Source organism: Cervus canadensis, chromosome 16, assembly GCF_019320065.1.
Source record: "Cervus canadensis isolate Bull #8, Minnesota chromosome 16, ASM1932006v1, whole genome shotgun sequence".
Classification (NCBI taxonomy): Eukaryota; Metazoa; Chordata; class Mammalia; order Artiodactyla; family Cervidae; genus Cervus; species Cervus canadensis.
Window position 1 is genome coordinate 11,712,724 of NC_057401.1, and position 72,089 is coordinate 11,784,812.

Genomic DNA, 72,089 nt, shown 5'->3' on the forward strand with positions numbered 1-72,089 from the left:
GAAGAGGGAAGTCATTTCTTGGGCTTCCCCTCACATTTCACTTCCCCATTGTGCCTCGGCAGCTGCCCTCAAGTTGCCAGTGGCTCCTGGAGGCCTGGGAAGCATGACACGGCTGTGGGCGTGAGAACATCCCCGCCAGTCCCGGAGGATGCCATCTTTCCCATGTGTTTCTGCTGAGATGATAAAAATTCACAGTGTGACATTCTGAGAAAGAATTACATAAAAGCAATTTTCCTCAGTACTATTTCTGGAGCGTGTCTGAGTCACTCCCTGTCTTCTGAAGTGTTTGCATCGCTAATGAAGGCTTTCAATGCACAATACAGCAAGAATCCTTCAAAAATTCTATTGAGATGGAGAATAAAAAATCTGCTGTTTCATTTTTATGTTCATTCTGAAGGGTTAGAAACAACTAGATGAAAGAAGCACTTATTCACTAGGTGTTTTCTACCAAGCCTGGGAAGTACTACCTCCATGTACCCAACCACCCCTCCCCTGGTAACAGTTAATGACTCTAAGAGCTTATTGCGTCAGTAACGAGAAAAAGAGTGACTTGCTCCTTAGAGGCAGGGCCAGTTTATGTTTTGTGCAGAACTGGAAACTGGTATTGACCATGACATTTACAATGACCACTACGGTAACTGCTCTAAGTTTGGAGGACCTCAAAGTTGAAGGTCTCCTAAAACCTCAATTGAAAAGACACTTTACGTAGACTAGAGCTCCAGCCCAAAAGCTTCTCATGGACCAACTGCTCACAGGATAGTCCATTATCAAAGGATTTGTTCAAATTAAGACCTGCTTTCCTCTCTAGCTCTCTGCAGGAATGAAATAAGCATGCATATGAGGCTATTTGGAAAAATGCAACTCATTACCCATGCAGAAAGAATTCTACCAGCCCCCTTTGTAGAGAGGAAACTGACACATGAAGACATCAAAGACGCACCAAGACATCAAAGCAAGCCTGCTTTTAGTGGCTTCAAGACCTTCATTTTTCCTCAACTCCTCTCACATTCTAAATCCCCAAAACTCAAGGGATACCCACTTACTTAAAGGAACTGAGATTCTTCAGTCTGTTCAGTAAGGAGACACAGACCAAGGCAATTAGCCACAGAGAACTTCTTCCTCCTCCCCCTTCTACACATGACCCATGTGACAGGTAAGCTCCCTTCCTTGGAAAGCAGCAATGGTCCCTTTCTGAAGGGGGCTCTGACTTGTAATGAAGTCCCCTGACAATGCCCCGCCTCCTTCCTCCTTGTGTCCAGGTGGTTCCTGTCTGAGTTACCGTTGTCTTACTTGTCCCTCTGGACAGCACTGTCACCAAACAGAACATCATTTCAGGAGTCCTTTCTGCCACTGATGCCTAAGCTACCTATTCATTTCCTTCCCCCATTTTTATTGACTTCTTAAACTATCAGAGAAAGGGCCAATACTAGAGATGCAGCCCAATCCCTGAGAGCTTTAGTGACATGTCCAAGGTCACACAGCTATTTAGTGACATGGTTAGTGGCATAGTGTTTTTCTTCTCATCACTCTATCTTTTAACTAACTCAGTACCAGACATATAGTTTGCACTCAATTTCTATTTGATATAAATATCAATGATTTTCATATCTTCCATGGAACTAATCATTCTATTTCTTGACAGGAGGTGGGACAGGGAAGAGAAATGAAAACCACCATTATTACTCTTCATTTGGCCAGCAGATGAGAGGACCAGGCACTTGGAGCTGAAGGATCCGAGGGTGCCCTCACTATTCTGAAGGTCACTTTTCCTGTCTTTTGCACATCTAGATGTGGCCACACTTTGTGTAGTTTGTGAATGAGCACCATGCCTTGCCCTTAGTCTTGAATGGGAAATTATGAAATTGTGCAAACACACACACACATAAGCATGCAAATACACACACACACAAGCGCAACGTGTTGGGGAGAGAGAGCGCAGAGGCAAAAACGTAACAACTGCCTCTCGCAGGGAGGGATGGCTGGTGGTGAAAAAGACCAGGAGTGCCAGCCAAGGACTGCAGTTTCTGAGCCACCAAGTCCCGGGGGCAGTCACCGTTGCAGGAGCCATGTTCCTCATTTGCTGGTGAAAATGAAATTGAAGAAGAGCAAACTCTTAGTTACTGCTATGAAATTCTGAACCCCGCGCATGCTTCATCAAGACTGGGAAAAATGATGTTGCCCTCCAGCATGGTGCTTCCCAGCCCCGAGGGCAGGCTCCCCCTGTGAATGGAGCACAGAAAAGCTGCTTCCCTTGTGTGGAGAATGGTCCTGAACAACCTTAAACAGTAAAGACCACTTGGGGCAGAAGTCTCTCTGGAGCCGCCGAAGTTGCGGGCAGCTCTGCTTGGCCATGGATTCTGCTTCATGTCTGAACTTGACAGATATGGACTTGGTTGCTTGCTGAAGTTCTGTATGTGGCTGGCAAAGCCTTTGACCATTTCAGAGGCCATGTGCTATTTGAGTGAAGAATGACACTGTGATTTTCAATATAATTTACTATAAACTATACTTCAAAACTCTTTCCAAACCTTAGTGCATTTAAATGAATAAAATTATTGCCTTCTGTCTTCCTTTGCCAAAGAAAATTACAGACGGGCCAGTCCTGGTGTGGTCCTATCCTTTCTCTGCCAGATGACTAAGTGTTTTATCACCCAGCTCTTCTATAAAGGCAGAATCAATGCAGACAGAAGGAAAAGGTGGCCCATTGTGACCACTGTCATTTTTCTTATCTCTATATATTGGCTTTTTATTTGAGGTCGGGGGGCCTCTAAGAGGAGGTGGCAAAACTAAAAGTATGGTAAAAACTTGTTCAGACTTAAAGAAAGCAAAATTACAAGTTGTGGCTTAAATTCTCACAAGGAATGGTATCCAAAGAGCTTATTATATTTTCAAGATAGAGTCAAGTCTGACACATAGATATTCAAAAGCATTTCTTTCATCTAAAGCTTGACAAATGCAATGTATCAGAGTTAAAATGAAAAGACATCTGAGGAAAGGTTTTCTTCTACTCAGAGAAATGGACAAGACAAAGCTTTTAAGTGGGCTCCACTGGGCACTCAACCTGGCTGAAATAGCACTGGCAAAGCCTCCCACAGCCTCAACAGCATGTTGACATTCAGGGACTTTTCATGCTTCAAAATCTAAGTGACAAGCTTATCTCATCAAAACTACTGCCATCCTCAAAACCAAAGGACCCTTGGCACAGGTGGCTAAGAAGGAAGGAAATGTTTCAAAACCACAGTGAACATGAAAAAAAAATGGAAATCAAAATAAAAAGGATGTTTGAACTTGAATTCATGGTTCTTTACAGGCTTTTCCATCATTCATTCATTCCTGCATCAGGCTGCTAGGGGATTGGGGGCAGCACCAGAGAGCAGATGAGAAAACCAAGGCTGAGATACCTCAGGGCAAGTCTAGGGTTTTGGACCAAATGCCAGACCTTATGGCTGGAAGTATCACCAGAGCTGCCTCCCCTTCCGAATTCTGAGTGGCATCTGAAGATGCCACTGAGTGACTCTGAGACAAGATTCAACACCTACAGCCATGGGCCAACTCCAGCTGTCCTACTGGAGAAGACTTGAGAGTCCCCTGGACTGCAAGGAGATCAAACCAGTCAATCCTAAAGGAAATCAATCCTGAATAGTCACTAGAAGGACTGATGCTGAAACTCTAATATCTTCGCCACCTGATGTGAAGAGCCGACTCATTAGAAAAGACCCTGATGCTGGGAAAGATTGAAGGCAGGAAGAGAAGGGGACGACAGAGGATGAGATGGTTCAATGGCATCACTGATCAATGGACGTGAGTTTGAGCAAGCTCCGGGAGATGGTGAAGGACAGGGTCGCAAAGAGTTGGATACAACTGAGTGACTGAAGCCAAGAATGGTTTTCACATATTTAAATCAAAAGAAGGATATTTTACCACATGCAAGAATTACCTGAAAATTAAAATGCTTTGGTGTCCATAAACAAAGTTTCATTGGAACATGGCCCCACTTGTTTCTTTACATACTGTCTGTGGCTGAGTCTTAAAACTACAACAGCAGAGTTGAGTAGTTGCAACAGAGACTTTACAGCCCCCAGGGTCTAAGATATTTACTATCTGGCCCTTTAAAAAAAAAAAAAAAAGGCTTCACAAGTGGCACTAGTGGTAAAGAACACACCTGCCAACGCAGGGGACATAAGAGACCCAGGTTGGATCTCTGGGCCAGGAAGGTCCCCTGGAGGGGGCGCATGGCAACTCACTCCAGTATTCTTGCTGGGAGAACTCCATGGACAAAGGGGCCTGGCAAGCTACAGTCTATGGGGTCACAAAGAGCCGGACACGACTGAAGCGACTTAGCGTGCCTTTAAAGAAAAGTTGCCTCTCTCTCCCTCTAAGATCACTGAGGGAAAGAGTAAAGAGCAGAGAGTATTCTGGGCTGTTCTATCTGGGATCAGGAGGAAAGAGGCTGTTTTCCCCATCAAAGATTCCTTCACCAAGGAGGAGAACCCAGAGGCCAACCTGCTCTTGGATGCTGAGGCCTGAAAGAACCTGCTCTGTCATGGGATTCTGATTCCTCTGGCTGTGCCGCCATTGAAGTCAATGACCTGTGCATTTTCAGCTGCTGCATTGAAGTTCCTTGGGCCCCCCCATTACCTCACGGTAAACAGCAGACTGTGATCATATAAACGTGTAATTACATCAGCTAAACACAGAGGAGGGAAAAAGAGGCCAATGGGGCCCCGTTTTGTGGTGTTGGACTGTGTAACCTGTCAGACATTCCAAACACATACCCCGGGGCCAGAACTCTGGACTTGCCTTGTTGATAAAAGGATCTAGATGAGCATCACTGGGATTGAAGGATTTAATGCTGCCCTATTCTTACAACACTTAAGCTGAGTGTCAGGCAATCAGGGATTTGGGGGTAGCTGGCACTTCTCCACTGACTGTCCCACAGAGCTTCACACCCAAGCATGCAGTGCTTCCCAGAGCTCACAGAATGTTGCCCCACTTGGGGGAGAGAGGGAAGACAATGTAGGATTGTTTGCCAACAAGTTTGACTCATCCCTTTGTTAAACTGGATCTACAAAGCTGCCGCATCTGTGTATGCTCTGGAGTCAGCACAATTGGCATTGTCTACAGCCCCATTTGTTGTGGCTGCTTCATGCGCACAGATTTAGCAGGGGTAGAGATTTCCACATTAAAGTCATTCTTCGAGTGCTTGGGGGTTGGTTCATCTTTGCCTACCATGCTCCTGGACTGGACAGCCCGGCCTGGAATAATCTGGGGATATTGGACAGCCAATCCTATAGGACAGCCAGTGTCTTGAGTACGAGAATGAACAGGCATCTTGAGATGGAGGGAAGAGGCCAAAGGAGCACGCTGACACAGTGGACATGTGCTGACATAGTTCTAGCTTACAGCCCTAGTTTTTCCAACAAAAAACATTCTAAAAATCCAATCTGCACCTTGGAAATGCTTGAATTCTAAGTCCTAAAGAAAAAGAGTTCTGGAACTCTTTAGAAAGGAAGGAAGGGAGGGAGGGAGGGAGGGAGAGAAGGGAGGGAAGGGAAGGGTGTGATGGGTTTCAGGATGTTAGATTGACTGGGGTAAACTATAAGGATGGAAGGGGTGGCAACAGCCATTTTGCAGTAAACACGTACCTTCTCCTAGTTATTCAAACACTAGTCTAGGCACTGCTATGAAGGGATTTTAGGGCTCAAATTAAGGTCCTTAATCAACTGCCTTTAAACAAAATTATGTTGATAGACCTGACTTAACCAGTGTATGCCTTTTAAATAGAGCATGGCATTCCCTGAGTCACGTACCAATAGCATCTGGGTGTTCAACGGCTCTCCCCTCACTGGCACTTCTGTCCCTCTAACAGCTTCAGCCTGTGCCTGTGGGGTCCAACTTGCTCTTGATCATCACTTCTTAGATCTATCTAGCCATGGATTCCAGCTTCAACAGTCATGCAAGCCAGTTCCTTGTAGTTATCTATCTCCTACCGGTTCTGGGTCTCTGGTTGAACTTGACTCACACAGAGAACAAGTAAGGCTATCCATGCAAATCGGGATGAGATCACATGATGTCATAAAGTCCACCAACAAAATTGTTCTTGATTTTTTACCTGCTTCACCCCCACCCTTACCTAAGGGATGTGACACTTTTCTGTCTAAACCATGGCTCACTTGGGCCCTGATTTTCAATAAGGGGATTAGTAGGAGACTACAGCAGAAGACTCAGAGACTGTGTCATTCACAAAGCCTCTAGAAATTTCTGCTACCCTCCTCCCACACCTAGGATGAGAATCTCTGCAGCCAAGAGTGTCTGCGAGGTAGGCAAGGGAACTTTGGTCTCTTTTCTTCCCTAGGTAATCTGTTCATCCAAAGGTATATCAAGTTGGAAGAATGCTAGAACCAGGCAATGATGGAGCAGTCATACCACTAGATCTAGATTCAGCACAAGCTTTTGTCTGTTCTCCCCACTTCCAGTATGAGAGCAGGAATGATTAGGCCTAACCAGGATGTTGTTTTTTTTTTATTATTAGTTGGCATATTCCTCATCTACTCAGTAAAACATCAAGAAAGAACACTTTGGTAATCTGGGTCCTACCATTCCTACTGGCCTTAGGGCAGGCTGAGAAAAGTGTATAGTTTTGCGTGGTGGGGTAGGAGGGTGTGTGGCCTTCAACACTGGCCCATCCTGGGATCCTCGGATTTCCTAGGAAAAGATGCAGAGCACCCCTCAGTGGCAGAAGAGAAAAAAGAAGGGGAGGGGTGAGCAGGGATGGGAAAGAGCCCGATTTCTTTCAGCTCCCCCATTCAATTTCCAGACTTGTATTCAGGGAGTCCTCAGAATCCAGGTGGAAGTCCCTGAGGCTAGAAACGCCTGTGTTTGATTTTATGTTTATGTTGGGCACAGACATATCAACAGGCCCTTAGAAACACAGCTTAGGAGGTCTCTGCTTGTTGTTTACCTCCGAAATGACCAAGAAGAGGCTGACATGCAAGTAGTATGTTTTGAATGATGTGCTAATTTAAAATCTTCTGTATGAGAAGACACGGAATGCACCGTTCCTATCAGAGTTCCGGTGGTTTGGCGGCAGAGGCCCTCAGCTGAAGTCAGCATCACAAGCAGAGTGTCTGCTCCTCTTTCCGCCCTTGCGTGTGCGGACCTCAACAGGCTGCACTTGCTGACCCACTCAGTCACAGTGCGGAAATCGTATTTTCATGCTTGCTTTGTGAACATGCTTTCTTTTCTAAAGGAAAAGAAAATACTAGTTCTTGCTAAAGATAAAGATCTTCTAAAGGTTCTTTATCTTCAGCAAGAACTATTTCTTAGTTCTTGGAATTAGACTATAGGATAATATCAATTTGGGAACAAATTTTTGGCTAAGACTCTTATTTGGCTGGATCAAGTTTCTGGAAAGTAAAAAAAAAATAAAAAGAAAAAGAAAGAAAGAAAACATTTCAGACAAAGCATTCCCTTGTGTTTAGTTGATTCAAAATCAACTTTATCAAATGAGGGGAGAATGAAACTGATCATGTGAATACTATTCCTGAAAAGAAAGGTTTAATTTTTTACCAATTAAAAATATATTGGTTAACATATAAACACCCACACACATACCCCTCAGGCTCATCAAAAGCCAAAGGAGTCATACACTCACACAACAAGCCTTTTGCCTTTCTGAAAACTAAAACAATTATAATTATTACAGAAGTAATCCCAAATCCTGGTAGTTTCCATGAAGTTTATGAACTTTCCTGTAAAACAGGCTTTGTGTCTGTGATTAATATATTTCTGAACCAAAAATTGAGACACGATGTCTGACACAGAATTTTCAGGGGGAAGAGAAGATGGTTCCAGGAAATCCTGGACACGTGGTTGCCGTAGTGATGCCACGTGTATTGATAGAATAGCACCAATTTTTATAGTTCAGCAGTTGTAAGAATTATACTCTATATATTCCTTATATCCCTCTTCCTCCAAAGGCCTAGATTACTGGTCATGCAACAGGGCTCAATATGCTTGGATTCTATTTTATGCTTTATAAGATATTTTTACCTTTTCTTTTTTCATTTAAAAATCATCAAAAGTATCGACATGAAAGCAAAGAAGCAATTATGACTGTACCTATTTTATTCAAAGTACTATTATAAGGACCTACCTACAGGGAACTCTACTGAATACTTGGTAATGACCTAAATGGGAAAAGAATCTAAAAAAGAGTAGATATATGTATATGCATAACTGATACACTTTGCAGTACAGCAGAAACTAATACAATATTGTAAAATCAACTATAAGCTAATAAAATTTTTTTAAAGTATTATTAAATTCCTCATTCTGCTTTTATAGACAAAGTGGCAGGATGCCAAAGGTCATACAAATGGGAAATGGCAGAACTGTAACTCATAAACACTCATTGATTAATGAATTGATTGATTCAAGAAACTGCTCTTTATTACCTATATAACTGGCAAAGACAAGAATCAAACTGTATGCTTAGCTGATGTAGTTAGCTGTGCGTTCCCTGGTAGCTCTGCAATGAGCATACAAGCTGGAATCCAGCAAAATTAAAAGTTGCTGCTGCTTAAAAGACAGCTGTGAAAATGAAATGAGAATGCATACTTTGAGAAAATATGCACAAAATGCATATCTGATAATGGACTGGTACCCAGAATACATAAAGAACTCTCAAAGCTTAATAAGAAAACAAACAACCTTAATTAAAAATGGGCAAAGGATCTGAAGAAACACCTCATCAAAGAGATGTGGATGGCAAACAGGAACATAAAAAAGACTCTCAAAACTATTAGTCATTAGGGAAATGCACATGAAAATTGCACTGAGATACCACAATAAACCTAATAGAATGTAAACAGACAAACAAAAAAGGTGGCATTACCACGGGCTAGTGATGATGCGGAGCACCGGGGACACTCATACACTGCCAGTGGGCATAAAAAGGTCCACTTTGGGAAACTCTTCAGCAATTTCTTAGAAGGTTAAACATAAATTTCCACACAACCCAGCAACACCCATCCCTAGGTATCCTTGCAAAGGAAATTAGAATTGATATTCACATAAAAACTATAAAAAATGTTTATAGCATCTTTAATCATCATTGTCAAAAACTGGAAACAATCCAACTAGGAGAGAGGAATTATGGTACATCTATAAATTGGACTACTACTCAGAAGTAAAAAGGAACAAACTACTAACACATGCAACAACATGGATGAATCTCAAAACAGTGCTTTAAGTGAAAGAAGTGAGATACAAAAGGCTAAATACTGTAGGATTCCATTTTTATGACATTGTTGAAAAGAGAAAGATCAATGGTTTCCAGGGTGTACGGTGGAGGGGCAAAATTTATTATAAAGAGGCGTGATGGGACTTTCCTAAGGGCTTTGAAAATATCTGTAACTTGACTTTTGTGGAATTACATGACTATATATACGTTTTCAAAATTTACAGAACTACATACTTAAACTGGGAGAGTTTTACTGTATGTAAATGATACCTCAATAAACCTTACTTTTTTAAAAAGTGAGAACAAGTATTTTTTTTTGCACCAAAAAACACAAAGTCCTATTAAGTGACAAGTCAGTTTAACACTAATTGCTGTCTGTAAGATACAAAGAAGGTAAATATCTGGCTCTTTGTATGATTTTGATCATATTTATATAAGTTTTCATATATTTGGAAGAAAACCAATTATCCTAAACTAGATTATCAACAAAAAAATATTTATATAGATGCCAGAGAAGGTGATTTAGGATATAAACCATTCCCTATATATAGTGGGGCTTTCCTCATATGTCAGTTGGTAAAGAATCTGCCTGCAACGCAGAGACCTGGGTTTGATTCCTGGGTCGGGAAGATCCTCTGGAGAAGGAAATGGCAACCCACTCCAGTATTCTTGCCTGGAGAATCCTATGGATAGAGGATCCTGGCAGGCTACCATCCACGGGATCGCTAGAGTCAGACACGACTTAGCAACTAAACCACAACCATCAGAGTGGACCAAATGGTCACCCAACAAGATACATCCACACCCTAATCCTCAAAACCTATGAATGTTACCTAACATACAAAAGAAGGAATATTACCTAAAACAGGAGAAGGTGTGATTAAGTTCATCTTGAGACGAGGATTATCTGGGTCTGCCTTAAACACAACCACATGTAGCTTTCTAAGAAAGGAACTGTGTGGTGCACAGAGGAGAGGCCGTGTGAAGGTGGAGGCCACGTGAAGACCGGAGTGATGCAGCCACCAGAGCTAGAAGAGGCACGAGCCTCTGGAAGGAACACAGCCCTGTCATCTTGATTGCAGCTTGGTGAAACTGATCTTGGACTCTGGCCTCCCAAATTATAAGAGAATAAAGTTCTGTTGCTTTAAGCCACCAAATTTACTGGCTTCTTATTTTGTTACAGAGGCTATAGGAAATGAATATAAACATCATGATGATACGGTCATGTAAGGGCTGGACACGAATTTGAGGAAACTATGGGTGATTGTGGAGTACAGAGGAGCCTGGTGTGCTATAGTCCATAGGGCCACAAAGAGTCAGACACAGCTTATTGACTGAACGACAATATAAGGACATGAGTACATATGCCCAACTCAGCCACAAGAAGCAGGCCCTACGTGAATTGTTCTTGGATTGTGCTGACCAAGGTACCCTGTGGCTTCGATTGTTCCCTACTCTTGACCATCCATCTGGCGGTGAGCCTGCCCAGAGAAAGAAGTAGAACCCCAGGGACTACAGTAGAAGCTGCTGCTTGCACACCCAACATCCATCCTCCCTTTGTCCTTAGTAAGAGACACCCACACAGTTAGACTCTGCAATAGACAAACACATTTCCAAACATCCCTTTTAGATACAGGTGGCCAATGAGATTTAAGTAGACGTTATTGGCAAAAGCTGCAGAGAAAGGTCTTCAAAAGAAAATTGATTCTATTGAAATGCAAGTGGCTTTACTCACCCTGCTTCCCTCCTTCCTGATGTCTGTAAGACAGAAGTGATGGATAGAGCTCCGACAGCCATCTCTTGATGGTGAGGTGACCTTGAACATAGAAGGCATGCTCTAAGGATAGAAAAGCAAAAAGATAAAAGGAGCCTGAGTTCCTAAGGACCATAGAGCTGCTCTACTAGTTCTAGGCTGCTTGTTTCTATTTCACGCGAAATAAAATACAAAAGGGCCTTATTTTGGAAGGCCATTGTTATTTTGAGCCTTTATTAGTAGAAGCCAGAAGCAATTCCGAACTGATTGGAATTAAATAAGGATCTAATTAGCTTTATTAAATAATACCAAAAACTACAAAGTTAAAAATGAAAAGTTGTGGATAGCCTGATTTCTCTCCCCTGATTTAGTTCTCTTGAGAACAAATGTGTCAATATCATTAAAAATCCCTATTATTTTAATCTACTAATCTTTGCTTTTTTCTTTTTCAGTTAATCTGTAAATAAATGGAAATGTACAAGTTACTTATAAGTCACACCACTCTATGTCCCCAAAACTGCATGAAGAAAGTACCCAGCCCTGTTACTTGTTCCAAATCAGAAAGAAAAAAAATTACATTAGGATCCAAATTACTATTACTAATTCCCATCTTCTTATATTAGTACCCAGTGTATGCAAAGAGGCTTCCCAGGTGGCACTAGTGGTAAAGAACCCACCTGCTAATGCACAAGGCATAAGTGATGCAAGTTTGATCCCTGGATGGGGAAGATCCCCTGGAGAAGGGCATAGCAACTGACTCCAGTACTCTTGAGCCTGGAGAATCCCATGGACAGAGGAGCCTTGCGGGCTAGAGTCCATAGGGTCGCAAAGACTTGGACACGACAAAAGTGACTTAACACACACATAGTGTACCCAAAGAGCACCGAAACACTTTCTCACTAAACTATGTAGTTTTGCATTTTGTAGAGGCTGGCTGACTTACATGGGTTCTAAAAAATTCAGACAACTTTCTTCTGATCATTAAAAACAAATCTGCAAAACAGGTAGAGAGATGTAAATTCTAAAATCTTTAAAAAAAAAAAAAAGTAAACTCCCAAATAAGGAGAATAGGGAAAATTACTGAGTGAAGTCATTAAAAGCAAATTTATAAAAAAGATACCTAGAATTTAAAAAATGATTTAAATAAGAATAAGGATAAAAGAATCTCCTGAGGTTACAAAACATAAGAGGACCAGCAGCCCATAGGACTGATCACCTGTGGGCCTGAATCTCCTTGGCCTTTGTGTTTACAAGAGCCCCATTCACAGCACCTTACAAACCCTCCATTTGCACCACCTCCCAGGCTGTCCTGGGGGAGCAGTTTGGGGAAACAAGGACTATAAACAGAAAGCATAATAAACAAGATCACAAGCCCTGCCAGGTACAGGACAGAAGGCAGAACCGTTCGTCTACACTGGGCTTCTAATCTAATTTTGTGTTTCCTTCACCCCCATGTTTCTTAAAAGGGAGGCTTACACCAGTTCAGGGGAAGTCAAGACCGTGAAGTTCTTTCTGGGCGCACTTCCCATTGCAAGGAGGCCACTGTACACACACAGGGTGAAGCTCCACTGTGCAGGGTCACTTCTGAGACAACTGTAACCATAAATGCATCTGTTCTGGGTAACAAAATCGAGAGGAACAAGAAGTCGCTTCAGTTGCACTCTAATCTCAGCTTCCTTATCTGAGGAAAACTGAAAGGTCATTCACACCACGGAGAGCGCTGACTTGAGTTTGACAGTGTGGAAAGAATGGAGATTTAGGCATCTAAAGCCTTGCACATGCGCCTGACACAATTTTGTTAAATGATCTTAGCTTTATGGTTAAATGAACTTAACCTCCCTGAGCTTCTGTTTCCTCATCAGGAAAATGAGGTTGATACTACATTTATTCCAGGATCAGGTGGAAAACAACAGCCACAGATGTTCAGTAAATGTTGATTCATTTCCCCCTTCTTCTACACAGTATCATAGCCCCAGACTGGCAGCCTACAAGCCAAAGCTGGCCTATAGACATGATTTTGCTGCAAATTGTGGGTTGTTTTCATTTTGATTCTTTCTTTAATTTTAAGAAGACATTACAGTTCAATATTTTTCTAAAACTGCAATTTCAGTTTATCTTGAAAAACTGGGATGGCAACAGTGGGCCTGCACTTCTGCATGGCCACATGATTGTTAGAGTTGATTGTTTAGACACGGCATGTGCTATCTAGCGCATCAACTTCCTAACCCAGCCGTATTCATTCCCTTGAGTTAAATGCCTGACATTATAGGCATCTGAATTTGCCAAATCTGCTAACAATCACATGGGGGTCCACTCAAATCACCATCTTTTCTTCCCTCCACCACATCACATCTTCCAATACTGAAGTTAAACATGCCATTTGGGATAATTCTAATGTTGGAGCAAGAGACTGAAAGCAAAATTGAAAGGTTAATCAACAAGTTACAGGAAATCAAGCCATGGGGGAGGGAGGTTGAAAAGACACACATAGACACATACAAACGAACAAACAGATACACACATACATTGTGTAAGCCCATGATTGATTGACTATATTCAGTTAGGTTCATTTCTTTCCCTTAGTTTATGGGAATAAACAAAGTATAAATCATACACTTTAATTCTATAATTGTTAATGTTTAAATGTACTTTTTAATTCTAATTTGAGTCAGCTTACAGTTACACATATAATCAAACATTAATTTAATTATCAAAAAAAAGATAATTAGAACAAACTGTTAGGACAGCATGGAGGAATAAGCACTCTTATATTACAGATGGGAGTGTGAAATGTTACAATCCCTACAAAGGAGAATTTGCAAATATCTAACACAAGTCTAGATGAATTTACCATTTAGACCTCAAAAAATCCACTTCCAGGAATATATATTGAAGACTCAAAAGTGTATTAATTATCTATTGCTGTATCACTAATACAGCTACTAATCATCTTGGTTTGTCCAGGACTGTGGATTTTACTGAAACTCGTAATTTTCAGTACTCAAACTAGAACAATCCCAGGCAAACTCAGATTATTGGTCATCCTAGCAACAAACTGCCCTAAAATTTAAAGAACATATTCAGTAAGCTTGTCAGTGGTCTTGTCAATGATTTATCTGACACCAAAAGCAAAAATAAACAAGTGGTAATACATCAAACCAAAAAGTTTCTGCACAGCAAAGGAAATCATTGACCAAATGAAAAGACAATCTACTGAATAAGAGAAAATATCTGCAAATTATATGTCTGATAAGAAGTTAATATTCAAGATATTGTATATTCAAAATATCCTCATACAATACTCAAAATATTGTATGAGAAATTCATACAATTCAACAGCAAACAAGCATACCATCCAACTTTAAAATAAGCAGAAGATCCAAATATTAATAGATATTTTTCCAAAGAAGACATACAGATGGCCAACATGTACATAAAAAGACACTCAACATCACTAACTGTATCAGGGACATGCACGTCAAAACCACAGTAAAATATCTATCACCTTTATCTGTTAGAATGGTTATTATCAAAAAGACAAAAATAATAAGTGCTGGTGAGAACACAGGAAAAAGGGAACCCTTGTGTACTGTTGGTGGGAACATAAATTGGTACAGCCATTTTGGGAAACAGTATGGAAATCATCAAAAACTTAAAAATAGAAGTAGCATATGACCCAGCAATTCCACTTCTGGGTATTTATCTGAACAAAACAAAAACACTAACTTGAAAAAATATATGCATCCTCATGTTCATTGCAACATTATTTAAAATAGGAAATGACCTAAGTGTCCACCAGTGAATGAAGGGATAAAGAAAATGCCACACACACAAGCACACACAGAAATATTATTCAACCACAAAGAAAGAATGAAGTTTTGCTATTTGCAACAAATTGGATGGCCTCAGGGTATTATGCTATTTCTACGTGAGATAAGTCAGATAAGGAAAGACAAATATTGTAAGAGCTCACTAACACATAGAATCTAGAAAACAAACATAAACCAGGCTCATAGATAGAGAAAACAGATTGGTGGCTGCCAGAGGTGGGAGACTGGGAAGAGGGGAGAAATGGGTAAAGGGAGCTAAAATATGCAAATTCTCAGCTACAGAAATATAAGTGAGGGGATGTAAAGTCCAGCACAGTGACTATAGTTAATAATACTGTATTGCATATTTGAAAGTTTCTAAGAGAAAAGATCTTAAAAGCTATGAGAATAAAAACACTATGTGTGGTAATGGATATTAACTAGACTTATGTGGTTATTATTTGGCAATGTATACAAATAACAAATCATGTTGTACACCTGAAACTAATATAATGTTATATACCAATTATTTATCAATTCCAAAAAAAATTTAAAACCTTAAAATGCAAAACTAGAACAGGCAAACAAAGATTGTCATCCCAGTAACACCAGGTACACACTCCTGTATTAAAATGGTAACCAACAAGGACCTACTCTATAGCACAGGGAACTCTGATCAATATTATGTAACCAGCTAAATGGGAAAGGAATTTGAAAAAGAAGAGACATGCTTATAAGTGAGTCACTCTGTGTAAATCTGGAACTAATACAACATGGTTAGTCAACTACAGTCCTGTATAAAATAAAAGAGTCAAAAAATGCTGTAAAACTTGGCAGCTTAAAATAATACACATTTATTTAGCTCACAACTTCTGCGAGTCAGGAGTGCAGGCAAGGCTCAGCTGAACTTGTGCTTCACGGCCTCTCACGAGGCTGAGTTCAAGTGTCAAAGAGGGCTAGGGTTTCACGTGAAAGCTCAACCAGGGGAGGAGCTGCATCCAAGCTTACTTACAAGGTTGTTGCCGGAGTCAGTTCCACGGGGCTGTTGGAACGCGACCTTCGGTTATTCTCTGTCTGCAGGTTAGAGGTCACCCTCAGTTCCTTGCCATGTGGGTCTCCCCAACATAGCAACTTGCTTCATCAAAGCCAAAAGAAAGAATTTTCCAGCAAGGCAGAAGTAACACTTTTGGTAACCTAGTCATAGGAGTGATAGCCCTTCCATATTGCCATCTTCTTTGGTTAGAAGCAACTTACACAAACTACTGCACAATTGCACTCATCTCACACGCTAGCAAAGTAATGCTCAGAATTCTCCAAGCCAGGCTTCAACAGTACGTGAACCGTGAACTTCCAGATGTTCATGCTGGATTTAGAAAAGGCAGAGGAACCACAGATCAAATTGCCAACATCCAATGGAGAACTGAAAAAGCAAGAGAGTTCCAGAAAATCATCTACTTCTGTTTTATTGACTACACCAAAGCCTTTGACCGTGTGGATCACAACAAACTGTGGAAAATTCTTCAAGATACGGGAATACCAGGGCACCTGACCTGACCCTGAGAAATCTGTATGCAGGTCAAGAAGCAACAGTTAGAACTGGACATGGAACAACAGACTGGTTCCAAATCAGGAAACGAATACCTCAAGGGTGTATATTGTCATCCTGCTTACTTAACTGATATGCAAAGTACATCATGCAAAATGCCAGGCTGGATGAAGAACAAGCTGTAATCACGATTGCCGGGAGAAATATCAATAACCTCAGATATGCAGATGTGAGAGTTAGACTGTAAAGAAAGCTGAGGGCCAAAGAATTGATGCTTTTGAACTGTGGTGTTGGAGAAGACTCTTAAGAGTCCCTTGGACTGCAAGGAGATCCAACCAGCCCATCCTAAAGGAAATTAGTCCTGAATATTCTTTGGAAGGACTGATGCTGAAGCTGAAACTCCAATACTTTGGCCACCTGATTGGAAGAACTGACTCATTGGAAAAGACCTTGACACTGGGAAAGATTGAAGGCGGGAGGAGAAGAGGACAGCAGAGGATGAGATGGTTGGATGGTATCACTGACCTGATGGACATGAGTTTGAGTAAGCTCCAATAGTTGGTGATGGACAGGGAGGCCTGGCGTGCTGCAGTCCATGGGGTCGCAAAGAGTCGGACACGACTGAGCTACTGAACTGAACTTGCGTAAGGGGAGTGGCTTACACAACGCCAGAAGGTAGAAATCACCTGGGCCAGAAAAGACTCTGTCTTGAGCCCAGGCCTGGGCGCATCAGACACACGTGTGTTCTATTTCAAATCCTCTTAACCCCCACCTCTCACTCAAGCCACTGCTGCAGCAAAGCCCCAAGTCTTGATTAGCCTTACAGAGGCTGATGTCTGATAGAGACCACGGTATTCCAAGGGGTAGCATGGATGGACAGAGAAGGCAATGGCACCCCACTCCAGTACTCTTGCCTGGAGAATCCCATGGATGGAGGAGCCTAGCAGGCTGGAATCCATGGGGTCACTAGCAGTCGGACACGACTGAGCGACTTCACTTTCACTTTTCACTTTCACACATTGGAGAAGGAAATGGCAACCCACTCCAGTGTTCTTGCCTGGAGAATCCCAGGGACAGGGGAGCCTGGTGGGCTGCCGTCTATGGGGTCGCACAGGGTCGGACACGACTGAAGTGACTTAGCAGCAGCAGCAGCATGGATGGACAGCAGTGGAGTGTTTCCTGAGCTCTATTTATGAGGGGGAAAAAAGCTTAAGAGCTAGAAGAAAGAAAGCTGAAATTAGATACTACAATGGAAAAAATAAGGCCCTCTGCTTGGCTCCCAGGTAAGTTCATCCATAGACCCAGAGCCCACTCCCACTGAAGGGGAGGTTGCACCTCCTTGAAGAGGAGCCCAGGCAGTCCATCACAAGTATAAACAATGATCACTCCCTCAATGTTTCTCCAAAGTGACCTAGGGACACTTACCACAGTACTGTGTACTGGGGAAAGGGGAATACAGAATTGCTTCAACCTTAGGCTGCTATGAGAAATCATAAATGCCAGTTACTACTGTTTGTCTGATTAGAGAAGAAAGTACAGAGGACAGGTGATAAATGAAATCCCCACCCTGGTCCAAGTCACAGTGAAACCCATAGTTATTTCTCCAGTAACTGAGTCTATAATTGGGACAGGTAAACTTAGAAAATGGAAACCCCTCCTATCAGCTCCCTGAATTTTGACGTTAGAGCCTTTAGGGTCATGTAGAAGGCCCGTGTGATTTTTATAGTTCTAACAGCTCTAGGTGATAGGCACATGCAAAGCAAAATTAGATACCACCCATTTTCTTCCTGGGAGAAGGCAATGGCACCCCACTCCAGTACTCTTGCCTGGAAAATCCCATGGGTGGAGGAGCCTGGCAGGCTGCAGTCCATGGGGTCACAAGAGTCGGACACGACTGAGCAACTTCACTTTCACTTTTCCCTTTCATGCATTGGAGATGGAAATGGCAACCCACTCCAGTGTTCTTGCCTGGAGAATCCCAGGGATGGGGGAGCCTGGTGGGCTGCCATCTATGGGGTCACACAGAGTCAGACACTACTGAAGCAACTTAGCAGCAGCAGCAGCATTTTCTTCCCAGCTATCATTTGAGAGGGGATGAAAAGTGCTGAAGCCAGAATGAACCCCGGGGGAGGGGGTGTGATGCAAGGCACACTGGGCACCCCAGGTATGCTCTCCACCCTCTAGTCTACTTTTGTAAAAGGTAATTAGCCCTGAGGGGAGTCACACATTAACAGGAAGTCAGTTACACCCTATCATCCATCAGAGGATTTTCTTGGCCTTACCTAGACACTTACATGATAATCACAGGCCGCCACTGGTCTGCTCAGAGCAGTGTAGGGCCGGCCCACAGGGCGCCAGCAGGTCGGCACCAGGGTCTCCCTCAGTGGAAGTCTATGTCAGCCTGCACAGCCCTTCCGCACTAGCTTTGGCTCAGATTCGAGGGGCGAGAGCCACACTGGCAGGTGTGTGGGCTAACCTGGCTGAATATCCTCACTCCTCAAAGTAGCCTCTCCTATAACAACTCCCTGGACGTAGCTTTCATTCCCTCCAGGGATACCTCGTTATAAAAGTCACCACACCCAGGGAGGCCTCAAGAATCGTGTCCTTAGCAGGAATGCGCGGTCTTTCATAGCTCTTCCCAGCCCAGATAAAACTGACCAGTCAGGGTCATTTTTATCATCAGCAATGTCACTTGGAAATACAGTTTGCATTTTACCCTTAAGAGGCTGCCAGAGTAATGGCTGTGTGTGTGTGTGTGTGCGCACACACGCGCGTGTGCACAATCACATGCACTCAGTCATGTCCAACTCTTTGTGATCCTATGACTGTGGCCGCCAGGCTCCTCTGTAAATGGGATTTCCCAGGCAAGAATATAGGAGTGGGTTGCCATTTCCTTCTCCAGGGAATCTTCCCGACCCAGTGATCGAACCAGAGTCTCCTGAATTGGCAGGTGGATTCTTTACCACTGAGCCACCTGGGAAGCCCAACACAGCTGTCCAGCTACCCAAAGGGCAAGTTCTCATGTAGAAGGGAAAGCTTTGTTTACCCCTTACGTTAGCCACCCTGGCTAAAGAGCAGGCTCTACAGATTCTGTCCTTTCTTCAGGACGGAGCTTCCGTAGCTACAGCGGTGTTTCAGCGTCTTTGGGGAGCTGCACAGAAAGACATGGGTGGATGGAGAGGAATTCCAGAACCAGCTTTATCTCCTCCTCTGGTTTTTGTTATTTGTCTTTTTTTTAAACAAGCCCTATTTGAAATTGAGGCTGATGTTCTTGTTTGTTTCAAATAGGGAGGCCGTGGTGGCCACAATGCAGACAAATCCCTTAGGGCTTCATCTGACACCAGAGATTGAGGTGCTGGGACCTACTAAAGCAGAGTGCAAACACCGCCCCCTCTCTGCTGTGTCCTTCAAATCAGGCAGGACAGTCTTACCCAGGTGGATCAGATTGTCTTCCTAGTGAGAGTGCGGGCCTCAGGAACAAGATTCTTTTCAACTTTGCTAAAAGGATTGCTGACTCTTTTCTCCCACTTTGAGTTACATTAAGAATAGGTCTTCTTCTCTCCTCTTGTTTGATGGGTGCCATCCCCCAGGAGATAAGAGGAGGTCAGGAACTCACTCTGCACATACATACTTCCAACTTTACAGGAGCCTGCCTTGTTGATTCCAAGAAACTGAATGTCCATGAGAAAAGTTTTGCCCTGAAAGAAGACCTCACCTCTTCCCCAGGCTGTGCAGCAAGTGAAGCCTCTAGGGAGACGTGCATGTTCATCTCCAGGGTCTGCTCTGTCCTCCTTATGGCCAAACTCACCCTTACAGCTTATGGACTGGCACCAGCCCCATGGAGAAGACTCAGTTCTTTTCTCCCTCCGCAAGTCCGATATGCTTCTTTAATGAGTCTGGTGGTGCTTTGGTCAAGTGTCCAGAGAGACAAGAACAGACTTGGAGGGGGTCAGGGGGATGGGGAGATGAGGACAGATGAGCTGGCATCTGTGGGAGAAGGAGAGCTGTGCAGTGATTCCTTAATGAATTTATTTAAGGGCGGAGGTGGGGGAGATGAAATATGGGGCAGCCTGAGAGGACAGAGGGGGAGAACGAGAGAAAGAGAGCAGATGTTGTGAAAGATACTCTTTCGTGTTTCCTGCGCACTGGCAATCTGCAGATGTATGTTGGCAGGGCTACAGTCAGAGAACAGAGGGAGGCTGGAGTTTACACATCTGGAAATCATTTGGCAGGGGGCAGAGTTCAAACGCTTTCTGCCTCAGCCGCTCGCAGACCTTCCTTGCCGCGTGGGCTGTGGCTGGGTGAGGGGCCGCCAGGCACAGAGTCCCTCCAGCCTCACTCTGGGCGGAAGCCCCACCTAAGCCGGTGGGGTTTGCCTCTGTATGGGTCCAGTCACGCGGAAAAGTTGAAATGCTGATAAAAAGAGAGAACGGGCCTGGGGAAGGACAGGAGCAAAGCGGAGAATGCACCAGAACGGAGAGAAGCCTGGCTGGAAATCAAGAAACAAAATGTACTTGGACTGAGTCCAGAGCGTGAGTTAACTGGAGAGCAAAGAACACCATTCAGTGGAGGGGAAGGAAAAAAAAAAAAAAAGACTCCTCTGCTGCATAGTAACACCCAGGGATCATGCTCACGCCACATTTACTTTTCTCAGAAATCCCTGTCCATGTTGCCTTCATTGGTTGCAGGAATGTGGAGGGTCCTCTTGATCCTGAGGGAGGATCCCTTGGGAAGGATTTATGGGGTTCTGCAAGAAGACAGCAGGGTCTCCCAGGACCGGGTCATCACCCCACTGACCCAAAGCCTCTGCGGCCACTGGGAGACAGAGTCCTCCCTCCCAAAAGGGGCAAGGTCAGCTCGGGTGTTTAGCTTCCCTCTGAGGAGAAACACATCCCTGGTGAACTTGTGTCCCAGCACAAAGACCCTGCCACGCTCAAGGGAGCAGACACGCTGGCTGCAGCTGCTGGGGGGCACGGCGCGGGGCACCACGTGGCCTGTGTGGGCGCTGAACGCACTGCGAGTGGTCCTGAGTTAAAGGCACTTGGGCTCACCCAGGTGGGGTAATAAGGTCCAGGACCTCAGAAAGATCAGAGTCCACCTGGGGAGAGAACAGAGCACATGAAAAGACGAATTACAAAATACAACCGAATGGAATAAAAGGCCAAACGTGAGATCAAACACACTCTGATGGATCGCTTCATAACCCCCACCCCCACCCCAAACCTGCTTAACTTCCTGTCCCCTCTACCTTACTGGAAGTCTCTGCCTTCCCTAGGCTGCCCGTGCCAGAAACGGTCGTTACTCCCCCTCAGCTCATGTCAGGTGTGGCCACAGGTCCTGCTGATTTATGCCTTCACCTCTTTTGCACGTGTCCATCACCCGCCGCATCTCTAGACTGAATCACTGCTGCCGCTTCTGAATCAGCCTTGCTGCTGCTGATCTGATCCCCCGAGTCCGCGCTCCAAGATCTCAGTCTGAAGGGAAATCTGAGTGTGCCACTCCTGTAAATGGTTCAGCAGACTTCCACAGTTTTCAGAATAAAGCTCAGCCTGCGAAGCATGACACACAAAATCGTCATGACCTGGCTTTTGTCCACGATCGGAACCTCATCTTCAGCGGTGCGCTCAGAAATGTTTAACAACCAAGGCCTCCAGACACAGCATGTGTCATCTCACACGACACACTCCCCCTGAGCAATGAAGTTCTTCCAACTCCCTGGCCATAACCACGTCTCTCCCTCACCTGGACCTCTGCACAGCTTTCTCTCTCTGCCCAGAAAGACCTTTCTCCTGCCTCTCCCCCATGCTCACACCCCCCAACCCACCCCTGCCAATCATCATCTTTCCAGACCTGGCTTCCACCAGGAAGTCAGCCCTTAGCAGTCGTGTCCGACTCTTTGCCAACCCACGGACTATACAGTCCATGGGCTTCTCCAGGCCGGAATACCAGAGTGGGGAGCCTTTCCCTTTTCCAGGGGATCTTCCTGACCCAGGGCTTGAACCCAGGTCTCCCACATTGTAGACAGATTCTTTACCAGCTGAGCCACAAGGGAAGGTTGCCATTTCCTTCTCCAGGGTTAGCAAGCACAGGGGCCACCAAATGCTGCCTTGTAAATGTGTGGCGGGACTGTTGCTCTATCAGGCACCTTTGAGGACAGAACTATTTTTATCTTTGCATCCACATTGCCTCCCACACTTTCTGGAACATAGTAGGTTTTCAGTTGTCACTGAAATACAGAATATAAACACTGCTAGTTTTTAACTTACTACTTATGCTCTGCCCTCTGGTAAAAAGATTCAAGGTTGTGAATGAATGCTATAAGCCTTTTCCACAAATAGAGCTCTGGGAAGTACAGAAGTCAGAGTGGCCAGAGAAGACTTCTTGGAGCTGAGTTGCCATAATCAGCAAATTAAAATACAGGATGCCCAGTGAAATCTGACTTTTAGGTAAGCAATGATTTTTTTTTTTTTGTAAGTAGTTCCTATGCAACATTTGCGAAATACTTAAACAAATATTCATTCACCTGAAATGCATATTGAACTGGGCGTCCTGTATTTTATCTGGTAACCCTATCTTTGAAGAGGCTGCATTTGAGCAAGAGCTTGATGGATGAGTCAGATTTAGAAAGGGCAAGAGAAGGGGGACTGGTTTTTCTCACTGGAGGCTGGTGGGAGGGGAGATGAGCCAAGTGCATGGAGACCAGGACCTGTAAGGAATTTTTAGATCGGTCTTGTTAGAGCATAAAGTTGGTGCTCACAATGAGAGGCTGAAAAGGAGGAGAAAGTTGAAATGGAAATAGAAATGGAAGTGATCAGAGAGAGAGGACCACTGCCATTATTTAGACATTTGTTCAGTTTAAAAGTCCTGAACTGGCCCAGAGGCGATTGGAAAAAAGGACAGGAAGAAAGGGCAGATTTCTAAGTATGTTGGGGGATGGGAAGGAGATCTAAAGAATCCACGAAGACTTAAGACTGAAGAGGAGAAGCCAGCTTAGAAGGGACAGGCAAAGGAGGATGAGCTTCATTTAGACCAAATGACACTGATGTGAAAGTAGGACCCACAAGGAGGACTGACTACCGAGTAGGAGAGGAGATGCTGGGGCCTCGGCGTGACAGTGGTCATGGAGTGTCCCTACATAACTGACAGGGATGGTCTGCGAGGGTTCTCAGTCACTTACATGCTCCCCGTACATGACAGAGGAGGACTGGTGGGATGATCACCACAAATAGCCAAGGCAGTGTGACAGACCACTAATACGCTCCCTCGATGATGACTCCTCATTCCAGGCCTTCTCCAGAGTCCACCAGGCCACTCGAGAGACGTCTCACTCTTCTGTTTCATGAAGGAATGATAGATGCAGTTCACTGCAAGACATTCAAAGATGGAAAAGGGCATTTCCCCACTAAGTTACCTAAATGTATTGTAAAGTTCAAATTTAATACACTTCAAATCTGTGCCTGACCAGAGCAAATTGTTTATCTATGTGAAATTGGCAAAGGGTCAGTCTGTGGATATAAAAATACTTTGAAAATTATACTGTACCATACAAACCTAAGGATATTATTCATATAAATGGAGTCTCTAAAAGGTAACAGACAATAATCACCCAGATATCCAAAATTATGTTTGCTTTTTGCTAGATGTCTGGATATTTCAAGACATCGAATTCAGTCCTTTCCCTAATATTACCCATGTCTTTCTTATCTTCTTTTTACATAGTACTTATCACCATCTATCACACCTTATATCCAGTTCAGTTCAGTTGCTCAGTCATGTCTGCCTCTTTGCAACCCCATGGACTGTAGCAAGCCAGGCTTCCCTGTCCATCACCAACTCCCGGAGCTTGCTCAAATTCATGTCTGTTGAACCGGTGATGCCATCCAACCATTTCATCCTCTGTTGTCCCCATCTCCTCATGCCTTCAATCTTTCCCAGCATCAGGGTCTTTTCTAATGGGTCAGTTCTTTGCATCAGGTGGCCAAAGTATTGGAGTTTCAGCTTCAACATCAGTCCTTCCAATGAACACCCAGGACTGATCTCCTTTAGGATGGACTGGTTGGATCTCCTTGCAGTCCAAGGGACTCTCAAGAGTCTTCTCCAACACCACAGTTCAAAAGCATCATTCTTCAGCACTCAGCTTTCTTTATGGTCCAACTCTCACATACATGACTACTGGAAAAACTGTAGCTTTGACTATACCTATTCCCCATATAGAATACCTTATTTTGTGTTTTCCTTGATTATGCCACAAGACTGCGTGAGCATTGAGGGCAAGAATTTATATCTCTTTTGTTGATGGCTATACTTCTCCATGCCCAAAGCAAAGCTTATTTCTGACTAACTGAATTCACTTTAGTTTTCTAAGGGATGAGTAAGCTTATGTAAATATATCTTGATTGCTAGGAAGTATCCTAAAGACAAACATGAAAGAAATATCCAAATTACAATATCCACTGTTCTACAACTAGGTATCAAACAGTCATTCGAAGTCATGAGGACACACTGTCCATGTAAACTTGATTGTCCTAAAAATAAGATACATGTAGACCAATGCCAAGTTCCTCCTGGTAGCACACACTACAGGCATCTCAGGTGACCCACAAGAGTTCGTTTCCCTCCCTTAGTATGGATCTTGCTAAGCTCAGCTGTTTGATAGCTCTTCTCATGTCCCTAGAGGCCTCAGGTCCTCACCACACCCCTGCTGAGGGTTGATTCAACAAAGACCCCATGTGGACTGTGCCTTTCCCCCCCTTCCTAGGACAGTGTGTTTGTCTCAATCTGGAGAAGAGAGCCACATTTTAATTCCAGTTTCAGAGCTCTGGTTTGAGCCTCTGTTTCTTCTTGCACAGTTCATTCCCCTGTTGTTGGTAGCAATCCTGTCTTAGAGTGATGATTGGACACCACCTTACACATGGTGTTCTGCAGAGTAAGTTCAAGAAAAAGGATCCCTGCTCAGCTTCCCAGCATGAACTGGCATCCCTAATGTAGACAAACACACACAAAAAATACACCGCAGCTGAGGCTCAGATGAGCCTTGAAAGGCATCCAGCTGCACTCTTAAACCCAGCTGGTATGTGTCCTGGTTAAATAACGGAACAGACTGGCAAGTCCCGGAGAACTCAGTGCTGAAGTCCAGAAGGCTGTCATGTCTGTGTGTGTTTGGCATCCCTGGGAGGCAGGAGGATGGCGGGGAGAAAGATTTGGTAGCAAGATGTTAAGGAAGCTGGAGGGGCCGTAACTAAGAAAGACCCTACTAAATAGCTGACTCCTTGGAGTCTAGTTTTAAGGAGACGGGTGGAAATCAGCAGTGAGAGGTGGGCCACGAGGCCCACAGAGGGCATACTGGAGAATCATGGATGGGGATGTCTGAATCCCAACAGGTCCTGCAGGAAAGTTCATGCACCGCTCACCACTCCCTCCACCTGCTACTCTGCCTTCTCTCCTGACCACCCACAAAGAGCCAAAGAGGAGACGTCCCTGCCATTTCCTCCGACCTTGGGGGACTGTCTCCTGCAAGCTCTCCTCTTCCTCTGGAAAGTCATCCAGCTCCACAGAGCCCAACAACCCTTTCTCCTTTCCATCCTGTCCTCAGCAGATTCATGCAGTGTTCCTTTGGCCTCCTAATTACTGCCAGACGCGAAGCTGATGGGCCAGCCTTTATAGACACTATTACTGCCAGATCCTCTTCCCTTCACTGTCTGGAAGCCTGTCTCTATTTAAGCCCTAATCCTTTTTGCCATTTTTGACCTAGTTCCCATTATTTTATATTTTTCCATATTAAGTTAAATAAGCCACTTGTCAGCCTGCATATATCTTATTGAATCCAGCTCTTCTTTTGTGACTCAAATGAATGCCTAATGGAAAAAAAAAAAAAACTACACTGGCCAGTTCCAGGGATTTATCCACTTTCTTAACTTCCAGCATAAAGGACTAGATGGAAAGTCCCTTTTAAAATGCTGGTGATATTCCTTAACTAGGCAAAGAGAGCCTGTAACTCACTACCATTCTACTGCCTGCAGTCTTCAGATGGACGAATATGTTTAAATATATCAAAAATATTTAATGAGCATGGATAAAGCACTCCTTACAACTGGGATATCTACCCATTCCTCGATGAAAGACTGATAAGAGTGGATGAATGTGTTTCACAGTTAAGGAGAAAGAAGAAGCTAAGCAAGAGGAGAAAAGGAGAGTGAGGAATCAAAAGCACAACAGACACTCACCGGAGGCATAACTGATCCTCCCTCTGCATCTTAAGCCCCATGTAACTGTATGTGAAGCCGAACAAAAGCCAAAAGAGGCTCCACTTTGGAAAATATTATTTCTTGAAGCATGCATGCCATGACCACAGGTCTGAACAAAGACACCTTTCCTCTCATGATAAATAATCCACAGACTGGCACCCGCCCTCTTCCTAGCATGTTTCAAAAGTAATTACCTGCACTGTGTTTGTACCACAAACTCTTTGCACCAAACCAAACTTTTCAAGGCTCTCTCTGTGGCTTGAATACGCTCTATCTTGTTTGTCCATCATTTAGGGAGACATTAAGACTACTTAGTGGTGTTTTCATGTGCTATTCTTAGTCTATTTTTCTCCTCCAAAATCAAGTACTTTCACAGCTGACCAACTGAAATTGAAGAGCACGTGGACCTCTCAGAGATCGCACCCAGGAACAGTAATGTCCAGGTGGTTTTACAATCTTGGCAAGGAGTGCTGACTGCCTTGCCCTGGCTGGTGGCAACCCGCCTTGCGCAATCCAGAAACCGTGTCAGGGACAGGTGAAAAATAAGAAATAAAATTTACTTGTTTTGACCCTCCAAGAAGAGGAGCTGATGCTTACTTTTTTCAATTCTCATTGAATTGTAGAATCAATCCTTTCTATTTTGAAAGAGCAGTTTTCATTATTGATAAAATACCAACTGTAAAAAATAAAGTACACTAATTTAAATACATAAAAAATAATATACACACAAAAAAAATACACAAAAATATGGTATGCACTTTTCAATGCATTACTTTAACACAACCATCTTTCAGCTTGGTATCATTATGATGTACATTATAAGAGGAAGCCTGAGATTTAATTAGCTAACCAGTATCAATGGACCCTTAGTGGATATGCACAGGTTCAACTGAACTCAGAGAACACGATCTGGCTACAAGGCTTTAAAATACTTTCATGATGGAAATGTTTTTCAATTAGATATGTAAAAAGGAGAGCAAAAACAATTTTCACCACACTCAGAGACAACTTGATAAAACCTCTTTTACAAACTTTGTACATATACCCCCAATTTAAAAAAAAAAATGAGAGAGATCATACTTAACATACTGCTGTAAAAACTTTGTATTTTCATTTGAAACATACTGTGGAGGTCTTTTTGTGTCGATAAACACACTTCTACCCTATCATATTTAATGACTGTTTTCCATTGTTATCCCTACACCGTAACGCATGTAATCAATCTTCCTTTTGGACATTTTGGTTCTTATACAGAATGCTGTGATAAATAATCTAATAGATGAGTTCTTCACACATCTTTAGATTTCTGAGATAAATTCTTAGAAACAAGATATAGTTTTTACATATTGCCAAATTGCCTTGGGAAATATATGAACTTTCATTCCTGTCAAAAATGTATTAAATCATCCTCGTCCCCCACCATTACCAGCATTGGATATTTTATCATCTTTGCCAATTTAAAAAGGGAAATAATAAGATCTCATTGATGTTTTAGTTGCTCTTCCTTAATTAGTTCTGCCAATCAAACACTCTTCTTTTTGGTATTTGTATTAGTCCTTTTGTGAAATCTATACTTATGTGAATAGCTAATTTTTACTTCACAGCTCACTAGATAGTAATCACTTGCCAAAATAATGTGTCAAATATATTTTCCCAATTTTTTCATTTGTTATTAATTTTTTAGTTTTTTAATTAAAAAATGTTCACAATTTTTCTTTTCTTTTTTGGTTTCTGTCATTGACATCATCCTTACAAAGAACCTCCCCCTCCTTCAAGATTATTTAAAAAACTTAAATTTCCTTATTGTATTTCCAAAGGATTTTTTCACATTTAAATGTTTAATATCTAGCATTTCTTGGTATAAAATATAGCTTATTTCTTATAATTTTTAAACCAAATGTCTAAACACCATTTGCTAAATGATCTGTAAAATCATTGCTCATTTATATTTTTTATTTTATACCAAAACTTTATATATTTAAGTTTATTTCTAGAATTATTGTTCTACTCCATAGATTTTTTTTCCTTCTGATTCCTAGGACATTATTGTCTGCTCTAGTCATTACAGCTTTATAAGCCACATCAATGTCTCAGAGGACAATTTTCCCTTCATTATTACCAACTGTTTATTCATTCACATGCATTTAAAAGGTATCCCTTCAGTTTCAGAAAAATGGGGGATTGTGGTTATAACTGTGTTATATCATTAGAATAATTGGAAAGAACTGAAGCCTTACAATTTGATTAAACTGTTCCTTCCTGGAACAAGCAAAACATGTCTATTTAATTCAAGTTTTCTTAATAATGCATTTATTTTCTTCATATATTATAATGTATCCTATTATATGAATGGAATCTTCTCCCAATTGCATTTAACAATTGGCTATCATGAAACTTAGACTTATACAACTGAACTCCAAGCCATCCTCATTCTTTTAAGGGTAAAGTTGATGCCGAAAAACACTAATTGTCAGTTAAAAGTCCTTCATTTCAGTGAAGGTGGTAAAAATACAAACTTATAGTTACAAAATAAGCAATTTGGGGGGATATAATGTACAGTGTGGTGACTGTAGTTAATAATACTGTACTGTATATTTGAAATTTACTAAAAGTAGATCTTAAAAGTTCTTATCACAAGAAAAAAGACAAATTTCACTATGTGTGGTGGAGATGGATATTAACTAGACTTACTGTGGTGATCATTTCAAATCATCATGTTGTACTTCTGAAAATAATATAATTTTATGTGATAATGATACCTGAATTTTTTTTTAAGTCACCTATTTTATTTGTAACTCAACTTAGTATATAAAGGCATCAGCTAGTTCCAAAGACTCTGTCTCCAGGATGCATCCCTGAACAGCCCACTTCTTCCCATCTCCACCACCACTGGTCAAGGTGCCAGCAAACTTCGCCTGGGCTATTGTTATTATAATTTTGTCACTGGCCTTCCACAGTTCCTGTTTTAAATCATTCTTTGTATTTCACAAATGAACAAGTCATATCACATCCCTGCTTAAACTCACTCCCCCCACCCCACTCCAGCCCAGGCATCTTTAATGTAAGTACTTTACTGGGGCCCACAAGGTCTATGGGATTTGGGCCCCACGTCCCTTCCCAACCGCACTGCCCACCTGTTCTTTCTCAGCAGTCTCCACCACCCTTGCCTTCTTTCCGCTTCCCACGTCACCATCTCCTTAGGGCCTTTCTGCAAGCTCTTCCTCTGCCTGAGATCTCTTCTTCTAGGTGGCCATTCCTGCTGACCATCTGAAGCCCACATTAAGTGTCACGTTCAACAAGGTCCTCCCTGCCCATTCAATTTAAAGTAGACTCCATCACTCTCCTATCACATCCCCCTGTTTTGTTTTTTCTAAAACAATTTACCATGAAATATTGACTTATTTGTGTAGTGTGTATCTTCTCCCCTCAATTTGTCTCCCCACATTCCCACCTTGAAGGCAAAGTCCCAGAAGAGTCATAATTCCTATCTTAACCACTACTGCATCTCTCAGGACTAGATGAATACCTGGCACAGAGCAGGCGCTCAGTTAAAATGTGTGAAATGAATGAATAAGTGAACAACCTAAGGCTGTGTGAATCATGGTGAACAGTTTGGTGCAAGCAACGTGCATTTTATAATCAGATAGACCTATGTTTGATTCTCAGTCTCAGTCCTTAGCTAATCTGAGCCCTTGGGAAAAATACTCAAAGTCTTAGAATATCGCTTTCTTTAGTTATCAAAATGGAGTGATTAGTTACTGCCGCATATGTTTGGTTTGAGAAGTAAATGAAAAAATTGTATAAAGCACTAGCACAATTCCTGGTACACAAAACTCAAGATATGTTAGTTCTTTGCCCATTCCTGAGCTACTTCCACTCACCAACTAGTATCTTTATCTATGTTACAGCTGGGGAGCTATGGAATTTAGTGCTCAGAGAGCCTCAATATTAAACAAGACTTTAAAACTGGGTAAAAAAGAGAAAGAAAGAAAGAAAGAAAGCGAATGCTACCGTCTGGGATGGGTCTTTGTTCCAACTAGCTTTCTGAGATTCAGAAGGAATAGACTATTCAGCAAATTATTCCCTGCCCTAAACTGGAACCTGGAGTTAAAGGCAAGGACAATTGAACAAGTCAAGAAAAACTTTAATTTTGCTACAAATCAACAGAGTTTGGGTCTCTAATCTTAATGCCACATTAGGGGAAAATACTCATTAGTAAGATGTCACACAGTATGCTGGAATTATAAAAGGAGCGTTAAACATAATCCCCAATGGAGGATCCAAAATTCAAATAAATTGGTGATTATGATTTCCTAGAGCAAGTTCACTATGTTTCCAAGTGCCTCCAACATCAAGGGAGTACAGAAATTATACAAGGCTATAAAATCTGACACAGCAAAAGTGCTTCATTCTGAAAAAGGAAATGAATTCTTTGACCTTGACTATCAAAACACCATCATTGACTTTTCTATACTTTCCTTTGGAGTTTACAATTGAGAAGTCACTTCATTTTGTTTCTCTTTTATTTATATTTTGAGGGATTAAGCCCATGGATACAAGTTTTCTAACTTAGAAAGGGTCAGCAAAAATGCCAATAATCTCAGTTTCTGGCACCTTCCGAATCATGAGGACCCTACTTAGGATTAGGGCTCACTCTACCTGAAATACTACCTGAAAAGTGATGGACCAAAATTACACATCATCTGCTATTACAAATAGATTGTATGAGCCTGTTGTTTTGCATTTTGGTTTTTGTTGTTTTGGGGATATGTTGTTCAAGCAGATATTGGGAAACATATGCAACATATGTTTTCCCAAGAGAAGGGCCAGCCAGTACCAGACCGGAGTTCAAGTGAAGCTCAGGGACTCAAAACATGCACTGTGGAGCGTGCTGCTGAGTCTGAGTCCCTGTTCCACGTGCGAAAGAGACCCCAAAGACCCTAGAGAAAGCAATATTCTGAGACTTTGAATAATTTTCCACAACTTACTAGCTGTGAAACCTCAGGCAAATCATTTAGCCTTTCTGTGCCTCTGTGTTCTTGTCTATAAAACAGAATGATAAAAACATTATCCACATTGTAGGGTTGTAATGAGGAGTAAATGAGAATTTGTAAGAAACTCAGTAAAACTTGCTAAAGCGTTTATTAATTCAATTATAACTCAAAAAAGATTTTCAGTGCTTTTGTTCAGTGAATATGTGTCTTCAGAGGGAAGGGAAGGGATACTCACCCCCACCATGTGTGGGGTGATGAACAGGGACTCTCTTCACCTTTTCCCACCTTGTCCCAGAAGGTGTAAGAGGTAAACATGAGTCGCCATCCTTTTATTAAATGAAAAACTGAAATAAGTGAAACGAATTAAAAAAACTAATCCCATTCACTTTAAAAATCAAAGGAGGATACAGAAAGGGAACCCTAGTTCTTGGGTTTCTAGGTCTCCCTGCCTCTTTCTACAGGCATCAGTTATAAATCATGGCCTGTTCCCAGGGCACAGATCCTGAAGGTAAGGATTGGCAAGTACAGGATATCAAAATCTCCACCTTCTGAGGCCACCATGGAGTTGAAAGAAGTCAAATAAGACAACATGATTCTAATACTCCTGAGAATATAAAACTTCAGCATGAAAAGAACCCTTAAACTCTTTAGAGTGTCAGTCTGACGTGCCCAGCTCCTCATCCCTCACTGCCTTGCTGCGTCTTACCTTCGCCCACTAAGTACTGGGTGGTCTGTTGGAAATCTGAAAATAATTTTCAGTATATTCCATGAGAGCAGCCCATCTGCTAAGAGAAAGTTTAAATAAAAACTTCTGAATAGCTTTCTTTACCATGAGACAGGATGGCTTTAGGACTAAAGTTTCTGAGGGGGAAGAAGAAGTGTAATTTGTGACCCCAACCTGGGTAACCACCACAGAGGGCTCTTCACAGATTTCGGGCCAGTCCAGATGACCTATGGCTCTCTGGCACCCAGGGCAGACTCTCCTAACCAGAGGATAATTCTAGAAAGTGAGAACAAAGACATCTCCCCATTCATCACGATTGTAATAATGAAGAACCATAATGACAACGGTAGGAGAAAGCAGAGAAAATAAAATATTACAAGACAGAGAGGCAGTTCAGAAAACTGCATAATGATCATTTTTCTTCAGGACACACCATTGAGAAAAATTAAGTCTTTAACCTCTGATGGCTTCCTGTGGCAAAGCCACAGAAATCTAATTGAGAGACTCAGGTCCACAGAAATCTGCTGTCTGGTCTGGCTATAGAATCATATTATGATAAGCTTTTGACCTGATTACCGTAAGAAACAAAGGATTGTTGCTACGACATCATTATGTAGACTGCACACCCAAACGATACTTTTCTAATCTTTATTCACTGGTGTCTCCCCGCATTATCTCTAACAAGCAGATGTAGGAGAAACCTCAAGAGACACTGTATTCTGTTTGATTCTGGGGGAGTTCCAAATGCATTTTGTATTTCCATTGTAGAAAAGACACAAAATTGAGTGGTGTGTAAAAGATAGAAGGGCAATGACTTCTGGGCTAGCATTGTAATATTACTGACATTACACTACACTTTCTATCTGTGCGGTGAGTAAAGATGTTAGAACCACAAAGACTTCTCACAATTATATGCTTGCTGCTCTATCTGCCCATTGCACATTCTGAGACGGTTGGAAGTATATCTTTCCGTTTGCCCACAAAATGTAACTCCAGTAGTATCCTATAGAATAAAGCCTAGCCACGGGATGGGGTCTCAGTACAATTTCATACTTTTTCTTTCTCTGGCTATGAGCAGGTGTAAACAACTTGAACAGACCTGCAGGCTTTCAGAGAAACAAGAGGCGCCTAAAAAGTTGTCTCAAGTCTCGCTCCTGTTCTCCATTAGAGTAACTTCATTCACTGTTGCGTAAACCTCCACTTCTCTTCATCCAAAAAACCTCTCCATGTGAAAAATGAGCTGCCTGGGCATTCCCGAGCCCTTCCAGGACAGACAGCACAGCCCTCGCCCTCTTGACCAAACAGAGCTTCTCTCAGAAGCACCACTTCCTGTTATAGTGATCTCTTTGCAACTCTGTCTCCCCAACTTGGCATCTGAAACCCTAGAGGCAAGCTCACTTCTCAGCTCTCGAGAAATGATCTCCAAATAAATGAATGGATGAACAAATGAATCAACTAAAGATGGGAACTAAACTGTTAGGAAGCCGAGGAACATGGGATGTTGACACCTGCTAGGAGTACAATTCTCTCATTAAATATGAAGTTGAGGTTGCAACTGAAAATAGAGGACCCCCAGAGAAGCATGATAACATTTGACAGATCAAAAGTATACAGTATTGGTTGTACTAGCTTAATCTTCTATTACATGCAGTTTACATAGTCTGTGGGTATAAAATTGAATAGCCAATATAGTTCTAAAATGTATCTGCAAGTGTTGCTTAGCTAAAGAATATTATAAGTATGATAATAATAATGAAAGCAACCAATAAAGGCAATACAGGCTACCTTACTATAAAGAGTAACTATATGAGCAAATGTTATTTTCAGTTATGTCCTTGTTCAGGGAATGGGCAGTGGGTTCCTGGATGTTCATCTTATTTAAAAATATTGAACCACACATGTCTTGAACCTAAGACTATAATCAATGATCAATAAAATTCTTTGCAGCTGGGGGTAAAAAAAAAAAACTAAAAAGAGCAAATCTTCCTATAATGTATAATCCTCAGTCTATTATTAGAATTATTCTGTCTTTGTATGGCTTTTCAACTTAACTAGCACTGTTATTTCTTACTTTTTTGTCTAAAGCTTAATAAAACCCTTCATTAATACTAAAAATGGTAGACAGTGCTAAATATCTATAAGTGAGCTAAACACATAATTGAGCCTTTGATTTTAAGCAGATGTTCTGTTTACAGGACGTTATGGACTCATGACCTATTTGAATCTACACAATAAACTATGCTAATAAAAAAGAAAACAAAAACAACAGGTTCTGCTATATTCAGGCACAAAGCTTAAAAGAAAGACTTGTGAAAAACCAATTCAATCCTTATTTTCCCCCATTCATAAGCAATGTCTTTCACTGTCATAAAAACTAATCCTAGTTAAAGTTCAATTCAGAGGACAGAATTGAATTAACTAATGTTCTAACAACAGTAACAACAGTAAAAAGAAAAATAATTGAGTGATGGCTTTCCACTTGTATAAGACTTTGCTGTTTCCACGACATTAGAACCCATATTTGTTACCAACACTAGGATCTACTCAGCACACAGCCAGTGGAGCAGAGGGCCCAGTCTGAGATGGATAAATGATCATTAGTGCTGGTGACTGCATTGACGAGACCACCCATAGTGTTCAGCATCTTTCATTCAGGAGTCAGTATGAAATCTGATCATAAACACTTCATTTAATGGCCTGCTTAGTACTTACCTACAGAGAGCAGTACATTAACAGGGCTGAGATTAGAATTTAAATAGAGGAAGCATTTTACCGGGTAAGGCTGTAAGGATGCCTAAGAAGAGCCAATTAGCTTCAGGCTGAGAGCTCACCCTGCACTCAAGAGGATTTTCAATCATGAAGTTGATGTCATTTTACTGTAAGTTTTTGGAAGGACCTCTCAGTCATGACTTAAACCTAGGATATAAGGACTATCACTCGTTACCTTCATAACAACTGTCCTAAACATGGATCTCATGGATGGCGATCTGTCTGTAAGGACCTTAGAGGGAAGGGCAATGTCACAGAATATAAGTTAAAGAAAGGGCTTTGTTGAGGGAAGTGGAGGCTTGCACAGTTAGGCTCACAGCATTAGAGGAGGTGGGGTCACCCTCTGTCTCCACGGAGAGAGGGCCAGGGCATCCTACTAGACAAGCAATTGTGGCTTACGTCCCAGTCAAGGAACCCGAGCCCCTTTCCTCTCTGCCTCAGGAGAAGGCGACACTGCTATAGGAGGAGCAGACAGAATCCTGGTGCTAGGCAGGGCGGCTTTAGATGCCAGCTGTCTACCAGAATTGTCAGGGCAGGACAGCACCCAGCATCCAGAGATCTGAGATCCATGCAGGACTGCAGGCCACCCCACTCAGGAGAAAGGCCATGCTTAGGTAAGAAGATGCGCTCAGACCTACAGCCCATCTCCCTGGCAAGGGGAGCCCCCAGGGGCCAGCTGGATCACTGCCAAGGCCACCCAGAGAGGGCACCTAAGGTCATCTGCAGACATAAATGCCTTGCATCACAATATGACCCATGAAAGTTTGCAAAAGACTGTGAAATAAAATCAGGCTAACCTAAATTCTTCGCTTCCACATGCCTTGGTTTGGCTTCATTGGAATGACCCTGTTATAACTAAAGTCCAACAAATTACTCTGTAGAAAGAGGGTGTCCCTTGCCAGCTTTCTTTCTTTCCTTAGGACTAAGTGTACATATTTCTCTACCAAGCAATCCTTTGCCTCCTTTTATTTTGTAATTTATTACACCAGGACCAGTACTAGGAAAAAACCAAAACAAACTGTGGTGTAGGTCACAGTTGTCATCAGAGCTCCCCATTCGCACATTGCTGTCACCCTCCCAGGGCCAAGAGCCTTGCATTACCCACTCTGGTCTCAGCCTCAGGGCGCTAACCTCCCAACCCGACCTCCTTTCACCAGCAAAGTTGCCTGCTTCATGCCCCATCCTCTAACAATAAATGCTGGTTTCCTACACAGGGAAATTAACTCTATTAAATTGTTTCACTTTCTAGGGTGCAGTGAATTGAGTGGTGATGAATATTCTATGCACTCAGAGAGGACATTTTTATCAGAGAAAGCTTCTTCTTTTCTGTCTGTGGTCCCTTCACACTTGAATTCAGCTTGGCTTGCTGCCACAGAGGAAAATAGACTGTAACAACCAACGAGCCCTCACATAACACACTTGAAGTCCTTTGGTTAAGTTTGCATCAGTCTTTTGTCCCCATCTAGATCTTCCAGCTCCTCCAGTTTACTTTTGCCATTATTTATTGTACATGTCATTGTTGCAGAACACTTCATTCCCTTTATAGAATGAGGTTGTGCATAAGTAAGCTAGTGATAAATGTGCCCTCAGATGTTGCTCCCTAGTTTTTGGTGTATGTGAATCTCAAAAATGAAGTCAGAACTGCCATATGACCCAGTAATCCCACAGCTAGGCATACACACTGAGGAAATCAGAATTGAAAGAGACACAGGTATCCCAATGTTCACTGCAGCACTGTTTACAACAGCTAGGACATGGAAGCAACCTAGATGTCAATTGGCAGGTGAATGGATAAGGAAGCTGTGGTACATATACACAATGGAATATTACTCAGCTATAAAAAAAACACATTTGAGTCAGTTCTAATGAGGTAGATGAGACGAGAGCCTATTATACAGAGTGAAGTAAGTCAGAAAGAGAAACACCAATACAGTATATTAATGCATATATATGGAATTTAGAAAGATGGTAACAATGACCCTATATGCAAGACAGCAAAAGAGACACAGACGTAAAGAACAGACTTTGGACTATGTGGGAGAAGGTGAGGGTGGGATGATTTGAGAGAATAGCACTGAAACATGTATATACCATATGTAAAATAGATGACCAGTGCAAGTTCGATGCATGAAGCAGGGCACTCAAAACCAGTGCTCTGGGACAATCTGGAGGGATGAGGTGGGGAGGAAGATAGGGGAGGGTTCAGGATGCGGCGAACACATGTGCACCCGTGGCTGATTCATGTCTATGTATGGCAAAAACCACCACAATATTGTAAAGTAATTATCCTCCAATTAAAATATATTAATTAATTTAAAAAAATGAAGCCACAATCTCAGGTCCTCATTGATTAGCTATTAAATACTTGGTTGACTATTCATAATGCTAAAACAGTGTACTGAACTTGGAATCCAAATATTTCAGTTTGACTTCTGATGCTGAATGTATTTGTCCTAGATTTCCCTTTCGCCTCTGTTGTTTCTCCATACTGAAGAGAGATGGGACATGATAATAAAAGAAAAGCAAAAGGCATATTCCAGGAATTCATAAGAAAAAGGAAATATCATGTTGAAAATAATTAAGTGATTAAATAGCAAGACAAGGTATGCTTCTGAAGTCACATTAGCAAACCAACTGCAAGCCAACCCTCCAAACCTCCTTTATGAGCCCATTAATATTCCTTAAGCTAAGTTTCCTGAAGTCTAAAACAGATCTCTTGACCTTGAGCCCAAATCGACAAAGTTTTCCCAAGATTCCCTGCAGCCCTCCAGGTGAGGGCCCAGTGGCTGGACGTGGGATGACCCAGGAAGTTCAGCGTGTGCTGCACAACACACGCCAAGGAATGTCTGCAGCCTTGGAGAGTCAAGCAGGTACCTGTCTGTGTTTGCTGTGGTCTCCGGAGCTGGGAAGCAAACCAAGTCACACCATGTTTCAACTGCAGCAAATCATTAGCAAAACAGGCAAATGGCAACAGTGCAATTGCAACAACAAGCAGGTGGCCCTTTTACCAAAGATGTTATCCTGAAAATACAGCTAATCGGCTAGAATGTAAACAGCACACCTTTCTCATAAACAAAGAAGACTGGCAGCTGGCAGCTGATCTGAGTCTTCTGATTTGCATCCCTACAGTGGGCATTTGAGATCCCTTCATAATATATACTTGTGAACAAATGAGCAAAGAAACAATGAAATATATGGCACCCCTGTCAATGCTTCAGACCACCAGAGGACACAACAAAAAATTCAACATAAACCCAGGTCTTCTGCTTCCATCAGAAGGCTTCTTAGCTGCTCTTACTTCTGTGATAATTAGCCTCCAGCTGATTTGAGATTTGTCATCACAGAGTGAGATTCTTTCCTTTTTCTATACATAAAATTAGGAACTTGATTCCTTTGCGATGCATCTCTTTAAAATCTACAATGACTTTACTTCTCAAATGTTATGTCACATCCAATATTGATGGCCATAGGACACAGGGGATATTTTCTCATTTTTAAAAAAGCATCAAAATATCTGAATATTTTAAGTATGACTGCATGAAAAACTGTCTTAAATAAATCTCTTAGATCCTTGATATATTATGGGACTTGACATCAAAATCGAACATTCCACATGTACAAAAGCACTGTATATGTCAGAAATAGCCCAGCTGCTTCAGAATAAACTGAAGTGAATGACTAGAACCCATATCTCCCACTACACCCCCTCTACACACACCAGCAGCACCTTCACACATAACATGTCCCTCCATACAACTTCCCGGATGAACCCAGAGGCACATCTGCAAAATAAAGGCTATACATTACTACCCTACAGTTCAATCATAAAATCTAATAATTGATATACAGTTCTCCCATACACTTCAAAGTAATAAAAGTTTTTTTTAAATATTTCTACAGGCTAACATTCCACCAGCATGATGAGCATGTAGCATATATCACTGTCCTTGGAGTTATATGTTCTTATTAACATATTTTCCCTAAGCAGGAACCAGTTGATTTCTATATGATGAATTGAATTTCCAGTTAGGTCAATGCCTCTGTAGTATGAGTTATCTGGGAGACAACACAGCTACAATTTTCATTATCAACTTATATTATTTTCCCCAGTTATAGCAAAAATTCAGTTTTCCCAGGCCTCCTGCTTTGTGAATGGTGGAAAACATTATAATTATGTTGACATAGAAGTTGATGAAAATTTATATAAAAGGATCAGAAAAAAAGTGTGTGTATTATGATATGTAATGTGTACATATTATGATATATACATCCCTCATCTGCTTGTATGGGAAGCAGACATTAGGACAGAACAGGTCTGTTCCTTTCAGAGAGACCTATGTCATTTTCCCAGGTTTTATTTAAATACAAATTGCAAGACAACGCAGACCCTTTTTGCCTTTCACATCCTTGCACCATTCTCCCATGAATAATTTCTGGGCTTACCTCTTGATTCTGCCACACAGTTGCTTTGTGACTGTTGACAGGTTATTTAACTTCTTAGAGCCTCTCCTTGAGAATGAAGATATTAACATCATCTGATTCAGAGGGTTGCTATGGAGACAAAATAAAGGAGCATCAGTGTAAAGTTCTGGGTGCTTCTACTTACTTACATTAGATCACTGGCCACTCCTGCCCTTCTTCAAGAAAGATTATCTGTACCTTTAAATCAATACCCCACCTTCAATGTACAAACTTGAAAAACATCAGCTTTTTATCTCCTGTCCATCAGTAAATGGATACTCCATGCATACACAGAACACACAAACACAAAAGCGTTCACTTTTAATGACAATTGTACTGGCACCAAGGGAATCACGTAACAGACAACATGCTTTAAAGTGAAGAATTATTCTCCGAGTATTCATTTACCAACTTTCCACACGCCAAGTTCCCAAAGCAGTCAAGAACATTTGAGACCCTGCAGGCTTCAGGTTTCCCCTAATGGGGCACTAGTTGTTTTCAAATAAATGCCTTTGGTGTGCAAGCTGTCTGTGTAGAATGAAAACGGATTAAAGAACGGTAAGCGTAACCCATCATTCTGGTGTTTACAAGGCCGCACTTCAGAAGTTTCCAGGAAAGATCTGATTGGAATTAAATGTATTGGATATCTAATAAAAATATTTAATATTTGAGTTACAAGAGTTCAGCTGTGAAACACGTCCCTCAAAAATACAAACACAATTCTATCCCTGCTCCCCATAACATTTACTCTTCCTCAAATGATTACAGCTTTAATACACACACATATACACACAAATATGCATCACATACACACTTCGCTCCTTTGATACTAAGTATTTTCTATGTGAAAGTCTCTTTAATTTTGTGTTTTCCTTCTTTATTTGCAACCTTCTTAGGACTTTAAAATGAGGTGTTTTAATAGCGCCACCTTGTGGTGATAAGCCATTTCACAGTCATCCTCCCAGTGTCATTATCTCTTCCCCCACCTTTTCTCGCTTATGTTTTGTGAGCTGTATTTCATTTGTATTCATTAATCATTCCTCAGCATTTGTTACTAAGGATGAAAAAGATTTCACCAAAACAAAGGAGGCCATTAAAGAAACTAACAAAATAGCAATAATGTGAGGAGAACAGTAGAACTTGTACCTTTAAGAATATGCCATTCTTCAGAGGAAGGGAGTGTAACTAAAAATCAACCAGAGATTTAGTAAGAAGAATGTCAAAGTGGGTTGTAAAGGAAAAATTAATGTGATTTAAAGCATTTTGGCTGGAGTTCTCCTTTCATATCGACCACATTTTCTGCCCTGTGGCCAGCCTGAGATCCAGGCTGCTCGGCACAGTAAGTAAATGCTTCCCAGAAACAAACAATGGAATATCGAAGCCATTGGTATTCTTCTCACAGCAGTAGGAACCATAGCCAGGTGCTAAAGGAATTGGCTGCTTATGAATTATTCCTTCCTTCCTTCCTTCCTCTTCATTTCTGCTTCCTCTCACAGAACTATCAGCGGCCCTTTCCCCAGGGGCCAGAGTGCTACTTGGAGAACTACTAATAATGCCCATTGTTTTCCTAAGTCATTTCAGGCCCAGGGATTTAGACATTCATTAGGAGCTTATGCCCAGTAGCAGTTCTGACCAGCTGATCATCAAAACAAGTGATACATACATGTACTCTTTTCAGGATGAGATGATTAAATCCATCAGAAACATCATCCTGCCTATAAGACCATTATATGGATTCACAGGGTGAAAACCGAGAGAAGGAGTAAAGACTTGAGAATGATGGTTGGGGAACACCCACTCATGAGTCCAGCCAAGAGTACCAAAGCTACCAAAGGATCTTTCCTGCTCAGAGAGGTCCAAAGGGAAGCTGAGCTCCTGACTGAAAGGTCAAATTCATATACACACACGTATGTACACACAGGCACACACGTGGACACATACACACACAAGCACACATATTAATGCACACGAACTGCATCCAGTTCGCCGACATAAGCATAGGGTTTAATCCGTGCTTCTTTCATTGACCTTCTGTGGAAAGACATTTGTCCTTTAGGTCCTCAGACCTGGGACTCACAAGTCAAGCTATCAAGTTTTGTGGAAGATGAAGCTGAGAGGAGACAATCTTTGTCTACTGGAGATTTTGATGAATAGGCAGAAAAGCTTAGCACTGGCAGACGATAAGTGCAGGAGATGGGGTGAAACAGTGGGGGGAGTTATATACCTGACTGTGAAGAGGACGGGGTCACTGGAGCAACCAAAGGAAGCCGCACAGAAATCATGCAAGCACAGTGTTTCATCCCGCGAGGGCAGCGCCCTGGAGGCCTGCCAAAGTCAGACATGCATCCAAGTCTGAGTGACTCCCAGCCCAGACGAAGGACTGTGACCAAGCAGTGAATTCCTTTTCCTTCCTGGTGACCCTGCGTTACTTTCCAGTAAGTTCTCCCGTGGTACAATTGTTCCTTTATCTGCACAGGAAGGGGATTTGTGATTCCTTCTGGAAACCAGAGTGCTGGGAGTGCCAGGCTCACTCTCTCAGCTGCTGGCTCAGAGTCTGACCATACCCTGACCTGGAAGGAAGCCCAGTCGTGTGTGGGCGCTGATGCAACCAACAGGCTGGGGGGTGGCTTTAATTCTCTAGGACGCAGTAGCCTTTTGGTGACCATCAGGCAGAAACTACCATGACACCAATGGTGTAAAACAGGGGACAAAGCAGTCCTCCCACTGGGGCTTGTAACCAAAGCTGCACTGGAATCCAGCCTTGTTCACTCACGGCAGGACCCTCTACGGCTGCTCTCCATAAAAAGTGAGCAGCTGCGACAGCAACATAGGCCTGCAAGACCTAAATCACTTACTATCTGGACCTTCATAGAAAAAGTCTGCCAACCTCTGGTTTAAAGGAAAGGTCATCCAGAGAAGGCAGTGTGGTGTAACAGAAGGACCATGAGAAAGCGGCTCCCCAGGCCTAGGTGCTAGGCTGGCTTCTGTTACTAACCATCTCCCTAAGTGACTTTTTTTTTTTCCTAGCTGTAGAAGATTCTAAAATTCTGTGATTTAAACCTTTGGAACACGCAGGGTTCTAGATGCCAATTTCACTGCCCAATACTTTTCATTTTCAAAACATGTCATTTTTTTATACATAATCCAAGGATTGTAATGTTTAAGATCATTAGATTGGAACCCATTTTTGTGTTTTAAAAAAGAAACAAATACACATGCATACATGTATGCGCACACACACACACACACAGTCACGCACATCAGAGCAAGCCATCTGGCCCACTGGTATACGTATAGGATTTCACACCCAGGCTCCCTGCACTGACCTTTTATGGGAAAGACATGAGTCTTCCAGGGCCTCACCACTTGCTCAGTGAAAGCTGCTATCAGGGCCTCACCATCTACAAAGCAATGATCAAAACATCACTACTCAGTTACTACCTAAGACACAGCTATAAAATTATGGAGAATTATTTTTATAAAACTGAGCAATTGTCTGAGTCCATCTCCTGAGGGAATAAAAATGCCTAATTCACAAAACATTTCATTCATTGTAACATTATTATGTAGTGGATGCTCTCCTATTTACTTGTATTCTGTACCATCCTTATTTAGGGGTTACTTTTTGAGACCTGCAAATAGTTTCCAAACATCTCTCAATCGAGAAAAATGTAACATAGTGAAGCTGGTTTTAAATGAGGGCTCTGTCTTAGTTAAGGTTCTCCCCAAAAGCAGAGCCTGAGACAAGATCATCTACCCTGGGATGTGATTCCAAGGAACAGGAGTAGAGGACTGGGCAGATTTAAACAGGGAAAGGGGGGAAGCTGAGCTGATCCAAAGCCACTTCACTGAACCAGGCACTTGAATGGGCAACTCTAGCTCCATAGCCCTGAGATGCTTTGAACTGCCTAGTAGAATGAGACCCTGATGTCTCCCTGAATAGTATGGGATGTGGGGATTATTTATCCTCCAACTCCCATCATTGCCCCAAGGGGTTTTAGTTCACTCCTGCTTCCAGGGTGTGCATGGGGCAGAATGGTAACTTGGCCTCTGGAAACAACAGCCTCAGGGAAGCCCCAGGTCAGAAAGTAAGAATTGTGTGGGGCAGCTGAGGCAAGGACCCAGTGGGTCACAACTTCACAGAGCTGTCACAGCAGTGACTGGGGTCAAAAGGTCACGGAAGAGGCTATAAGGAAGGACAGTGAAGACGCTGTCCTTGTGTTCAAGCAGAATTCCATTTCAAAGAAGGATACAATTCTGTAAATAAACCATGTTAATGCATCCTAAAGGAGATCAGTCCTGGGTGTTCATTGGAAGGACTGATGCTGAAGGTGAAACTCCAATACTTTGGCCACCCAGTGCAAAGAGCTGACTCATTTGAAAAGACCCTGATGCTGGGAAAGATTGAGGGCAGGAGGAGAAGGGGACGACAGAGGATGAGATGGTTAGATGGCATCACCGACACAACGGACGTGGGTTTGGGTGGACTCCGGGAGCTGGTGGTGGACAGGGAGACCTGGCGTGCTGCAGTTCATGGGGTCGCAAAGAATCAGACACAACTGCGCGACTGACCTGAACTGAAAGCATTCAGATCGACATTGCCGGTTAATATGTGAACACAGACAGATTCTCCTACTCTGTCAGATGGGTAGCAATGAATGGAGGTCAGCATAAAGGAAGTCTTCAGAGAAAGGGTGATACCTGAGTGGTTTCAAAGGACCATTGAGAGTCTTCCAGAAGTAAAGCAACGTAAGTGAACAAATCACCTATGCAAAGCCATGGAGGTTGGACAAGTCAGAATACACGCAAGAAAATACAGGGACTTCAGAAAGGTTAAAACAGAGATAACGTCTGGGGAAACGGTCAGCCATAAAGAGGGAGCAGAGCCCAGAAACACTGGATCCCATCCCAGGTACCTTGAAATCCTATCTACTGACAATTAAGGAACATAGAAAGATTGTTTTACACAAAAAAAGGAAGAAGGGAGTTATTCAATTTGCTTTTAAGAACAATAACTCTAATAACATCAGGGAAGGGAATTCATATGATCTCAAAGGAATTTCAGAGGTAGATTAAAGTTTATGTATATTGATGATCCCAAGATTAAAATATTTCAGATCTGCCAAACATCTCAAATCATAGAATATACAATAACCTATTTTTATGTAGGTGTACAGAACATTATAACTACATTAAACACAAGACTAAATGAAAACCATTACAAGGTTTCATCAGATTTTTGTGACAGTGCAGGTCTGTTATTTATTATTTAGCATTCACAGCACTTTACAATGCAGGTCTGGTAATAATTTAAACCCCCTGGTCATTCCCCTAGCCCTTTACCTCTGTGAAGCAGTGTGATAATTCAGGAAGACTACTGCCAGGATTCAGTTCAGAAGTGTAGCTTTCCCCACCACACTGAGAAGAAAATGAGTCATTTGGGTTTTTTATTGAGATGAGTAATGGGCATCCAATACACAAAATTGCCTTTCTCAATTTATTAATGTGCTAAGTTGCTTCAGCCATGTCCAGTGCTTTGCTGCCAGGCCCCTCTGTCCACGGGATTCTCCAGGCAAGAATACTGCAGTGGGTTGCCACGCCCTCTTCCAGAGGATCTTCCCGACCCAGGAACTGAACCCAGGTCTCTTGTGTCTCCTGCATCGGCAGGCAGGTTCTTTACCACTAGGGCCGCCTTAATAAATTTGCCAAAATAGTAATTCTAAGGCTCCTCACATGAATTCGTGTGCCAAATACAAGAGGGGGCTCATGTCCATGGAGGAAGAAGAAGCTAAAGACGTGACACTAAACATGAAGGGACAGACAGAGTGACAAAAGGAAGACTTAAAGGAGCAGCCAACTCGCGGGGCCTCAGTTCTGCGTCACCCAGAATGAGGAGCAACCCATTTCCCCTTTGCCAGACCGCTCACAAAAACTGATACTGATGCTGGGTGACGAGGATGACCCATCTCTAGAGAGGTAATCCAGAGCTCCTCGGTTTGTGTTCAAGCCCCTCTCCGTCATGGAGTCAAGTCTGCCATCAATTTTGGACCCATGGTCCACTCTGGCAGTCTGGTGAGATCTGGCTACCGAGAGACCTGGCTTGCTAGGAATGTAATGGACTAGGATTTTCAATACATCCCCCAGAGGGACCAGAACAAGCCTTACCATGGAGAAAGGTAAAAACAAAAATATACCTCTAAAAAATAGGATAGAATTGGGAGTTCATTGGTGATCCAATGGTTAGGACCTCGTGCTTTCACTGCAGGGGGTTATGGGTTTGATTCCTGGTCAGGGAACTAAGATTTTGTGAAAGAAAATAGGATCAAATTTTATTTAGCTCACTTCAAGAGACAGCTTGAATACTACCTATGGTAACTGCTGGTCATCTGACTTCACACACGCTATTTAACTTCTCTGGCCCTCAGCTCCCTAAAAATTAAGATAATAGTAGTAGCTACTTCATAGGTTTGTCACAGAATTAAATTAAATTTCAAAAGTGCTAACTATACCTGGCATATGGTACGTGTTCAAAAATATTAACTGTTGCTATAGTTGCTATTACTATTACTACTATACTGAGAACTGACAAATCTACAAATAGTGACCAATACTCTACTTCCTCCCTTAGTTTCAAATAATATTTGTCTCTGATTTTAATTCCTGCAGCAAAACAAAAGACTTTTTTAAACCAGGCTGCAAACAACTTTTTCTTTAGGAAGTCCTTTATATATTATCACCTACATTTGGCTTTTCTCTGAGCTCTAAAGAGCTCTATTTTTAATAATAATAATAATAATGAGTTATTTATTTTTTCTGTCTTATGTGGCTGGCAGAGGTTGTGTGTATATAAATGCTCAGATCCTAACTATACACTGAAATTTAATCAGCAGATCCTTAGGTGCTAAGCATAACTTTCTGGATGCACTATTTCTTGCTTCCACGTGGAAAATACCATATGGAATTGATGTGACCCATGCAAAGGCGGGTTGAGCTTTCTGATATTCACAGACATATTGGCCCCCGGATTAAATCTGAGATTTAATACACCAGAACTCAATCCTCTGACAGAGCCTGGTAACCACCAGACTGGAAATAGACTTTCTGGATGACTGCTGAGTTTCTAAATCACATTAGCCTTTTGTCAACTCACACAGCAGGTAAAGAGTGGAATAATTTAGAAACTCGACATCAGGGGGAAAGTACACACTCCAGAGAGGAAATAACCTCTGCAAGGCTGCATTTCTTCTTTGTCTTCCTCTTGCGCTACAGAGTGTCTCTTAAAATTATCAGGCATCTACCTACCATGCTTTGACTATGGGCCTGTTCTGTTGGGGTCTGCCAGCTCAAAGGGGGTAGATGCCACCCCTCTGGCATCTCACCTGAATCCCTGTGTTCTGTGACTAAGTCTCCAGAGACAAACATTTCTGACCCAAAGCAAATAAACTGCCTGGGGGGCTGGGCAGAATCTCAAGAAAATAAATAACAACAGCCAAAGGCAGAGTCAAAAGGAATGGTCCATAACGGAGGGGATTTCCCCCAATGTTTTAACGTGAACATTTTCTAAAATGAAAGTTGATAGTCTAGTATAACTGGTAGCTGCATACCCACCACCAAGATGGAGCAGCTGTTCACATTTTGGCATTCTGTTTGTCTGTATGTATCCATTTCACTGTGGCTATGTGTGTGTACACTGAGCCATTTGAACGTAAGTTGCTGGTATCAAAGACACTGCACCCCTAAATAGTTCAGTATGTATCTCCTCAGAATGAAGACATTCCCCTCTGTAACCTTAGTAGAAAAATCACACCTAAGCAAATTAAGAGCAACGAATATCACCTGATACTAGTCCACATTCCAATCGTCCTCCTTATCCTAAGACTTAAAGCACCATGTTTGATGACTATAGCTCTATCAGGCCCTTAGACTAGAGCAGTCCTCCAACCTCTCATTTTGGAGGCACTGGCGCCTGCCTGTGTCCGCATCAGCGGTCTATAAACCGTGCACCGGTGAGTGGTGATCGTGAGGGGAAGGAGCAGGAGGGGAGAAAGGTGCCCAGCACAGGAGAACCAGCCGGACTCCCCACCGCACTCAGCGTAGGGACAATGGCAGCCCGCCCAGCACACCCCTGCCCGTGCCCCACTTCTCAGACCTCGCAGACCTTGCTGCGGCCATGCTGGCCTCCTTGTGGCTTCCAACGAGCTAGGTTCACACCCAGTTCCACACTCTGGCCCTCTCTCCTCTTCCCGGGACGCTGGTCTCCCACAGATCCAAAGGGGCACTCACCCCCTCCAGGTCTTTGCTTATCTTATTTAAAATTGCAAACTACGCTCTCCACCTTACTGTTTCCTCACGGTGTATTTCACCATCTAGCTTTCTATGCATTTTGCTTCTTTTGTTAATTGCTTCTCTCAGCACCTGGATGGAGTTTTGTCTGACGGTGCCCAGGGCTGCACCCAGCTCCTCTATTAGCACCAATATCATCAGCTCAGTTCAATCACCAAGTATAAGACCCACTGCTGTGCTCCAGACGGAGAAGGCAATGGCACCCCACTCCAGTACTCTTGCCTGGAAAATCCCATGGACAGAGGAGCCTGGTAGGCTGCTGTCCATGGGGTCGCTAAGAGTCAGACACGACTGAGCGACTTCACTTTCACTTTTCACTTTCACACATTGGAGAAGGAAATGGCAACCCACTCCAGTGTTCTTGCCTGGAGAATCCCAGGGACAGCGGAGCCTGGTGGGCTGCCGTCTATGAGGTCGCAGAGTCAGACACGGCTGAAGCGACTTAGCAGCAGCAGCAGCTGGGCTCCAGACACTTGCAGAGCAGCAGGACCTCAGAGGCTCCCCTCGGAGCTGACACAAATCCAGGTCAGCAGTGAGGCTATGTCTCAGCATTGAGAATGGCCCTCAAAAGGCAGGTGAGACCCTGGAGCCCCCCAGAGCCATTCCCGAGCCCTAGAGTTTGCCTGGAGTTACAGCCAACCACACAGCCCACTCCTGCCATCCCCCTGCCCCCCTCATGAATCCCGCCACTATCTGTGCAGGTCTCAGTTTACCTGGGCCTGGCAACTCCTCAGTATGTCCATTCAGAACATCCCCCGCAGAAGCGCCCTCCCCTCCCCTCACTGGACCACTTCATCCCTCCAGCCACCCCCTCCCGCCTGCACTCCTCAGGACCACGGCCAAGAGGCAAGTGTGGCCAAGCCAGCTCAAACGACGTCCCCGGCATCCCTCCCCGCACAGTGTAGATGTCAGCACCTGGCCTCACATGTGCACAAGACCCTTCTTGACCTGACTGCCACCCTCCCCACCCCTTCTCCTGACACTCCTCACACCGGACCACACTAGGATATTCTCAGTCGTTTCTGGAATAATCCAGGCTCCTCATGCCTTGCAGTTACTTAACCTTCTCTGTTCCTCGCACCTTGGCTCCTACCCCATCACACCTCCAGACAGTCCTGAGAAACTTCTACTCTTCCTGCTGGTTTCAGTTCAAATGCTCTCTCTCTGGGCAGCTTTTCTGACCTGTGAGAACTTGGACTCTCCCTTCTGTTCTCACACAGGGAGTTTTGTCTAAAATGAATCTCACTCTAACAGTGTCACCTCACCATTATTTGGTTCTCTGTCTGCCAGCTAGATGTCAGCGTGGCCCTGGCCCTATGAAGGGACTGGCATCTTCCATCTTCCTATTCAGATTCTTTGGCAAAAGACTAGGTGTTTAATAAATTTGCACCACTTAGGTCTAAGGAGCTATTTTGCCCTGGGCAGAGCTATTTGCTGAGGGCCTTAAAGAGCAGAGTTAGTGACCCTCATCTTTCCCAATTCTGATTTTATGGCTGAGGCCTTGAGTTAATGGTAAATGTCCTCATTGTTTCGGTTTGCTGAAACATTATGTAAACCCAGCATCAGGCGGCTGTTTGACTGGCGACAAACAATTCTGCATTCCAGAGCATGCTGACCCTGTGGCCAGCTTGTTTTGTTTGCTTTTCACTAACAAAGAGCGTCTCATTTAAACTTCTGAAAGTTAAACCACATTCCATGTTCCCTTTTGCCCTCCCTCATACAAATGTCAGTGTGTGTTTGAGACAGACAGAGGAATAGAGGGAGCCAGAGACAGAAAGAGACAGAGAAGCCATGGAATTAGCTAGCTGCTATGCTTCAGACTACTGCTCATGCCCTGACCCAAAAGAGGCCTGGAGAGAGCGCCAAGGATTGGACACCAGGTCCAAAGAATCACACTGAAGTGCTGCTAGTCTCAGCAGACCACCTGCTCCCAAAGCATTAACAAACATGGACAACATCCTTGCCACGTCTCCACTCCGTCCTAGTTCCCTCTTGGTGGTTCAGATGGGAAGAATCTGTCTGCAATGCAAGAGACCCAGGTTCGATTCTTGGGTCAGGAAGATCCCCCAGAGAAGAGAATGGCTACCCACTCCAGTATTCTTGCCTGGACAGAGGAGCCTAACAAGTTACAGTCCACAGGGTCACAAAGAGTCTGACTCTGAGACGTTATCTTTTCCACCCAAATGAGTTGAGACAATTAGATGGGCCTTACATTCTGCGCATGGTCAACCCTCAGTAAACAGCAGCGTTAGGAGTTTTCCAAGGAATTCTCTAATTTTCTACAACTAAAAATCCTCTACATTGTGAATAAGCTTCTGTTGTTTCTACCTATGACATGCTGACATGGGTGCAATATCACTTAGTGTTATTATTGAGAAATCTTCAACTGTTATCCATCTCCACAAAAGATCTTCACTCATGGTTCTGTGCGGGGTGAGTTGTGGGGAATACAGAAGGACACTTGGGCTGCTAGAAGGCTCACACTAAGAATTTACAGACTGCAGGCTGAAGGTGAAGGAGCATTTCTTGTGAGGCCTAGACTCCTTCCCCTTACTGTTGGTATTGTTTTAGTTTGTCTGGTTTGAACCAAAGCCAGCTGAATCTCCTCCAAGTTCTAGTCACGGTCAGATCTCAGGAGACAGCCTGTCTGTTCAAAAAAAAAAAAAAAAAAATCTGCCTGGACATCCACCCCAGCCCGAGTCATGACAGATCACTGATGCCTTGTGACCCCAGCAAGTGTCCCCATTCCATTCACGGTGAAAGGAAGGGGCAACAACATTAAGCGCTGTAATCTCCACATCTGAGGTTACTGGAGCCTGAATAAGAAGCCCTATGAGCAGATGAGGCTGCAGGGCCAGTTTCCATCTGGCACAGTCGGCCTCTCCTGCCAGGCATCTCTGTCTTCTTCATTTTTTCCTCTGTTTACTCACGGGTGCCTCCTCTCAGGGCCTCAAGGCACTTTTGATTGTCCGCCTCTAATTAGTGAGCATATAATGGGCCTGACCCTGACCAATTCCCTGAAAAGCTAGGAGAGAACCAGAAGAGGGGTCTCCACTCACAAGGAGCTTATAATCCAGAGGTGGAGGTAAAAATGACAACATTAAAAATGGAATAGAGATACGAAATATACTGCATGCGTGTATTTGGAACTTCCCAGGAGGCGCTAGAGATTAAAAACAAAAACTCCACCTGCCATTGCAAGAGACATATGGGTTTGATCCCTGGGTCAGGAAGATCCCCTGGAGGAGGGCATGGCAACCCACTCCAGTATTCTTGCCTGAAGAATGCCATGGACTGAGGAGCCTGGTGGGCTACTGTCCATGGGGTCACACAGAATCAGACGCAGCTAAAGCAACTTAGCACACACACAGGCATGCACATGTTTGGGGCCTTTTGACAAATAAGCTTTTCTACAAATGGCTGAGATCATCTTCAGATCAGCATTTAAGACCTATCCATGAAGAGGGCAGAGGTGGGGTGGGATATGACTCAGTACTTTAAATAATCTACTTTTCAAACACTATGGAACTAAATTATAGTGATTTCAACCAGTTTTCATTTAACTACAGTCTGGCTTTTTAATTTAGTGAAAAAATCCTCATCAAATTTACCATATTAAATTTGTTTAAACGTGTAAGAATATACATATTTTATTAACATAGACTTTACTCCATCTCCCTATAGCTGTCTATATATATAAAATACCTGTATGTACATATATACATGTTTTTCTTTTCTACCAAGAAAACTCAGAGAAAATTTTAATGTTAATCGCTATACACTAATACAACAGAGATATATGGTAATTAATATTATAAATGATTTAATAGGGACCTCCCTAGCTGTCCAGTGGTTAAGACTTTGCCTTCCAATGCAGGCAGTTTAGGTTCAATCCTGGCCAGGGGAACTAAGATCCCAAATGCCTCATGGCCAAAAACCCAAAGCATAAAATACAGAAACAATATTGTAACAAATTTAATAGACTTTAACAAGGGTCCCCATCAAAAAATCTTAAAAAAAATAAAATAAACTGCATAGTGAAAAAGAAGCTAAGTACAGCAGACAGAGCTTAGATATTGGAGAAAAGAAGCATGAATTAACCGGTTCCTTTCTCATGATATGAATTTGAAAAGAATAATAATTCTTATCTCATGAGGTGTTATTATGGAGGGGGAAGAATTAATGTACATAAAGTGTCTAGCACAGTATTAAATATGCTGTTCTAACCTGCCTAGTATACCTTTGGCCATTAGGCATAAACCATTAAAAACTATGATAAGTTAACTTTGTTAACAGACATTATCCTTGTAGCCTAGAATCATCAACCAAGAAAAAAAAAATAGAAAGGAAAATAACAGTACCAAAAAAAAATGTTTCAATGTATCTAAAAGGAATGAGGTTTTAGAAGGCCTGGTATCTAAATATCAGGATACAAGATTTACCAGTCATACCTTACCACTTTTAGTAATTGCAGCCACATTCCAGTGCAGAGCTGCCCTGGAAAGGCAACTCTTTCCAGGTGGAAAGAGTTGGAACCATATGGAAAGGAAGCTTGGCTAACAAGCTAGAATTACAGACAGCTGATCAAGAAATTCAGTAGGTACCTGATAGAGAAGCCCCAGATGATACCCTTTCTGTGGAGAAGACTAATACTGATTTGGGAAATGGGATTCTGGCTGCTGGAAAGGGGAGGTGGAGTCAGAGATGGTTTCTTTCTCGCAGAGCTCCCCCACAATGGCCTACGGGACAACAGTGATCAAGAGTAGGCTGACAGTGCTTAGAGGCTGACTGCTCCCAAATGACAAGGGCAAATAGGTAAAACCACCATGATGGGGACCCACAACATTCCGTAAGAATTTCCCTGCAAAATTTCAGTTCCTGCAGGGGTCAGAGTGGAGTCATTTCAGGAAAGAGACATCTTGTTCATGGGGCCTGGATGCCAGATCCTGAACAGTGGTGGTATCCCAGAACACAGGGGAACAAAGAGGCAAAAAACCATAAGCTCCAGAATCAACCAAAGTAGTAACGCCATCTCCTAAATCCTATAAAAAGGAATAAATATATTGTAAGCACTGATTATACAAGGCCTCCCTGTGTTCTCTAAACAGCTCTACCATGTAGCCAAAAAATGTGTATTTTAGCCATAAGGAGCTTTAAACATGTAACTGACCATAACTGTCTTCTTGGAATTCGGAAGAGTCTTTGAGGTAATGCTACAGATTACCTAGCTTTCCTAACAAAACTAAGACATTCATGCCACTGCCTTCTTACTCTCATCACATTCTTTAAATTAGTTAAGCGAGGAGGCCGTTAGACTGAGGTGACTCGAATGTTCTAATGCAGTGCTAACGTTTGGCACCTACATAAGCAAACCAAAATCTAAGCCTCAAGGTCAAGAAATCAAAACCGAACAGAACCAATCACAAACAACCAACTAGACTTTCCTGAATGAGGCAATAGTTTAAGTTATAGCCAATCATATATCTCCTTCTAAGGACATAATCTCTTTCTAAGTCTCCTCTACCAAAGTCTTGCTTTTGACTCTTAACTACCTCTGGTTTGTCTCTGCCAGATCAGAGCCCATATTCACTCAAATAAACTTTTAAACATTTTAATATGCCTCGGTTTATCTTTCAGCATTCAAACTCTGTCCTAACTACCATCCTAGCTTATTGTCATGTTCTCTGACATTTAAAAGGGAAAGTGTTTTAGAGATCATCTGGCCCACTCCACCCCCACCCTGCCCCCACCACAGTTTAAAAGAAAGGAACCAAGACTGAGGTAGATCGAAGAACAGTCACAATCATAATAATGCTACTCTTTATCCCTTCATGAACGCTAGCCAAATCATTTTAGCAACACCTAACTACATCCACATAAGTTGCCAGTGCTCAGCAATATGACTAGCGTAACTCAGTTATGAGTAACAGAAAAACTAAAATGAAAAATAAAGTGACATATCATGTGCAGTCACATGAGAAATCTATTATTTTGAAGACTGCCACAAATGCACTGCAATTTGGATTCCCAAAGACAACTGGGAAACAGAAAGTGTTCTTAGTCACACGAAGCTTATAGTGACAGTCAATTCTCCAAGCAATTCACACATCATGGAAATGAATTTTTAATTATAATTTTATAGGGCTGTATTTTTAAAAGCAACTTAAGGATGTTTCATTAAAATGAGCATTTCACTAAAATGACTAGACTTCTGAAATCCAACTACAGTTTCCTTCACTTCCTCTCCTTCCCCACTCCCTCCAAGCCACCACCAGTCCACACTCAACTCTGACCCCACTTGCCCAACATAAGCCCACAGGAACCATCACTGCAACACCCTGCTGGCCTGCAGAAAATCATTCTGGTCTCTCCCTTTATCTCTCAGCCACAAATTGGCAAGTCCCTCTCTATGTCTAGGTGGTCCTTTTGTTTGCCTTGAATAGATCCACTTTCACATTCTCTACAGCACCCCCCACAAATTGATTCCATATTGCAGCCTAAATCCTACCCAAATCCACAAGAAGAACCAAGCGCCTATTACAGGTACCAATTCATCAGGAAAGTGCACTGAACCAACACAAGAATAAGTCTGCAACACGATGCCAGTGAATTCAGCTTTCTGCATGAAACTTTTCACATAACTGGCCAGAGAGAAGCCCACTCCTGACTCTCAACAACACGCTATTCTTGCTGTTTAGTCGCTTAGTCATGTCCAACTCCTTGCAACCCCATGGACTATAGCCTGCCAGATTCCTATGTCCATGGGATTTTTCAAGCAAGAATACTGGAATGGGTTGCCATTTCCTGCCCCAGGGGATCTTCCCAACCCAGGAATCCAACCTGCATCTCATGCCCTGGCAGGCAGATTCTTTACCGCTGGGCCACCAGGGCAGCTCATGTATACACCAACATGTATACTGTGTTAAAGCACACGTAAGGCACTGCCTGTTCGCTACAGTTCACGTTAACAAGTTAGATGGTTTGCCGAAAGAGCCACAGATCTTGAGATCAGCTGATAGAACAGCTGAGGCCAGCACCAAGTGACCAACGGAATGCTGAAACTGCAGGATGCAGATTGTAGTATTTATCAGTCAAGTGATTCACGTGGTTATCTCAGTTTGAAGCACTGACCTAAGACTTCTATGAAGTTGTCTGGCTCAGGGGAAAAAAATAAAATCTCAAAAAAAGGACAGAGTAAAAGAGAACTAAAGAAAAATGAGATGTGTTTTACCATAATGTAAGTCAGAAAAAGAAACCTTTAAATCCATTTTGAACAATATTTTCCTACTATTAATGTAGTCTTTCCTATACTTAGTAAATAAGAGTAGCTATCACTACAGAAAATTTGTGAAGTGAGATAATTTCAACTTAGTGTAAATGTTATGGTATATATGGGCCTGTAATGAACTCCAATTTCTAAATATAAACATAGGCATGTAATTTTAAAAGAGAAAATCAGCTTCCCTTTGCCATTTCAAAAACATGACTACTGGACAAATATTTAAGGAATAACCACTTGAAGACTGCCAAACTATTTCCCTGCCCTGAGAATCACCCCTCTCTGCCCCTCCAGTCCCGCCCACTTGCCGGTCTGGCTCTGAACTCAGCCCCGTTTTATTAGCCCACCCACACATAACATGAATCCCAGCTCTTCTTCCAGACTCCCTCCTCTCCTCCCTGCTATTTCTGTATGTGGCTTCTCCTATTTCAATAGTAGAGAGGCTCCTTTTCTTTCCAATCTTGCTTATTCCTCAGTTCCCACATATAATTTTGGTTTTATCAATCACTTCCTCTCCTATCTCTTCAGTCTCTTATTGTTTATTTCAGTTTTTCCTCTTAGGTAACACCAAGTGGAGCATGAGTCTCCATCACCCTAACACACCCATCCTTCTCCTGACCACCCTGATTAAGCATCCTTTTCTCTTCAGCATGTCATCTCCAAGCTTTCGAAGGAGTGGTCTACTTGAAAGAGTAAATGACTTCTATTTCCTCGTCAGTTTCACATGCCTTGCATGCTAAGTCACTTCAGTCATGTCTGACTCTTTGTGACCCTATGGACTGTAGCCCGCCAGTCCATGGGGATTCTGTTCATGGGGATTCTCCAGGAAGATTACTGGAGTGGACTGCCATGCCCTCCTCCAGGGGATCTTCCTGACCCAGGGATCGAACCTGAGTCTCTTACATCTCCTGCATTGTCAGGCTGGTTCTTTACTACCAGTGCCGTCTGGGAAGCCTTGCACACGCCTTAACCAAGTGCAAACACACTGACAGCAGAAATGGCAGACTGAGGCTGGGTGTAGCTGGGGGAACCTGGAGATTGCCAAGAGATTCCCACCAGCCTATGGCCACCTCTCATACTCCCCACTCCATGTTCTAGACACAGGGCCAACATCCAGCCATCATCCAACCAAGAGGCATGAGGGCTCTGGTTGGCTAGATCATGTAGGTTTAGAATTTGGGATTTTTAAGTGAAACAACAATTTCTAAATATTAGCCAGTAATTTGATTTTTTAAACACTGAGAATGAAATAAAATACCTCTTCTGGATTCAGCCTATAACCATGAAATTTGCAAACTATGCTTTAAATCACTGGTGGCCACAGTAAAGAATCTGCCCACAATGCAGGAGACCCGGGTTCAATCCCTGGGTCAGGAAGATCCCCTGCAGAAGGGAGTGGCAACCCACTCTGGTATTCTTGTCTGGAGAATTCCGTGGACAGAGGAGCCTGGCGGCCCCAGTCCATGGGGTTGCAAAGAGTTGGACATGACTGAGCAACTAACAATACACACGCCTTATATCTAAGAACAGTTCTCTTAAAAAGTCATCAGTGACCACATAGCTGCTATAAACAATGGCCTTTCTCATCTAATTTTCTTCACCTTTTTGTGTGTGTTTGGGGGGGGGGGGGGGGGGGCAGGGGGTTGGTATCATAAACTGCTGTGTTAAACTGCAATAACCAAAATTCGGTGACTCCACTCTTTGCTTATTGTTCTGCCATTGCCTTTCTTTAGCTTATCTGACTTGATCATTTTATTTTCCTTCAAAAACCCCTAATTGCAAAATCATCTAGTATCTGGGAGTCAACTACTTCCACTACAAAGCTCACTCCCCACAAAAATCTCCAGCTTCCCTCCTGAGCTCCAGCCTCAGACTTCTGTACATGGGTACCACACTCCCAAAATATGCTGTGCTGACTCATCCTCTTCCTTAGCATTGGTGCCACCAATTCTACTTCTTCTATCCCTTTCCTCTGAGCCAATCAGCCTCAAAACTCCATCAGTTGGGCTCCCCAATCAATCATCACTTCTTTTCTGTGTCCTTTGCAGAATCGGTCATGAATGTCTCCACTTCTTCTTTCTCCTTGACTCTCATTAGCTCTCTCAGCTGAAGGACTAATCCCGGAGCCTGCAAACCCATCTCCCAGGCCTAGGTCCTTCATCTCTTTACCTCCACTCTGCTGCCCCATTCATCTTCCTGAAGGACTCAAGTTCTGGCCAATCCTGTGCTCAGAACTAAATTGGTACCTGTTGCTTACCCAGAATGGAACCCAGGACCCTCCCTGATACTTTCAGCCTGCTTCTCCTCCACTTCCTTCCCTCTGCAAATATCCTAAGTGCCAAGCAAAGTCCTTTATAATCGTTTGGACTACCTCCTGGCTAGTGTCATCCTCTTCCCTGAAGTCCTGTAACCCTGGATCTATTCCTCTGATGGTCTTTACACAGTGGAGCCTCTATTTAAGGTTCATGGGTCATGCCTTATCTCTGTAAGATGCGGGATTCCTTGGCATGGCAGGTTTGGGGTCTCATTTGTCTTGGACCCCTCACAATGATAGCAGTGACTTCTGGCTCCCTATTTGAGGACCAGATGACTGGGCCAGTTTCCTGACTGCCTGTAACAGTAACAACAATCACATTATAGTTTTTCACCAGCTGGGAAGGAACTTAGTATGGGAGTGAGGACCCCTTGCCTATCTGGCTCAGGTAACTGGGGATTAGAATGATAATACAGTGGCATAGAGGGCAAGTTACAGGTGCAACTTCATATTTCTTACTTTAGTTTGATACGAGTTCACATCAGGTGAACTTTAACTGCCATTTCCAGTTCTTTCAATTTGAGATTAGAGCTGTCGTTCAGTCACCAAGATAGCAAGCTTGTTTGTGGCAAAACAGATCTCCTCAAAGGTCCCTCCTCCACCCTTTCCCCTGGTCCTCTGTCCACTGTGTTACTCTGGACTTGTCCTCTAGGATTCAGCCCAAGGCATCTGATCCACAAGGTTGTTTTGAGTTACAGCGTTTTCATTTCATTCTCTTTAAAAATGAGTATTTTTAAAATTGAAACAGGAATACATCCCACATGGTTAAAAGAATTCAAACAGAACAAAAGTGTACTAAATGAAAAATATCCCTCCCACATCATACTTCCCTAGTTGAGGCTTCTCTCAGTCTCCTAAAGAAAACTGCCATGTCATTTCTCTGGGTACCCTTCTAGAAGTTTTCCCTTTGCTTGCAAATATATGCAAAAGACAATCACTTTTGTATAAGAACAAAAGAACTCAATGCACACTAGTAGGCCACTTGGTTTTTGTTCTTAACGATATTTGCTACTTGTAAACACACAGAAGCTTGTAAGCCTCATACATGGAAAGCCTTTGGAACTGTACTTGACCCACAGTCAATGCTAAATAAATGACCCTTTACATGGTACCTAGCAGAGGACATCCCAAGATTCTAAAATTCATACCAGTTAGACCCTAGGAGCACACATGCAAAAAAAAGCTGCAGTTCTTGAGGAGGAAGGCTCAGAAGTGCTTCTTTCCACTCACATTCCAGAGACAGGCTCCAGCAGACGGCTGTCACCTCTCACGCTGCTACCAGAGCTCAGCTCCCCTCGGCGAAGCCACACCCCCCTTCCTCTGATCCCACCTAGTCCAAACAACACGTGCAAGAGTGAAGGCTTCCTAACGTGTTTTTTGCAGCCCCTTTCAGAAAACTGAAAAAAAGTAGCTTCTTGCCCTTTCATTTGGTTACATGGCAATGAAAGATAAATTCCCCCGTGTACTCTGAGCTGTGTTGAATCAGCACCCCCAAGTTTTGCCCAAGCTGATTTAGTTACGCACCTCGTCACGAGGTGTTTCTAGAACGTAATGTGGGGTCTTCGGCCTTCAGCTCCTGCCCGCAACCTCTTCTACTGAGCCCTCTAATTAGAACAGATCTCACAGGAGGTGCATATTAAGAAATTAACAGCACCAGGGCTCGGCGGCGAGTTGGAGGGGCCTTAGGAGACCACCAGAGAAGTCTTTGCTCCCCTAAAAGCAGTTTTCGGGTTGGACGACTTTGTTCAAAAACTCTGCAGAAACCACACCCACCCCACAGCCCGCATTTACACCATTTTCAGTTCCCCACGGGGAGGCCTGCAGCACTTCGGCCGCTTCGTTCCCATACCCGATGAGCCCTTCGCTTCTGCGGCGCTGACAGCCTACCCAGCATGCACCACGGCGGGCCAGCCCCCAGTGGGGGAAGGGGCAGGGAGCCGGAAGGGCGAGACCATGAGGATGGCGAGTGTATGTGGGCGTCTGTGGGATTCAGAGAGCTGGCTTTTAGGGGGGAGCTGGTGACTGCAACTCCTTAAGAAAGAGCTGAGAGTCCATTTACGTTCCATCCCCCCAAGAAACTTTGCTTTCCAAGTACACGTAGGTGTATGGACTGAAGGACACAGCGTGCACACACGAGCCGGGTCTCCCAGCAACGGACGGTGGGTAGAAATGCCATCACACTGCTACCCTGATTCTCATCAAGGGGAGAAACATGAGATGCCTGACCCTTTCATGTTACTCGCCGAGAGGCTTATGTGGGGTGAGAGACTGGGTCAGAGCAGGCCAGCCGCAGACAACTGTTCTGCCACTGACTTTCCAGACATTCCCCAAAGCCCTGCAGCACCCGATACCCGTGCCGGCATAACTGTCCACGCAGGGGGGGTGAACCGTCTTTCGTAACAGCTACCGCTTCTTAATGGACTGGCCTTTCCATCGAGCCAGTCATACAGCCCAGCCCAAAGCCCCAGTCAACTAGAATACTAAAAACTCAGGAAGAAGTTGAATAAAAGGCACTGTTACCTAAAGTGGCCCTTGGACAGGCCCCCGAGGCCAACAGGGGGCTATTGAATGACCTCAACTGCTCTGGACTAGAATGACGAGAAACTTCTGTGAGAAAAAATAATAACCAGCCCAACTCGAGTCCGGAGTGTGAACAAAAGGCTAGGGTCGGAAGGATACCTCGAACAGTGTACTTAGGCTCAGACCAATCTCTAGAGGAAAGCCCAGGACTCGCTGGGACTACGTGTCATGGAGGGAATAAAGGCTGAGGGCTGACATCGAGCCGAAGGCAAAGTGAGCAAGTTTCTGGGCACAGATGTGAGAGAGAAGGGGGCGTCCATTTAGGGGAGGGATCAGACACTCCAGGGAAGGATGGATGACAACCCGGAGCAGCTGTCTGCACAGTTCAGGGCTGCTGGGCCGTTCCAGTGACTTTAGGGAATTAAGATGTTTGGGGTAGGAGTTCCAGACAAAACTGAATTTAGTCTAGCTTGCAGTTGCTCTGGCCAAAATCCTGGGCATTATTCTTGACCCCTCTCTCGCGCCCCCACCTCATACCCAATCTATCAGGAAATCCTATTGGTCCTACTTTGAAAATTCTGCGCAATTCTTTCCACTTCTGCTACTATGTAGCACTCTGGTCCAAGCCACACCATGTAACACTTCAATTACTGTAATAACTTTCCCAGGGTTCTTGCTTCCACCCTGCTGCCCTGCTGTCCACACAGCAGCCAGAGAGATACTTTTAATCTTTAAGTCAGAAAGTGTCCCTCCTCATCTGGAAACCCTCCAGTGGATCCCCATTTTACTCGGAGGAAAAGCCAAAGTCCTCCCACTGTCTTACTAGCTTCTGTGCAGGCTGTTTCCATGGTTCCTTAGCCCGCATCTCCTCCTGATCTCAGCCTCACTTACTCACTCCAGCCACACTGGACACTTCATCCTCCTTGACCTAACCAAGACACCCTCAGAGACCTCCTTAAATGCACTTCCCTAAATCTGGGAAGATCTTTCCCCAGATATAGTCATGACTCACCCCTCAACTCCCTCAGATCTCTTCTCAAATGTGAAATTCTCAGAAAGCTCTCCCCTGTCCAAAATTACAAAGGTGTACAAATCCCCTTTGAACTGCTCTTATTTTTTTCATGTCATTTAACACTGTCTAATGTGATATACAGGCACATATACATATATAGAATTCATTTGTTTTACATATATTATGCTTTCTATTTGTCTTTCCTCACACTAAAACGCGAAGTTCCATAAGAGCAAGGAGTTTTATGTAGTTTGTTAATGGGTAATAATGTTAATTCTTTGAGCCTACTAGAACGTCTGTCTTACAGATGGCTCTCAATGCAAATAGTTTAAATGAGGAAGTGAAATGGTTTACAGTCAAAGTCACTGAATGGCCTCTTTACCAGACTAGTAGCTCCGCCATGGCAGGATAGGTACCATCCATCCATCATACATGGGATACATGTTTACTGAGCAGCTCATCAGTGGGGCTTCCCTGGTGCTCAGTGGTAAAGAGTTCACCTGCATGGGTTTGATCCCTGGGTGAGGAATATCCCCTGAAGAAGGAAATTGCAACCCACTCCAGTGTTCTTTCCAGGATAATCCCATGGACAGAGGAGCCTGGCGGGCTAGAATCCATGGGATAGCAAAGAGTAGGACACGACTGTACGCACACACATATACACACACACACATACCCACACACAGTGAATCTATACAAACAAAGCACTATGCTGAGGTCTAAAATATCATGGTAATCAAAACATATATGGTCCTACCTTCAAGGATCTTACAATTTAGTGACTGGAGACAGATATTCAACAAATAACTCTGCAAATAAAGAGATAATTACAATTGACATAAGTGTACTATTAAAAGAATCCAGAAAAGACATTTTATTTGGGATTAGGCTGGTAAAAGAAGAAATGGAAAGAGCTGAACTGATTCAAGATTATTTAGAAGATGGAAAATATAGGTGTTGTCAGTGGATTAAATGAGGTTGGGGAGAATTTTATTGACAAAGGTGAGTCCTGAATTTTTGGTTTAATTTCTGGAGTAAGGAGCCCTTTGTATGAGTTAGTTTAGGATACTTAATAATGGACCCTCTAAAGATATCCATGTTTTAAACTCTGGAACCCATAAATGCTACCTTATCTGGAAAAGGCATTTATGGGTATGATTATTTTAAGGATCTTGAGGACATGAGATTATTCTGGATTATCTAGATGGGCCCTAAATGCAATCACATGTATCCTTATAAGAGGGAAGCAAAGGGAGATTAAAACACATATAAAAACACAAGAAGGCAATGTGAAGATGGGACAAAGGGATTTGAAGATGCTGACCTTGAAAGCTGGAATGATGTGGCCACAAGCCAAGTGTGATAATTATGTGTTGATTTGACTGGGCCGCGGGATATCCAGACATTTGGTCGAAAATCATTCTGGGTGTGTCTGTGAGTGTGTTTCCTGATGAGATTTGTTTGAATCAGTGGACTGAGTAAAGCAGACTGTCCTCCCTAATGTGGATGTTCCTCATCCAATAAATTGGAGACCTGAATAGAACAAAAAGTCTGAAAGAGAGGAAACGTCTCCTGCCTAACTATTTGAACCAAAGCAGTCATCTTCTCCTGCCCCTAGATTAGAATTTATAGCGTGCACCCTCCTGAGCCTCTAGCCTGATGGCTGCAGAACTTCTCACCCTCCATTGCTACATGAGCCAGTTCCTTATAATAAAACTCATGCACACACAAACACACACACACACACACACACACACACACACACTATTGTTTCTCTAGAGGTTGTGAGGTTGTGAAAGTCACTCAGTCATGTCCAACTCTTTGTGACCCCATGGACTATACAGTCCATGGAATTCTCCAGGCCAGATTACTGGAGGGGGTAGCTTTTCCCTTCTCCAGGGGATCTTACTGACCTAGGAATCAAACCCGGGTCTCCTACATTGCAGGCAGATTCTTTACCGTCTGAGCCACCGTGGAAGCCCTGATTTATAACTGTACCTTCCATCTACTCATTCAACTGGCATTCATCAGACAGACACCAAACCAGGCTGTGAGATAAAATATAAGCAAGACGTTGTCCCGGGCCTCACAGATTTCATAATTCAATGGAGGAAAGGAGCACAGGAGTGAACAGAAGATTCAAGAGCTGTAATAGAATCAAGCACAAGGGATAGTGGGGACTTGGACCTTTGTAGGGACAGAAGTCACCTCCTTCCATCACAGTACTGAGCACGGAGGACATTCTTGAGACATTCGAGAGCACCTTATCATTTGTGAGGAAACAGAGGAGGAAATGACAGCCCAGCTCGTATTCTGTATGACTGCCGCAGCCCTAAAACAGTAATGGCATGTCAGCGGTTCAGTGCCACCCAGGGCCTCTAAGCAGGACAAAGTCTCAGCTGTCAGGAAAGGTGGTTGCCAAGCTGAGGTGCACACAGGATGTTCTTTGTGGCAATCTCCATGTGACATTCAGAAAATGGTCACTAGGTGGCAGGGTTAACATTTGCAAAATTACCACCAGTAGCAGTTAACTACTAGCTGGATTCTTAGCTGGAAACAGTTTTTGTTTCTATCCCAAAGGGAGAGTGGGACCAAGTCCTAGGGACAGGATGACTGGGTAGTCTCTCAAATCTCGCCCAGAGCTTCCTGCGCACACAATCCCTCATTTCTAAAGATGGATCCATCCCTGCTCCAGGGGCACTGGGCTCAGTATGCACTCTGTCCTAAGAAGCAGGTTCAGACTGAGGTTCGGGGCGGGGAGGAGGAGGAGAAAGGCTGCCAAGTATTCTTCAAAGCTTTAAGGGAAACAAGTGGCTCTTACACTTTTCACATCTTCAGCTTTCCCTGTCAGTGTCCTGTTTTATCTGGTGTCACACTCCCAGGGGAAACAAGTGGCTCTTACGCTTTTCACATCTTCAGCTTTCCCTGTCAGTGTCCTGTTTTATCTGGTGTCACACTCCCAGGGGGTCAAGCCTACCTTAGCCACAGAACCAAATGACCTTGAACAAATTATTTAGCTTCCTTGTGTTTCTTTACCCAGAGATGACAGAGTATAGTCATACAGATTAAATGAGTTAAAGTCTCTAACTTACATAGAATAGTACCTGGCGATAAACAATAAGCACTGTGTGCTAAATATTATTATTATTATTTTCTCTAGGTAAAAAGGAGAACTTTTTTCTCAATTTCTTATGAAGATGGTAAGTAGTTGGGACTCTAAGTTGTAATTTTAAAACAAAGACAAAAAACAACTTTGAGTTCCAAATTTTCAGATGAAATTATAAAGAAAAAAGTGACCACTCAACAAAAGGTATTTACGTCCATTCTAGAATGATGAACCAGGCTCTTTTCCTGGTAGAATTCTAGAGTGGAAATGGGCCACCTCCTGACAAAGACACATCTGACCCTCCAGGTATCTAGCTTCCCATCCCTTCCCACAGAAAAACAGAGCCTGAGACCCCAGAGCCAGCAGATGCTTTATAACCTGACCGTGGTCTTGAGTGTGGTGGTGTTCTCTCATTTCCCGTATGAGAACAGAATTCTGACATCACAGCCAACTTCTCCAGACACCCCAAAACTTCACTGTCCCACCAAGGCTGTAGTTTTTTTCGCAAAAAACACACATACACACAGCTTCAGGTAGCTCAATTTCAACGTTGATTAGGACCTTATCTACTTATGTAAAGCAAACTTTTTTGTCATTTGTTTAGTTTCTCATTGGCTCTTGAATAATGAATGTGCATGTATTTAAAAGCTACAGATCAGCCTCATTTTTCATGGCAGATATATGTGTAATTACATTTTGAAAAATCTGATCATAGACTGCATAAGATTTGGTTGCAGGAATTCTACAACGCAGAGCAGTCACAAACTGACTTCTTTGATAAAATAAATGGTTGTATTTTTATCAGTCCTACATAAAATTTAAATTTTTATGCTTGATTTGCTTAAAGTGAATTCAACCATATTTAGAAAGTAGAAAGGAAGTTTTAGAATATCCTCTTTCTTCTTCTTCTTTTTTTTGTTTGGTATTAACAGAATAAAACAGGAACAGATTGTGTTCTAAAGAGGAAGATTCTGCTAGAATTGAAGCTACAATCTTAAAATTTTCCCATACTTAGCCAGTATTGATTGACTCTCCAGGTAGAGATTTTGCTCTCAACCTCATGCTAATTTATGGTGAGACTTGTCATAATATATTCAGCAATACAAAATGGATTTTCTCTCCCTTGCTGAAAATCTCAAGACACCCCAGTTCTTGGCTTCCTGTTGTCTTCCCCCAAGGAATCCACATATTTGCATCACATTCAAAAAAAAAAAAAGGCCAAAAGCTAGATTGGCCCCCAGTCAGAAGTGAACCATCTACTATTGTTCAGGCACCCACAAAACAAAGTTCTAAGGGGAAAGGACAAATGCATGTTGCTTGGGCACTTCCAGAGACCAAGAGATACAATGATCCTACAGAAAACAAATTTTGACAAGTGAGGGACAAAGGACATGGTAGGATTATGACTGGCCATGGCTAAAGGTGAGGCTCAAAAATAAAATATGAAAATCAGAGGGGAAAACCTTACACAGACACACAACTGAAGCAAGAACCAAATGCCAGCAAAAGACAGAGACCTGACAAGAAAAAGATTTTCAGAAAGGAAATGCAACAGAAGTGAAATGCAAAACAAGCAAGAAAAGACATGCAGCCTATAAGAGAGCAAAGAAGAAAGAAGAGGATTTTTCCTGAGCACAGAGGCCAGTAAGATGATAAGGTTTGGACCACTTCTCTAGTTATCTCCATCTGAACAGACACATTCCTACCACTGGGGTCGATTTGATTTGGTGTTTAAGTCAGAAACAATAGTAACTTGGTAACCATTTATAGACACAATATTTTTATGATTTTGAAATTTAAAACTCTCAAATGTCAATTGCACCCCCACTCGCAAATCTTCCCTCCAAACCCCAAAGCTTTCAATATGTTCCAACTATATGGAACTAAGAGAAGTATTTGGAGTAGGTTGTATTACTGCCATTTTGGGGCATTGGGATTTCAGGAGTCTACTTGGGGCAAATGGCACCTCTCTGGGGGAAGAGGAAGGAGAAGAGTTTGGTTCCAGCTGTGCTAAATTCGGCAGCTTATTGAGAGAATTGCTTTGCTTTAAAACAGACATAAGCTGGTGTGTGAGATTCAAGCTATTTCTAGAAATGCATTTAGAAACCATTTCCAGAGGTTGCCACATTAAAAACTCTCTGTGCAGAATCTTAACCTTTTACCCCTTGTTCCTCAGCTCTTCCCCAAAGCCCTTTGTCCTCCACAGGTTGGTTCAAGAACTCCCAGGACTAGAAAGAGCTTCCCTCACAGGAGGAAGCAGCCTAGATGGGTATGCAAACCCAATGAGCCACCTTAATTAGCTTCTTTGTATGTACAAACATTTCCTCTCAGCCCTACTTAACAATCAGTGGTCATGATGGACTCTAATTACAGTGATAAATTGGGCCTGGGCAGCCACCTCCTGCTCCATCATTAAAGGGGACTATTTACGGGGGCCTTTGCAGTCAGTCATCTCCTTAGCACTAGAAAGACACCACGGCTCACAGAGGTCACTGGAGGTGAACAGGAACGCCCAAGGTGGCCGAGAGCATCAGGCACTCGGTGGCCCCAGCAGCAGCTCAGAGCTGTGTGTTCTGCACAATTAAGAAAACGCATCTGCACAACACGAGGAGTGGACCATGGGCCTGGGGACCAAGTCAGCACGTCCTTAGCATTTACTAAGTCCAGATGTCTTTATCTTCTGGGCAGGAAGTCAGAGTCTGTCCAGATGGCATCTTGATTGCTTTCAGCTCAGCTGATTAAATTTCTAAGGCTGACATCTCTTCCAAATACCCTCTCCATTCTATGAAAATGGGGTTGTTAAACAGTGCCAGAAAGAGTCCCTGAAGACGGCAGGCTGAGAGGGCCCAGTTGCAAACCTGAGTGCCTGGGACACAGCGCCAGGCAAATTTCCTGCCATGTGGCTGGGGTTCTGGGATTTTTTTTCACTACAGCAACAGAATTTCTGGAGAGGAAATGTTGAGGGGCGAGATCGTGACTGGACCCAAGATCTAGGTAGGAGACCTGGCTCCTCCACTTTCTGACGTGTGACCTTGTGAATATCCTTAAGCCACCCTGACTTCAGTTTACTCTCCTGTAAACCTGGGATAACAAGAAGACCTACTGCAACAAGTTGCTTTGAAGATTCATGAGATCATGCACACCAAGTGCTTACAAAAGTACAAGAACCTGGTAAATGTTCCCTGTGCGCGCTCAGTCACTCAGTCATGTCTGACTCTTTGCGACCCCATGGACTGTATCCCAGCAGGCTCCTCTGTCCATGGAATTCTCCAGACAATGCTGGAGTGGGTTGCCATTCCCTTCTCCAGGGGATCTTCCCAACCCAGGGATCAAAACTGGGTCTCCTACATTGTAGGTAGATTCTTTACCATAAAGATGCCCCCACCCCCCCCAACCCCACCCCATATCCACAGGTACTGCATTCATGGATTCAACCAACCATGGATGGGAAATATTTGGGAAAAAATTCTAGAAAATTCCAGAAAGCACAACTTGAATTTGCCACACAGCAGCAATTGTTTACACAACATTTACATGGAAAATTCAGCAGTGACCACAGGACTGGAAAAAGTTAGTTTTCATCCCAATCCCAAAGAAGAGCAATGCCACAGAATGTTCAAACTGGTGCACGATTGCACGCATTTCACATGCTAGCAAGAGAGTGAGTGAAAGTTGCTCAGTCGTGTCCAGCTCTTTGCAACCCCGTGGCCTGTAACCTGCCAGGCTCTTCTGTCCATGGAATTCTCCAGGCCAGAATACTAGAGTGGGTAGCCAGTCCCATCTCCAGGGGATCTTCCAAACCCAAGGATCGAACCCAGGTCTCCCACATTGCAGGTGGTTTCTTTACCATCTGAGCCACCAAGGTAATGTTCAAAATCCTTCAAGCTAGGCTCCAACAGTACATGAACCAAGAACTTCCAGACATACAAGCTGGATTTAGAAAAGGAACAGGAACCAGAGATCAAATTGCCATCATCCATTGGGTCAGAGAAAAAGCAAGGGAATTCCAGAAAAACATCTACTTCATTGACTATGATAAAGCCTGTGACTGTGTAGATCACAACAAACGATGGGAAAATCTTAAAAGAGATGGGAATACCAGACCACCTTACCTGCCTCCTGAGAAACCTGTATGGACGTCAAGAAGAAAGAGTTAGAATCAGACTTTAAACAATGGACTAGTTCCAAATTGGAAAAGGAGTACGTCGAGGTTGTATATAGTCACCCTGCTTATTTAACTTCTATGTAGAGTACATCATGAAAAATGCCAGGCTGGATGAAGCTCAAGCTGGAATCAAGATTGCCAGGAGAAGTATCAATAACCTCAGATATGCAGACAATACCACCCTAATGGCAGAAAGTGAAGAGGAACTAAATAGCCTCTTGATGAAGGTGAAAGAGGAGAGTGAAAACCTGGCTTAAAACGCAACATTCAGAAAACTAAGATCATGGCATCTGGTGCCATCACTTCATGACAAATAGATGGGGAAACAATGAAAACAGTGACAGACTTTATTTTCTTGGACTCCAAAATCACTGGGGACAGTGACTGCAGCCATGAAATTAATAAATACTTGCTCCTTGAAAGAAAAGCTGACAAACACAGAATATTAAGAAGCAGGCACATGACTTTGTCGACAAAGGTCCGAATGGTCAAAGCTATGGTTAGTCATGTAAGGATGTGAGAGTTGGACCATAAAGAAGGCTTAGCACTGAAGAATTGATGCTTTCACAGTCTGGTGCTGGAGAAGACTCTTGAGAGTCCCTTGAACAGCAAGGAGATCAAACCAGTCAATACTAAAAGAAATCAACCCTGAATGTTCATTGTTAGAACTGATGCTGAAGTTAAAACTTCAATACTTTGGCCACCTGATGTGAAGAACCAACTCATTGGAAAAGACCCTGATGCTGGGAAAGATTGAGGTCAGGAGGAGAAGGGGGTGACAGAGGATGAGAGGGGTTGAATGGCGTCATTGACTCAATGGACATGAGTTTGAGTAAACTCCAGGACACAGTGAAGGACAGGAAAGACTGGCATGCTGTAGTCCATGGGGTTGTAAAGAGTCAGACATGACTGAGCCACTGAACTGAACTGACAGGCATTATAATTAATCTAGAGATAATTTAAAGTATACAGGAGGATGTCATAGGTTCTATGCAAATCTGACACCATTTTATGTGAGACTTGAGCATCTGCGGATGTTGCTTTCCCTTGGGGTCCTGGAACCAGTGACTCACAGGTGTTTGAGATGACTGTAGTCTTGCTAATTTTTGTTCCTAGCTCTACTTTGCCTTCTTCGGCAGTGCTTCTTAAAAACGCAAACTTGCATAAGGGCAAGGGACGATGCATAAGCTTTAGACCAGAAAAAATAAGTAATCCTTTATAGTCCTTTACGGGTTACCTTTCTTTCACAAGCATCCCTGAGACAGAAGCAGGGCAGACAGTATTTCTCTTTTACAGAAGCTGAGACTCTAGAAGGGCAATGGCTTGTCCAAGGTCACATCAGTAGCTGTGTCTGAGGATGAAAAAGGCTGTTGAACTCCTCTGTGCTGCACACACTCCTACGTGCTACAGATTCTGTGCTCACATGAGGAAATCAGTGCCACATGTGGAGCAGAGGAATGAACACGCTCCCCTCCGACCACCATCATCTCGCCCCCAGCAAACGCTTCCGGTCAGGCTGACAGGACACGCCAAGGACTGCCATGGTGAAGAAAGGAGGCCATAGCACCAATTTACAGAAATTGTGGCCTATCTCTTGCTATTTTACAAACTCCTTTCCTTCCATGCTTCACTCTTAAGGGCTGTGGGAACTTCAACTACTACTACACTCACAGTAAAATGCGTCTCAAGGGACAGGATGTGGAAAATGTTCCAGAAGACCTAAAAGTCAATGACTTAATAATATGAATAATCTCAACTCTTGAGAATGCCAGACTCATGTTTTCTTTTACATTCTTAAAAGAAAAAAAAAAAAGGCATGGTTGGATTAAGTTATTTTAAAGCTTATTTTTAGCTTTAAATTTTTTTATGTTAATGGACCACTATTAGGACCACTTTTATTTCAGAGTGTTTATCTGAGAATTCCAATTCCCTGACCTGTGCTCTAGTCCCCACATTTCATTGCCTATTAATATCATATTCATTTAAAGCTTAAGAGAAAAGCTGTAAAAATGCCTTTAAAATTCCTGCCTTTATAAAATACAACAGGTGAAAGAGAAGTTAGTAAATGGCACTCACCATTAATTAGAAGTTAAAGCTGAACAAATAGTCTATTATGTTACACATATTTCCAGAACCACTTGTGCATAACTGGGTGACCAAGGGATAGTGAAATCTGGTTTTGGAGAAATACCAAATCAGAGAGTTTTTTAATTGTTGTAACGGCCCCCTGGAGTAGGTACTTCCAATATTGATCATCTCTGGGAGAGAGAAATTCTGGGGCAAGAAGAACTCCCCCTTTCCCTGAGTGCCAAGCCAAGAAGCCTTGGGCTCCGAGATGTGAAAAGTCTTAGAGTATTTTTTTGTGATGGAGGGGAGTTGGCAATGCCATGGAAGACACTATGCCTGCTTTCACGGTTGTGGCAATGGTAACATCAGCTTCCATGGCAGAGAAAGAGCCTGGTGCAGCAGGATCAAGGCTGGCATATTGAAGCCACCGGCACAACTGAGCTTGGACTCGAGCAGGACTTAAGAAGAGCCATGTCGCCTCTCCAGGTGGAAGAGGCCCACGAGCATTGCCTGCTCTTTCTGGTCTGGGGACCTCCCAAGAGCCGTCAACTGCAAAGGTAGCAGCCAAGCAGAATGACACACAGGCTTGCGGGCTCTGTTCACACTCTCAGAGACAAAGGGGGCAACTTACAACCATTATGACTCTGAACCATGTGTCATAAGACCTTGGTAACACAAATAAATATGGAGAAATATTTTGATAAGGAGTAAAACTGACCATAAAATGCATTTAAATAGTCAAGTTAAAGAAGAATTTTATATGCCAGTAGATTTAACCATCTGGAGACAGAGGGGAAAGCAGGCGTGACCCAAAAAGCAGAACAAAAACCAAATGTACAAGACGGAGAAAAAAAAATTAAGATTTAATACCAACTGGTACCCATAAGCTGAAACGGATGTTAAACATCTAGTTCTTTGCTAAAATTGAATCACAAAAGCATGTTTTGGTTTGCACACCCTTGGAAAAAAGCAATTAGCCCTAGTCATTGCTAAGAAAGGGTAGAAACAGCCAGACAAGGTATATAAGAACTCCACATGCTTTCCCAGACTATAATTGCCTTGAAACACACAAAAGTGAGTACACGGGCCTCCCAGACATAAAAGTGGGGAGTTACCCATAGGGTGACAGCTGACCCAAGGGATGAACTTCATGGAAATCAGGTGGAAAACAAGACACAATACAATAACAACAAAGAATGGTTTGGGGTTTACATGTAAATATGTGGTATAAGGGTACTTGAATTTTATGAAAATTTCTACAGTCCACAGATCTGTTGTTTCTCCACTGACATGGGTATCAACCCATAGAAATAAATGAGTTACCTGTGCCTTTTTTCATCTTCTCATATCGCTCTCCATATCTCTGCAAGTACTGGTCCTTATAACAGGTGATGGCAGTCTATCCCTCAAAGGCATTGTGAATAAATTGAGTTTGCAGTCATGATGTGCATAGCTCCAGCCAAACCTCTCTATTTTTTATATTTTCTCAGAAGGGTTAAGACCACCTACCTACATTAGTAAAGAAAGAGCAATTGTCAACAAAAAGCCAGTGTAACTCTTTTTTATTGGCTCAGGCCAATGACTGTTAAATAAGTAAAATGAAATCTTTATTTGGAAATAGAATGATAGGATTTTTCAGATGGAGAAATGCCTTATAAATAGTCCAGCCCCATCATTTTACTGATAAGGAAATTTAGACAGAGAGACTTTCCCAAATGCATAACTAGTTAATGGCAAAG

At 43.0% G+C, this 72,089-nt stretch overlaps 1 long non-coding RNA gene across 1 annotated transcript; it reads right to left on the bottom strand.

The window, feature by feature from the left end:
- Positions 1 to 23,535: 23,535 nt before the first annotated feature.
- LOC122454608 lies at positions 23,536 to 41,981 on the bottom strand. Its single transcript, XR_006273447.1, has 3 exons — positions 41,769 to 41,981; positions 39,527 to 39,634; positions 23,536 to 23,716 (listed from the first exon to the last, which is right to left on the bottom strand). It is a non-coding gene; the product is annotated as an uncharacterized LOC122454608 (long non-coding RNA).
- Positions 41,982 to 72,089: the final 30,108 nt, after the last annotated feature.